Source organism: Primulina huaijiensis, chromosome 9 (assembly GCF_012295235.1).
Source record: "Primulina huaijiensis isolate GDHJ02 chromosome 9, ASM1229523v2, whole genome shotgun sequence".
NCBI classification, from domain to species: domain Eukaryota; kingdom Viridiplantae; phylum Streptophyta; class Magnoliopsida; order Lamiales; family Gesneriaceae; genus Primulina; species Primulina huaijiensis.
Window position 1 is genome coordinate 510614 of NC_133314.1, and position 72089 is coordinate 582702.

Consider the following 72089-nt stretch of genomic DNA (forward strand, 5'->3'; position numbering starts at 1 on the left):
TGGTGTGAATTGCTAGAAATACTGATTCTTTAAGAACTTCCCACTCCATATGTGGAGGGTAATAGTGTGTCATGTTCTTGAAACCCCAATCATCTATCTATTATGAGGGTTAACAAATAAGATAGTGCAATACAGTCAAAACAAGGTATTCTAGCAAGAATAGAAACCCCGGAGACAAGTAAACTTATCAACAGATTCTTTACCATCTATTTTTTCCATTTCATTTAGTTCGTCTATATTATAGGATAACAAGATGGTTATAAATCTTGGCGGAATTTCCACATATGAAATTTCCACATACTATTTGAGCTTTTATTCTCGCTCGCCTAAGTTGTGACTTTTTGATTTATTTCACACTTATCTTGGCTTCTCTATGACTACAATGAAAGTTTTAGAGAAAAATGACTGTTGGACCATTTTCAACTTATAAGATACTAATGCCTCGAGGAAAATCGTGTTAAAAGTTTATTAAAAATTATATATATAAATACACAAACTTTGATAAAAAAATCAATACCCACTTCCCTGAGATCAACAAGTAATTTGCATATGCATGGAAAATTCTTTTATTTTCATCATATGGTTTACACAGACCATTACATGGGATATTAGAAGTAGCAAGACTTTTGCTCAAGAAAAAAAAAGAAAAAGCAGTGGTGGCAAGATTTTGAACTTCCTGCTAATTAAGCTTGAATTACTGAATTAGAATTGGAAATTTTTATGAGAGGTGAAAGGGCATGAAACTTAGATCAATGATTTTTGAAGTGGAAATCTGGGAAAAGTGGCTGGGCTAGTTTCTGATTGCCTCTTCTTGTATCCTTCTGACTATTGCTTTTGTATACTCTTTTGCATACTTTTAATTTTAACTAATTAATTTTCCCTTAATTATGTTGGCTTCTATGGCTTTCTGAGGACATTCTTATTAGTGGGATATGTATTAGATCATTTTTGAACTTCATGCAGGTATGTTCCATCATTCATCCCACCTCCTATGGCATCAAAGGGTAAAGAATACGAAAAGAAGGTCGGTACCAAGCTGCTGTTTCACTTGTTCACCACTGCCTTCTTGGTAATGTTTCATGTGTTTGTGACAATCACAGAAGGAGGAGAAGCCAAAGGAAAAGGAAAAGGAAAAGGGGAAGCCACGGAACATCGATAATTTTATGGAGGAGTTGAAGCAAGAACAGGAGATGAGGGAGAGACGGAATCAAGATCGTGAACATTGGCGTGATTCACGCCATGATGACAATTCTGCAGTATGTACTTCTAAAGTTTTTGTTTTTTTTCTATTTCAAATGAAAGATGAAGGCTGGTTGCCGCATTTTATTTTACTTTTTCCTTGTTTTCTCCATGTATTGTTTCAGATTTTTTTTCTCTTGACATGATTTGGTTCTTTCTTCGTGTTTTACTTACGAAGTGCAGTTTTTTCCATCTGCAACATGAGACTTGGTAGTTAGTGTGTGTTGTCCTAATATAGCTCATGTGATTTGCTTTTTATTGTTTGACTTGAAGTATTATTTGTAATGACGTATGCCTTTCTCAGCCATCTAGTAGGTTTGATGAGCTGCCTAATGAATTTGATCCAACTGGAAGACCTGGATCTTTTGATGATGGAGATCCATTAACTACAAATCTTTATGTGGGAAACTTATCACCTCTGGTCCGCTTTTAATCTACTGCATTATCTATGCATGAAATTTCAATTCCTGGCTTTTTTACTCTTCAATAACTATTTGCATGAGGATTTTTCTTTTGTATTTTGTTCATTGTCAGGTTGATGAAAATTTTCTTTTGCGAACTTTTGGAAGATTTGGACCTATTGCTAGCGTAAAAATAATGTGGCCAAGGACAGAAGAGGAACGAAGAAGGGAAAGAAATTGTGGCTTTGTGGCTTTCATGAATAGAACTGATGGTCAAGCTGCGAAGGATGAAATGCAAGGTTGTTTTGTGGCTCTTCTTTTGTATTTCAGATAATGTGGTGTGTAAGGATAATACTAATTTAATTTTGATGAGTTTGGATGATAACTTTAATTTTTTCATTGAAACTAAAGGTGACGAAAGAAATTTTTATGATACAGGAGTGGTGGTCTATGATTACGAGTTAAAGATGGGGTGGGGTAAATCTGTTTCTCTTCCTTCACAAGCACTCCCTGCTCCACCCCCTGGACAAATGGCCATCAGGAGTAAAGGGGTCAGTTATATCATTTCTTATATCTGATCAGTTGAAAGGACAGTTGTTTTCCTTCTCATATGAGTGTGTTGTTTGACATCAGTCATTCAACAAATAAACAATTGCGGTGTAAAATTTGTGTTGCCTTGCCTTTTTCTCTACACAATTCTCAGAAAGGTTAAATCTTCCATGTTGTTATCAGGGTGCCACTGTCATCTTGTCTGGCCCTTCTGGCCCTCCAGTTACCTCCGTTCCAATCCAGAACTCTGAGTTGGTAAGCACTTTTATACTTTGCATTCATGATATTTCTTGACAAGTAAATTTCATGTGTGGATGTCGTGAACTGGGGTGAAACTCCAGTATTGGGAGAGAATTACTGATTTGTATTTCAAAAATTTCATCTAGTATAAATTTCTATACACCTCAGGATTCTTTTCTTTGAATAAAAGTGAATTGTTTTATTAAGGAATTTAGTTTTGTCCTGTTAAAAAACTGGGCTAAACTCCTAGATATGATGACTGTATTACTGTATATCATTATTTGCCAGTAAGATGAGAGGTATTTCTTTGCTGCTGATGCCTATATTCCTCATTTCATTGCCAACTACCTGCTCTGCAACAATCTAGTCATTCCTAAAATGTGAAAACAGCTGTTTCTGGTTAAGAAGATTACATTCATATCATTTTCGATATCCTGCTCACTTGCAATAGCACAAGTTAATAGCCATTCTCTCAGTAACTCAACTTTCAGTTCCATGAATCCGTTAATGGGAGGAGATGAAAACAGGCCCTCCACATTCTAAAACAGTAGCTTTTCTGGAATTCATTATGACTTCAATCAATGATTACTATGGTTGCTCATATATTTTTTTGATTGAATGTGTAGGTTCTTACTCCAAATGTGCCTGATATTTGCGTTGTTCCTCCTGATGATAATCATCTCCAGCATGTTATAGATACAATGGCTCTATATGTTCTTGATGGGGGTTGTTCGTTTGAACAAGCTATCATGGAACGAGGCCGAGGAAATCCTTTTTTCAGTTTTTTGTTTGAGCTTGGTTCTAAAGAACATACTTACTATGTTTGGAGGCTTTATTCATTTGCTCAGGTAAGTTAGTACAGATCAGGAAATATATGTAGGGTGCCAGCTTCTGGTCAAAAGAGTTTGAGTGGCTAGCCATTATTGTCCTGCCAAGCTGCAAATTTACTGCTTTTGTTTTTATCTGAGCTACAGCCATTCTTCAGAGGATATGACATACAGAGTTACTAAAATTTATTACGGGCTATCATTCTAGTGCAAAAGCTTTTATTACATGATACTGACTAAAACTCTCACAGGTGTTTAAAATGGTTCTTGTTTTGAAAATGAAAGATAAAAATGCTACATTTTTTTTTGTGAAGAGAAAAACCTTACCCATTTACATGAATGAATTTGAGCGGAATTCCATTTAGTGCAGATTAAATCACAGATAACAAGTGAACGGTCCATGTTTTGAATGATACTTTCAGTCTCAATTACAACCTTATTCCACTCTCTTGCTGACAAGGACCTAATGTCTTTTTTCGAAGTGTACCTGAACTGATTTCTTTGAACAAACATTTTACTTCTTCCCATCATACCCCTTTATTAGGTTACACAAGGTTATCAACATGGCCTGGTCTTTATTTGAATGTATGCATGGAAAAATAAAATTTCCAATTAAGCTTCATTTAGCCTATTTTATGATTCAAGATAAAGGCTGCTGTTTCTGCCAGTGCCTACAAAATAAAATTACAAAATAGATTTATAGTATGACAATAGGTGGTCACATCATTTCCTGTATTCACTTCCACGTGCATGCTAAATCATTTTGTTCACGATTCTTAGCAAGTTGGGAAATGTATAACACTCTTAAAATAAAGATCTCCAATTGCAGGGGGATACACTTATGCGATGGCGAACAGAGCCTTTCATCATGATTACTGGTAGTGGAAGGTATACCAAGTTCTATTTATTTATATTCAAATGAACTCGCACAAATTTTATTTATATGTCACACCTTGAGTTCTGGATCTTATTATGGGATCCAAAATCGAAAGTGTTTCTTTCTTGTTGGATTTTCTCCTCTTTCGACCTATGGTGTCAATGGGGTTGTTGGATTGAAACTTGCCAAAGAGAACATCTTGATCTTTTAGCAAAATACTTTTTTGTATAGAAGATTTACATTGACAATAGTGTAACAACTAGAGTCCTAAGAATGAAGTGAACCCGATTCCTTATTTTTGATTTTCTTTGTCTTGAATTTGCCATGTGTGAAGCGTCGGTAAACAATGGGGCCATGTGCAGCCTGGACTTTTTTTCTTCATGTGCATGGTCACGTGTGTGGCCCTTTTATTCTATCACAAACATTTGTCCCTTCTTGGAGAACACATGAACCTTCTTCATTGTTTTAACTGATTGAATGCCAAACACCTGATTATCTTTGTATTGACTGTTGTCACATAGAGGGACACATCCCATTAATTGGGTACAGATTTTTCCCGGGTAATTTACGGAAATTAGGAGATAATACCTTTTTCCTTTCCTTTTTTTTGTTTCTTTTTATTCATTGAATCTGATGGTTATAAATAATAATTTGTATCGACATTCTTATTTTTGATCTATAGATGGATACCGCCTCCTTTACCAATTGCAAAAGGCGCAGAGCACGAAAAAGAAGCTGCAAGCACTTATGCTGCTGGGAAAAGCAAAGTACTCTCTTTTAGTTTTTATACTTGAGGAACAATGTTATAAATGGCAGGAGGCAGTGGCGGGGCGGTTGAATTTTTTTAGCAGTTTTTTATAATACAATCTAGACAAAGTGCAAATAAATATATAATCATGCAATAGTGTTTATGTAAAAAGTTTGATATAATATATTACAATCTAGATAAAGTGCAAATAAATATATTAATGCAAACTAACAAGATAATTAAGGTAGTGGCTGATGGCGGCTGGAGGCAGGTGGTGGTTGATGGTGAAGTAAACTCGCAACTAGAAGTAAATATAAAAGAGAGTGAGAAGCGTTTTTATTATATCTAGGGTTTTTTAAATTGATTGACTTTTACTGGTTTTTCAAATTATTTGACTTTAACTATTGACTACAATTTTAAAATTTCCGAGACCGTCTGCTCGCCCGCCGGATGCCTCGGACAGCCTATAGAGATGGCCTTAGACAAAGGTGGGGCGGTCGAGGGCCGCCTACCGCTTGACCGCCCGCCCATTTAGAACACTATTGTGGAGCTTATGTTTTTTTAAGTTAGGTTCTAATTTTGTGACTATTTACTATGGTTTCATGTTATGATTTTTACAGCGTCTGGAGGTGGAAAGGACCCTGACAGATGCCCAAAGAGATGAATTTGAGGATATGCTGCGTGGATTAACATTAGAAAGAAGCCAGATTAAAGATGCTATGGGTTTTGCTCTGGATAATGCCGATGCTGCTGGAGAGGTAATTGGATAAGCTGCAATTGTTGATAGACTAAATATGTTTGACACAACTTCTAGCAAACCTTTCATGGCCAGGGTATGGTAGTCGTGGCACATGTTCTCATCCATGAAACCATTGCTTGAAAAACAAACCAACAGAGTTGGTACAAACCAGATAATATTTTTGGAATAGTTTTTTCTTCAGTAGACTTTCTTGTTATATTTACCTGCATTTAGCTCTACTATAGCTGGGCATAATTGGTATTCTTACGCGCACTAATGCTCATAGATCCATATTGAACCTCCATATTTAATCAACCGGATATGAAGATTATTCAACTTAAACTTCAATTTTTTGACTATATTTTTGTTGGCTGAAAATCATGAAATAAAATTTTAACAAAGCCTTGAATTAACATATAATCTTTAGTCTATTCGTGTTCTTTCTAGCCTTTGCACCGAAGTATTTTTCTTATTTATTTGTATTTTTGCATCCTAGATAGTTGAAGTGCTAACCGACTCCATGACCCTCAAAGAAACTCCAATTCCAACAAAAGTTGCAAGACTCATGCTCGTTTCGGACATCCTTCACAACAGCAGTGCTCCTGTGAAGAATGCTTCTGCTTATCGTACCAAATTCGAAGCAGCTTTACCCGATATTATGGAAAGCTTTAATGACTTGTATCGTAGTGTAACTGGACGGATCACAGCTGAGGCTCTCAAGGTAGTCATGCATTCCAACTAGTTTTCTTACATGTATCGTCGATCTTTTGTTTCTTTCCTTATTCGAAGCTAAGATTTCTTTCCTGACAATTTCAGGAACGTGTCCTGAGAGTTCTTCAAGTATGGGCTGACTGGTTTCTTTTTTCGGACACTTTTGTGAATCGATTGCGCGCTACCTTTCTCCGTTCTGGTAACTCAGGTGTGATACCTTTCCATTCTATCTGTGGTGATGCCCCTGAACTTGAGAGAAAGTCCGGTTCTGCGGACACAGGTGATGTGGAAAAGATTAATCAGGATTCCGCATTGGCCATTGGTAAAGGAGCTGCAATGAAGGAGCTTTTAAGTTTGCCCCTTACTGAGCTGGAAAGACGATGCAGACATAATGGACTTTCTCAGGTTGGTGGTAGGGAAATGATGGTAGCACGGTTACTTTATCTGGAAGATGCAGAAAAACAGAGAGGTTATGAGATAGATGATTCAAATTTGTGGAGAAACCCAAGTGGACAGGAGGGTACAAAACTTGATTCAGGGAAAATGTTGGGATGGATGAGTTATGACGAAAATGGTGAGCAGTCAAAAGAAGGGTCAGTATCATTGCCTCCTTCAGATCCTTCTTTGCAGAAGGAACTTATCTTTAGTGAAGAAAAACATGAACCCGTTTTGCCAGCTTCTAAGTGGGCCAGAGAGGACAATGAAAGTGATGATGAACATAAGAGGAATGTGCAAGAATTGGGCTTAACTTACTCATCTTCTGGAAGTGAAAATGCTTGCGATGGTCTTTATAAAAACGTGGAAGTAGATCTTACTTCTGATGCTAGCAATTCAGCATTTCTCAATGTTGGGATGAACGAAGAACAAAGGTACCACTATACTAGTTTCGCTCAACAAGGCATACTACCCTGATGGCTGATGTTAAATATGGTGATCTGATTTTTTCATGCTTTGGTGAAACTAATCTGTTTTATAGAATCTTGGAAGTATAGTTTCTGTCTCTTTTGTTTCCTTTTGCTGATTATAGAATAATCAAGATTGCTACTTGGTTCGCGAAGAACTATTTGTAAGCATTATACATCTCTAGTTAACTGCAGTAGTGAGATTAAAATAGTTATTTTTTAACCTGTACCTTTTGTGGCGCCACTTCGGAAATGTACTTTATCTCGAGGATGGATGTAGTAAGTTAGCTTTGGTGATGTTAATTGATTTATATCTTCTTGCATCGCAGGTTTGATTCTTTTAAAAGTCCATCCTCGCCATTTAGAAATACTATTGAAAAAATCTCACACCTGTATTAATTTTGATTGCTTTCGGATCCTTTGCAAATGATAACATGGTGTTTTCTGTCTCACAGACAAAAATTAAGGCGCCTTGAGGTTGCTTTGATGGAATACCGAGAATCTCTTGAAGAGAAGGGACTTAAAAATTCAGAGGAAATTGAGAGAAAAGTTGCCATCCATCGTAGACAGCTACAATCTGAATACGGTCTATCTGATTTGCATGCAGATACCTCCGGCACAAGTAAGTTACAAATCTTTGATCCAATATTATCATTATTGGTTTCCATTCACGTGGTTTCACATTAGTCTGATTTGTATTCTGCAAACTATTTCTTTAGTTGTATCATATGTAAATTTATCAACGTTATGCTGCTAGAAGCAAATCTAAAGTGTGGATACTCAGACAACGGTAATCACATTCAGGGGCCATTGAAAATAAAAGAGAAAATATGAAGACACGGAATATTGTAGTCTCAATCTGGCTTTATCGATATAGCAGATTTTACCTAGATGTTTCTAAGCTATTGTTGAAGACTTGATATTTCAATTTACTAGACCTTGTGGGATGTTGAGAGTCATTGCAAATGTTTTCCGTGAAACTAGCACCATCGAAGTGTTGGGATTGTCCAATTTATGGTGAAGAAGTGTATTTCAAACAATTATCCTAGTTGTCTTGTATTTATCTCGAGGTTAGGTTTGTAACTACTTGTGACATAAATTCTCAACTTTGTCACTGCAGAGAGGACCTCTTCAGAGAGGAGGGACAGACGGGATGACTCCTACGAACCTTTAAAAAAGCACCACCGCGGCCAAAGTAGAAGTGAGAGCCCTCAACAGAAATCATCCTCGCGCGAGAAAGAGAGGGAAAGTGATACGAAAGGGGATAGAGACAGACGACGTGACAGGGAAAGAGGCCATGATCTGGAATCTGAACGTGCGAAGGATCGAGCACGTGATCGGGAGAAGAATGGCAGCAAGGAGAGGAATGACCATGAAAGGGACAAGGGACGAGACAGAGATAGGGATAGGAGGAGGGTTAAATGAAGGTGGTTTTAATAGATGCTTTTGTGCTGGTGAAATGGTTATAATTAGCATCAATCTTATCTTTGGATCAATTTTTTTCTTCATGTTCTCTTTCAAGAATCGAATCTATGTTATGTTAAGTGTCGACGGGGAACCATGGAGTGTGACGGGAGATAGAAGCAGTGGAGAGCGAGCAGGGCAAAATTGTGCTCTATTTTAAGCAACAAAGTTGAAGGTGTGATGTATTTTAAATTGCTCCTTTCTCCGTCCTTGGCGATTCTTGGTGCTATGTATGATGATGATATTATTCAAAAGGTTTCTTTGCATAATCTAAATGATGATTTTATCTGGATGTGTATGTGATCCCTATCAAACAATATTGTTGTGTTTTTCTTCCTCCCAACAAACTCATTATTTTTCATTTGGTTTAATATTTCTTTATTTTATTTTTACCATTTTCTTAAAAAATTTGGTCGAATAGATTGTTAATATATGTGCTTCAAATACTTTTCAAAATTAAATCCATCGTTCCAAACACAATCATATTATATTAAAAAAAATTAAAAATATTATTTGTGTCGTGTTATTCATTAAGTTTTCGACATAGCTGGATTTGTTCATTATTCTGCTGTCATGGACTTGATCTTCATCCATGAATGATTGTGATTCTTGGAATTTTTTCCCCCAAAAGGGCTTTATGTTAGGTCTAACTCTCATTTCATCTAATTGCATTTGCATCATAGTTCTGCTATTACTCACACTTGTTGGCTGTGGAAGCATTTGAATAAAATTGAAAAGACAGTGCAATTTGTGAGATGACATTTTTTAGGCTTTGAAAGGTCTCTACACTATCCTGAAAAAGAAAGGTTGTCCATAAAAAATATAGAGCACCATGGCTGCAGGGATTAATATTTCATTTCGAGTTGGTGCATCTTTCTTCACAGTAACTTACCAACCGGGCAGGAGCATGTTACGTTTGCTGGCGAGAAATGATTCCAGTGGAGATGATGCTCTTTCTCCGGTGGCGATGGAGGTTCCAGAAGCTGAGACTTCTGCATGCATCTCTGATATCTGTTGTAAATATTGAGAAAGCTCTGCGTGACGTTGATAATTAATATACATGGCAAATTAAATATATATGGATGAATATATGATTAATTTTCGGTAAATTTCAGAAAAATGCCTCTGTCAATGTTTCAATTAAGATTCAGTACCTAGACATATTTTTTTAGGAATCAGTACCTGACAAATCTATTCTTTTAATTTTAACCCTTATAAAGCAAAATTTACTTTTTTACCTTTTATTATTTAAATAAATATATTATTTTATCCACAAAAATTATATGTGTCTTCTCCATTTAAAATACAATTTTAAAAAAATATTGTTTCTCAATTATTATGGAATAAAAGTAAATACTTATTTTGACATAAAAAGTACCTATTATGGGGTTTCAGATACTTGATTTCGCACTTTGAATACTCCAAATATATAAGAAAATACTATATTTTCGAGCATTCACCATAAATTCAGTCATTGTTGGTCTTTTCATGAAAAATGTTTTAGGATGACTTATCCATTTCATTTTATTTTTTAAAAAAACAAATGTCATCACTCATCATGAAATAAGATTAAATATTTATTTTGACCTACAAAATACATATTTTGGAGTTCCAAATACTTGATTTGACTCTTTGAATACTCCAAATGTGTAAGAAAATACTGGATCTTCGAGCTATCACAATAAATTCAATAATTGTTGCTCTTTTCATTGAAAATGCATTAAGATGACTTATTCATCTAATTTTTTAAAAAACACAGTTTCTCACTCATTGTTGAATTAGAAAAAATACTTATTTTGATCGATAAAATACCTATTTTGGGGTTCCAATATTTGATTTGGCTATTTGAATACTTCAAATGTGTAAGAAAATACTTAAGTTTCAAGTAATATTAAATGACTTTTGATGGTGTCATTTGTGAAGTTAAAATGTGATACTTAAATTGGTAAAAATATTATCTAATTAGAATCTATAAATACACGATTTTACCCCGTAAATACTCATATCCAATTATTTGAGGATACCAAAATATAATTTGAAGTTAATATTAAGTGACGCCGATGATGATATTCGTGAAGTAAAAATGTGATACCTAAATTATTACAAATAATACATAATTCGAGTCCACAAATACTTGATTTTACCTTTTAAATACTCAAATTCGATTGAGTATGTAAAAAATATATAGTTCGAAGATAATATTTGATGTTCTTTGATGTTGAGATTTGTGAATAAAAAACGTGTTACCTAAATTTGTACAAATAGTACTTAATTTGATTTCACATATATTTGATTTCACCTTTTTAAGACTCAATTTTGATTATTTTGGGATATAAAAAAATATAGTTTCAAGTAATATTGAGTGACTTTTGATGTGTCATTTGTGATGTTAAAATGTGATACCTAAATTATTATAAAAAGTATCTAATTTGAGTCTACCAATACTTAAGTTTACTCCCTAAACGAGAAGTACTTAATTTGACTTTGCAAATACTTGATTTCTTAAATGAGATACTCACAATATGTATTAAAATACTGGATATTTGAATAAGAAACGTAAGTTCACCAAGTGTTGGTATTTTTATGGAAGATACATTTGGATGACATATTCATCTCATTTAATATTTTTTTTTAAAAAAAAAACAAATTCTCAACTAAGTATGAAAATTTTAAAGTACTAATTTTTACTTGAGAAATAACTAATTTGAGTTTGCAAATACTTGATTTCGTAAGTAAGATACTCACAATATGTATTAAAATACTGGATATTCGAATAGACAACGTAAATTCACCAAGTATTGATATTTCCATGGAATAAGCATTTGGATGACATATTCATATAATTTAATACATGATAAGATCCGTGAAATAAAAATGTGATACCTAAATTGTTACAAGTATTACATAATTAGATTCCACTAATAATTGATTTTACCCTTTAAAAATTCAAATTTGATAATAAGTATCATGAAAGAATATTGATACATATAATAAATAATTACCAATAAATATTATGAATGAATACTAATGAAGATGATATCAAATGAAGTATTGTCTTGTCATTTAATGAATACCAACAAGTATTGTAAATGAATATTAATGATATTATAAATTAATACTCATAAGTATAAAGAAAAAAATACTCATAAGTATAATGAATAATTACCAATAAATATTATGTCAAATAAGTATAATTATCAAATAAGTCATTCAATGAATATCAAAAAGTATTGTAAAGTAATATTGATGAGTATTTTATAAATCATTAATCCAAGAATAGATAGATATGCTTAAAGTGCAAACTTCAAGCTCATTTACGAACTATGTTCATAATGCATCTACCAATTAGTCCATGATGAATGATGAACTATGTTTATTTATTTAAATGACATGAATAAGTATCCTAATGAATTTTCCATGGAAAGATTGTCTATTCGAATATTCAGTATTTTAATGCATATANAAGAATCGATAGATATGCTTAAAGTGCAAACTTCAAGCTCATTTACGAACTATGTTCATAATGCATCTACCAATCAGTCCATGATGAATGATGAACTATGTTTATTTATTTAAATGACATGAATAAGTATCCTAATGAATTTTCCATGGAAAGATTGTCTATTCGAATATTCAGTATTTTAATGCATATAATGAGTATCTCATTTACGAAATCAAGTATTTGCAAACTCAAATTAGATACTTATCAAGTAAAACTAAGTACTTTAAAATTTTCATGCATATTTGAGAATTTTTTTTACCAAAAAAATATTAAATAAGATGAATATGTAATCCAAATGCATCTTTCATGGAAAGACCAATACTTTCTGAACTTACGTTGCATATTCAAATATCCAGTAGTCTATTACATATTACGAGGATCTCGTGTACGAAATCAAGTATTTGCAAACTCAAATTAGATACTTATCCAGTAGTCTATTACATATTACGAGTATTTCGTGTACCAAATCAAGTATTTGTAATATGAAATTAGGTACTTCTCAAGTAAAATTAAGTACTTTGAAATATTCATGCTTATTTGAGTATTTGTTTTTTTTTAACAAAAAAATATTAAATGAGATGAATATGTCATCCAAATGCATCTTCCATAGAAAGACCAACACTTTGTGAACTTACGTTGCATATTCGAATATCAAGTATTCTATTACATATTATGAGTATTTCATGTACCGAATCAAGTATTTGCAATATGAAATTATGTACTTCTCAAGTAAAACTAAATATTTTAAAATTTCCATGCTTATTTGGGGAATTTTTTTTTTACAAAAAATATATTAAATGAGATAAATTTGTCATCCAAACGAATCTTTAATGGAAAGCCAACACTTGGTGAACTTACGTTGCATATTCGAATATCCATTATTCTATTACATATTATGAGTATCTCATGTACCAAATCGAGTATTTGCAAACTCAAATTAGGTGCTTCTCATCCAAATGCATATTCAATGGAAATACCAACACTTGAAGAATTTACGTTGCCTATTCGAATATCTAGTATTTTAATACATATTGTGAGTATCTCATTTACGAAATCAAGTATTTGCCAACTCAAATTAGGTACTTTTCAAGTAAAACTAAGTACTTTAAAATTTTCATGCTTATTTATGATTTTTTTTACAAAAAATATATTAATTGAGATGAATATGTTATCTAAATGCATATTCCATGAAAAGCCAACACTTGGTGAACTTACGTTGCATATTTGAATATCCAGTATTCTATTACATATTATGAGTATCTCCTATATCAAATCAAGTATTTACAAAATCAAATTAGGTACTTCTCATCCAAATACATATTCCATGGAAATACCAACACTTGTAGAACTTACGTTGCCTATTCGAATATCTAATATTTTAATACATATTGTGAGTATCTTATTTACGAAATCAAGTATTTGCCAACTCAAATTAGGTACTTCTCAAGTAAAACTAAGTACTTTAAAATTTTCATGCTTATTTTAGAATTTGTATTTTTTTTCACAAAAAAATATTAAATGAGATGAATATGTCATCTAAATATATTTTCCATTGAAATACCAATACTTCGTGAATTTACGTTGTCTATTCGAATATCCAGTATTTTAATACATATTGTGAGTATCTCATTTACGAGATCAAGTATTTGCAAACTCAAAATAGGTATTTCTCAAGTAAAACTAAGTACTTTAAAATTTACATGCTTAGTTGGGAATTTAATTTTTTTTACAAAAAAATATTAAATGAGATGAATATGTCATCCAAATACACCTTTCATGAAAAGACAAACAATAACTGAATTTATGATCGTTCGAAGATCCAGTATTTTCTTACACATTCGGAGTATTTAAAGAGTCAAATCAAGTATCTGGAACTTCAAAATAAATACTTTATATGTCAAAATAAGTACTTAATCTTATTTCATAATGAGTGAGCAACTATATTTTTTAAAAAATAAAATGACATGGATAAGTCATCATAATGCATTTTTAATGAAAAACCAACAATGACTGAATTTATAGTGATTGTTCAAAAATATAGTATTTTTTTACACATTTGGAGTATTCAAATAACAAAATCAAGTATCTGAAACTCCATAATAGGTATTGATATTTTGGTAGATGGAAACACACAATTAATTTGGTGGATAAAATTATATATTTATTTAAATAATAAAAGGGCAAAAAAGTAAATTTATCTTTGTAGGGGGTTAAAATTAAGTTTGTAGTGTTGTCAGGTATTAATTTATAAAATAAATCATCTAGGTACTGAATCTTAACTAAAAAATGTACAGATGTATTTTTTTCAAATTTGCCCATTAATTTTCATCGATAATTTGTCAATGTCTTTTCATTGTTCCAGAAATCCATGACTTAGAGCTTTGATATTCTACTCCTTAAGACACTCTTATTTATGATTTCGATTATAGTTGTTATATACGACATTTCGATTCACAAGATATTAATTGATTATTTATAATTATTTAATTTCATCAAATTTAACAAAAGATTAGAGTTATAAATCGTTATATTATCTGTATATATGTATATTTATAACTAACTTATTAAAGACATCGTGTGGTACATTTTGAATGAGGAAGATCTGATTTGAATATATGTACCAATGGATTTACAANTTTAACAAAAATTAGAGTTATAAATCGTTATGTTATCTATGTATATAGATTTATAACTAACATATTTAAGACATCTTATTATACATTCTGAACAGTGAACCAAGAAGTAATAGATAATAGATTTCCGAGTGAGATTTCCGTGTGGTACGTTCAGAGTGGTGAAGATCCGATTTGAATTTTGTATCATTGGATTTACAACTAACATATTTAAGACACCTTATTATACATTCTGAACAGTGAACCAAAAAATAATAGATAATATATTTCCGAGTGAGGTTTTCTAGTTTTAGTTTCAAAATTATAATATATTGATAGTGATTATATATTGGTTGATTTTGATCGTTGACTAGTTTTTAGCTCATTATTTATTATATCGGAGATTATTAAAAATTGTTCGTATTGTTTATTTTGTTTGATTTGAAAACGAATTTTTTTTAAAAAAGAATTTGCTATTTCGGGTAAATTAAAAATCGCAACATAGTGCAAACTCCGATTCATTGCTCTACCACTAGTTCTACGGCGGCGCCTGAAAATGGAAGATAAACCTTCTAGGCTGAGTACATCCCCCACCTCCACCAACTACATCAACAAGTCTACGCAGGAACTGGCTCTCGAAGGCCGCAAACACCTCGAAGAAACAATCGACGCCGCTTTCTTAATCCTATCCGCCATGAACGATGAGCTTTGTAACCCCTCCCTCTGGTCCACCACCAATTCTGCTTCCCTTCCTCATAACACCATCACCGGTGCTAGTATGAGCGGCGGGCAGCATACCAACGGCGACGTGTTGTCGGACTCTTCGTCATCTGCTTCTTCGTCGGCTTCTGCATCTCAGTCTCATCCAAATAATCATAACTTCGATAATATTGGCGGTGGCGCTCTCGATGATGCTCGGCTTCAGTACAAGTCATCCGTCGCTTCTCTTCGTTCTGTTCTCGTCGCAATTTCCAATACACAGAAGGTACATTTTTGGAGAGAGGGCTTTTTTCTTAATTGAGTTTCGCTATTTGCTTTTGTCATTTCACCTTCAATTGAATTTTCTTAGCACAATCCAAGTTGTCCCTTTTCAAAGAATAACACTAACGAAAGGTTTTTGAAACTGAATTTGTGAAATATTGTTGAATTTTGTTAGTTCTTGCACTCAAACTTGATTTTAGCCATTTGCATTTCTTGAGTAATTATGAATGATAAGACAATATTCATTTAACACAGACCAAAGCCTCCGAAACAGTTCCGGTCAGCATTTCCACATCTCCAGCTGATCAAACGGAAATAGATACGCTTGAAGAGCATGCGGATACTTTGAGAAAGGTATAATAATTCATCCAAGTAGTAGATATGTTGGTTTATTTTACCTAGCTTGTTGTTCTAGTGAAATGCATTACCTATTGGAGTATTGGGGGTTAGAAATTAGTCTTAAACAGAATGATTTTTTTTCCCATTTTGTTGCTGTTATACAAGTATATGAGGATCAGGCAAACAAAGAATGGTGGTAAGATGATCTTTCTTTCTTTTTTCTTTGCCTATACGCCTACAACCCTGAAAAAATGACATGCTAGCATAAGTTGTTATGTTAATTGATAGATGATTGTGGATAGTTGACAATACCCTTTCCTCTTAATCTTGGTGGCATCATGTTCATTTTACCAGATTTGGTTCTCTGAATATCGTCTGCTTAAGCTTTTATTTGGAAATGTATTCGCTGAAGGTAACAGGATATTATGAAAGATGAGCCATGTAATTGCTCTAATTGTCCTAAAGTATTGCTACTAAAGGGTACTTGCACAGTTGCATTATTTTACTTCAGTATGAATGAAATTTTAACTTAGATTTGTTTACATGCCGTGGTGATAAACTAATGATCACGTCTCTGGTTATTTGTGCATTTGTGAAACCAAATATTTTTGTAACTTTGAGGTTGATTTATGGTGCATATATACGAAGATGTCTAAATACAAGATTTTATACCGGCTAAATGACTGCTGCAACCTTTTTAGTTTTACTGGAATTCCAATGGTTCTCCCCCTAAAGTTGGTCCAATTATCCTTTTGCTTTCCGAAGGCTAATAGAGCGCTTGTTTATTGAACTTTAATTGGAAACAGGGAAGTTTTGACTTTTGAGTGCTATTTGTTCTCACCAGGGTCCAGCTCACTTATCGCTACTCTGTTGCCTTGTTTGCACCAGATATATTTTCTGCATCATACACGATTTCACTCACAACTCTGATATTTTCGAGTTGTAGGAACTTGCGAGGAAGAACAAATACGTCAAGGATATGATCAATCATCTCCGTGATCTTGTCGCTGATTTATCGACATGGCAAAGTCCTTGTTCTGTATGACTTCGAATTTGATGTTTCTTACTTTGGACGTTGATGTTATCATTGTAACATTAGCAGTGATTCGTTCACGAGTATTCAAGTATTTTGTCGTTCACACTTTGGACTTGAGAAGTTTTGGTCAGTTGATGGATACAATGCCTACAAAAAGTCTCAACTATCGAATATTGTACTACTAAATATGTTTCATGCAATCACACAAAGTTTTTAATTAGATCACATTTTCAAATTAAATACTACTAAATATGTTTCATTCAATCACACAAAGTTTTTAATTACATCACATTTTCAAATTAAAAGTTGAACATATGTAAAAATCAGTACTAGCAAAACCGTCTACTCATATCTACACGTGAAGACAAAGAAAACTTGGAAACTCTATTATGCATCTAACAAAACCTGAGAATATAATTATTAGATATCTTATGAGATTGTTTTAATGTTTTATATTCGTGAGACGAGTTAATCCAATCCATGTTATGAAAAGTAATATTTTTCACATAAAAAATAATATTTTTTCATGAGTTAGGTCGGGTTCGGAAATTCATATATTAAAATTGATTAGTGAGACGATTTTACGAGAGCTTGTATGTGTGTTCATTACAAAACTTATTCTTGATAATCCGGGTGGTTTTATGGTAATAGTTATTTATTTTATTTTAATTAATTAATAAAAATATTATGGTTATATGATAATCTATGGTATGATATTGTAATTTTTTTATTCCACATTGGACAAAATGAGACACGATGAAATATATATTATACAATATCTATTATATCAAACAAATAAATAAAGCTAATGTAAATTTATACAAGCACATTAATTTACTGATCTTGTTTTCTTTTTTGTTCTGAAATAAATTGATAAATATAGTCGAAAGATGATCCCAGAAATTTGTCTGAATTTTTTTATTTTATATCCCAATTTAAGGGTATAATTTAAACATCTATTACTATTATGAGGTCATAATATAATTTTAGATTTTCCAAAAATACTATCAGACTAAACATGATCATCTTATATATTATCTTCTATTTTTTTAATTTTAAAAATTGATTAATGTATATTTAAAATTTTAAAATAATTTTTTTCAAATATTTTTATGAATTACACACAATGCATGTGTGACTCCTAGCGTAAATTAATTAAAATTATAAAAAAGTTGCTATTATTATTATTATTATTATTATTATTATTATTATTTATTTATTTATTTATTTATTTTTTCTTTGGCCCGCCGTCGTTTAAATTATATTCCACAACATTTAAACATGTATTAAAATCGCACGCCGTCTGGCAGCGCTTACCTAGTAAATATTCTTCTCTGTCGCGGCGGTGCGGCGGCTGCAATGGCGGATGAAGGGAAAGAAAGGGCTGTTGGGAGCAGCAGCTTGAGTTCCAATTGAATGAGCAGGAGCCATCTCTTGACGCTGTGGCCGATGCCCTTTCCTCCGACCACTCCAATGCGGAACTTCTCTTTGTACCCGACCCCTTTTAACCGTGGGTAGATGCATAAGCACACGCCTGCGTTTGTTTATATGACATGTATATGTTCACCGTTATCTCTGGAATTTTCAATTTGTTAGAGGAAGTGTTTATGAAAAATTTGACTGCGTAAGTGATGCAGCTTCATCATTAATTTTTAGCAGAGGAATGAAATTGATGTTCTATTTTGATTTGCATTTGTGATGTTGAATTTATTTAATTTCACCCAGATTACATATTGATGCTTGCTTCCATTTTTTGTGAAAGAACAGTGATAGATGGAGTAAGAACTGAACATTTAGGTGATATAGTAAACCACATATGAAGAATACAAATTGCTAGATAAATCATATCCCCAATCGGAGAACCTTAAAATCTCTTGTTCTGCTTCTTTCTTTTTTTCCTTTCAAGGTTTAAGGATGATCCCCAAATTAAGTTTGGGATGTGTGCTTTTGTTATACATATGGAACAACGACTAAGACATTACCTAGCACACACTTTCTGATTTTGCATTATGCTGTCAGAAATAATAAATGATTTGATTTATTTTTCCTACCAGCTGTGTTTTTTGATAAAACAACAAGCGCTCGATTTTACAATTGATATTAGAGCCAATGTCACGTATCCGATTTCCATGGATTGCAAGGAGCTCAGGTATTAGGTGGGAGATTATTGAGAAGCAACAAGTGCATCCACTGGAAGAGCGTTCAAAATGCATTGCTTGGACTGCTGTATGATATAAAAGACTTGAGTTACATCATTATCATTAACTATAATTTTTGGTAAGACGAAAGCGATCCATCTTAGAAATTTTTTAATTTTGAATGCTTTGAATTTCTTTGTGTGCAACAACTTAAAAGACTATTTGAGGTGATTTGCTTCGAAAATCCGAGTCGTCACATCTCACATTCCTTTTTGAAAGTTTTGTTCTTGAATTTGAGCTTGTTAAATTTTAAAAAGATAGTAGGGGTACTGGATACACATCTTCTCTTTTAGCTTCAATGTTGTTGCATTTTCTATATGGTTAGACCATTGTAATTTGACGTATGAAATGATGTGTCGTATTTGTACTTGGTCTTTGATGTCTAATATCCATATATGAACTTCTTTGTATTTTAGTTCTTCATTCAAGTTCCCTTCTATTAGTAATAGTGCAACTTCAAGAATATGGTTCAGGTTAAGAAATTTTTTTTTATTTGTGAAATGTGAAAGAAGTTGTGAACTCTTGACATATTTGGTGGCAAGACCAGTTTAAAAGTTAGGGTTCCAACTTTTCCTAGAATCTCGAAGGGTGTTAAATATCTTTGATTCAACTTCCTAGCCTTGTTGAATCAGACTACTCCTTTCGTGGGGTGAACTTTTACATAAGCTTTCTTGTTTTTGGTAAGACGTCAGACGACAAGCGATCGATCCTACAAATTTTAATTTTGAATGCTTTGAATTTCTTTGTGTGTAACAACTTAAAAGAATCTACTGGAAGAGCGATCAAAATGCATTGCTTGGACTACTGTATGATATAAAAGACTTGAGTTACACCATTATCATTAACTATAATTTTTGGTAAGATAACAAGTGATCGATCTTACAAAATTTTAATTTTGAATGCTTTGAATTTCTTTGTGTGCAACAACTTAAAAGAATCCACTGGAAGAGCTATCAAATTGCGTTGCTTGGACTGCTGTATGATATAAAAGACTTGACTTACACCATTATCATTAATTATAATTTTTGGTAAGACGACAAACGTTCGATCCTACAAAATTTTAACTTTGAATGCTTTGAATTTCTCTGTGTGCAACAACTTAAAAGAATTGGTAATATTATTATGATTTTGTTAGTTATATAAAGCATATTAGTTTCATTAATTTTTTTTTTTAAATTTAAAACACATTTTAAAAAATATTATGATTATATATACGCAAGCATATCTCTAAATTATGCTTGAAGCCTGAAGGTATACACAAGCATTACTTTCTGCAGTCAGTTGCTTGGAACCTAATGGCAATCTTGCTGCTTTTTCAATAATGATGTGCTCATGTTTATTCTTGTGCACAAGATTTTTATAAGAATTATAGATGCTGGGTTGGGAACTTGTTCACTTACAATCCAAATTATATCTTCCAGATGCTTCAACTGCATCACCAAAGGCATTTTTGGAGTTGAAAAGGTTTAAGCAGAGGAGAAATCACACTAAAAACAATGCTTCTGTAGCCTCTCTGTTATTTATGATGCTGAGGTATATGCTTCATTGAGTCATATCCATCACTTGGGTTTTGTTTCTCAAGATTTAACTAGTGATATAGAAGATAAACTTCTGCATTATCTGGAACACCTTTACTTTGATCACTATGCCCCGTGCCTGATTTTGGGTGCCCATGACATTGGGGCTCCTACTCGAGAGATTTTTGAGTTCATTCTATTTCTTAAAGCACTTGAAATTTTTTATGAACTTTTATAAAGCTGCATTTCTTTGCTCTGACAATTCGAAATACCTCGACTTTTTTAGAACAAGTCCGAGTCAAATAGCAGTGATTCGAAACACTTTTTTTTATCCTATTTTGGAAACCCAAAGACTCAATCGTATGGATATATAAAATACAGGAACTCTTAAGGAAACGGAAAACGAAAACCGAGATTTGTCTTATCTTATATCAAACGCGAGCTACGAGCAAATAGAACGCTTTTCAGAAGTATCAATACCGGCAAGCATCAACTTATCATGAATGAGGCCACTGCACTTGTTAATTGAAAGCACTCTTCCAAATTTGGCCAAAGTTGCAGTAACTCATTGCCAAGTCATCAAATCGTCACTGATTACATATACGTATACTGCCAATAACCTCATAAATAATTACATAAAATGCAAAGAATCAAACACTGCTCTCAAACTGTTCGGAGAAATGACCCACAGAGACACGGCCTCTTGGAACACTATTATTACTGGATATGTGAACTCAGGAAACTTTATGGGTGCTTGGGAAGTCTTGAAATCTATGAAAAGACACGGGTTTGTGTTCGATGGTTATACTTTTGGAAGCATGCTAAAGGGCATTGGTGTAGGTGGTGAACTCATGAATGGGCAACAGGTTCATTCGGATGTTGTCAAGATGGGTTTTGATGAAAATGTGTATGCTGCAAGTTCACTTTTAGATATGTATGTGAAATGCGGTAAGGTTGTGTATGCGAATAGGGTGTTCGATTTCATGTTGGTGCGGAATACGGTGTCTTGGAATGCTTTGATCGCTGGTTATGCAGATTTCGGCGATTTCTTTCGTTGTTTTCAGTTGTTTAGGTGTATGGATGCCGAAGGAGTGAGAGTTGATGATGCTACCTTCGCACCGCTTTTAACCTTGCTTCACGATGTTGAGTTTTGTGAGTTGATGAAGCAGTTTCACGGAAAGATAATGAAATTTGGTTTAGAGTTTGAAAACACTGTTCTTAATGCTATGATCACTGCATATTCAGAATGTGGATGCATTGAAGATGCTAACAAAGTGTTTGATAGTGCTGATGGGTGCAGGGATTTAGTTACATGGAACTCAATGTTAACAGCTTATGTACAAAGTGATCTAGAAGAGTGTGGTTTTAAGCTCTTCTTAAAGATGATGAGACTGAGGCTGGAGCTGGATGCTTTCTCGTATTCTAGTGTATTGAGTGGCTGTTTTGGAGATGCAGTACAATGCCTAGGGAAAACCTTGCATGGTTTAGTAATAAAGAGGGGATTAGAACAGTTAACACAGGTATCTAATGCGTTGATATCTATGTACTTGAAATCAAATAGCTTCGCCGAGGAGAATGCTGTGAAACTATTTGAACACATGGACGTAAAGGACATCGTCTCCTGGAATACAATTTTGACTGGCTTATCCCAAAATGGGATGAGTGAATATGCCTTGAGGCTTTTTCAGATGATGCATCTTGAATACCTCGAAATCGATCAATATACTTTTGCGGCAGCCCTACGTTCTTGCTCGGATTTGGCCACACGCAAGATGGGTCGACAAATTCATGTCTTGGTGCTAAAATCCGGTTTCGAGGGAAATGAATTTATAGTGAGTGCAATGATATTTATGTACTCAAAATGTGGTATGGTTGATGATGCGTGGAAATCTTTTGAGGGATCACATAAGAGCAGTTCAGTGACATGGAACTCAATCATTTTTGGGTATGCACAACACGGGCAAGGTAAAATTGCTCTTGACCTCTTTTACTTAATGGCTGAGAGACAGGTGAAGATGGATCATATCACTTTTGTTGCTGTTCTCACAGCGTGTAGCCACATTGGTTTGGTCGAAGTAGGCCTTGACATTCTACGGTCAATGGAACTTAAATATGGAGTCCCCCCGCAAATGGAAAATTTTGCATGTACGGTTGACCTACTCGGCAGGGCTGGGCGACTAACGGAAGCAAAGGAACTGATAGAAGAAATGCCATTTGAACCTAATGCAATGGTGTGGAAAACTCTGTTAGGTGCCTGCCGGGCTTGTGGTGACATAGAATTAGCGACTGAAGTCGCCAGCCATTTGCTGGATATAGAACCTGGAGAACACTGCACTTATGTCCTTCTCTCAGACATGTATGGACATCTTAAAAGGTGGGATGAGAAGGCTAGTGTAAAGAGACTGATGAGGCAGAAGGGGGTCAAGAAGGTACCTGGTTGGAGTTGGATAGAATTAAATGGCGATGTTCATGCTTTTAATGCGGAGGATCATTCTCACCCTAATTGCCTAGAAATTTATCAAACTTTGAAAGAATTAACACGTGTAATCAAGATTTTGCACGATGATATTCTGTTGGAAGATATTATGAATCTTGCCATTGGGTGTTGATGTTTGTTCATGTTCGATATGCTCCGGTTTTGAGCTTTTAAGAATACAGATTCACGGACCATGGAATAGCTCTCTTCCTCGGCAATGAGCTATCTAACGAAAATGGGAAATTTGATAGATGAATTAGTGTTCTATCAAGAGCCGAGAGATAGGAGGAAAATGAAAAATTTGCCTCAAATTGGTTTGCTGCCTTTGAGATGAGAGCATTGTCACACTGATTGTTGATTTACATACTAGGTTGTGTGAGCCCCGTGCAAGATGTTCAAACGTTGGAGGTATGCTAATCTTCTCTTTTCTAATATGCTAATCTTCTCTTTTCTAATATTTATCAGTCCCATCAAACAAGTCCTAGTCCTGAACTAGTTGTATCTTCTGCATTGGAGGGGAATGCTTTTTTCTTGGCAGTTTGATAGCTTATTTAATTCCTTCGTATATGCTGTTTGTTTGCACAGTGCATTTGTTCTTAATTGCCAACCATAATATGCTGAACTTTATCTTTATGCGACACTGATAGAAAATTTTGATAGTTTCAATTTATTGAATTTTATCAAGAACATGATTTAGGCCCAGCCTACTTAAGTCTAAGAACGCTCTAGACTATTTATGTCCAACCTACTAAATCCCTAACACACATGCACGAAGATGTCTAAATACATGCTTTTAGGCTGGCTAAATGACTGCTGCAACCTTTTTAGTTTGCTGGAATTCTAATGGTTCTCCCCCTAAAGTTGGTCCAGTTATCCCTTTGCTTACCCAAGGCTAATAGAGCACTTGTTTTCCAACTTTCATTTGAAGAAGGGAAGTTCTGACTTTTGAGTGCTATTTGTTCTTACCAGCTGTTACTTATCGCTGCTCTGTTGCCTTTTTTAACCAGATATATTTTCTGCATCATTACTCTCTGATATTTTTGAGTCGTAGGAACTTGGCAGCAAGGACAAATACCTGGAGGATACGATCAATCATCTCCGTGATCTTGGGCTGATTTATGGACAAAGTCCTTGTTCAGTATGCCTTTAAATTCGATGTTTCTAACTTTCGACGTTGATGTTGTCACTGTCGTGGTCCTTACCTCTTCTAATTGTAACATTAGCATTGATTTGTTCACAGATTGTGAAGTTTTTTTGTCATATACACTTGAAGTTTTGGTTAGTTGACATAAACTACGCCCACAAAAAATCTCAACTATTGGGGTTCGATCGAATATTGTGCAACGAAATATGTTTCATGCGATCACACAGTTATTTATGACATTACATTTTCAAATTAGCATCCAAACATCAGTACCATGCAAAATCGGTCTACTCATATCTACACGTGAAGTCGGAAGTCGAAGAAAACTTGGAAACAATGATAATTTTGTGATGCACACCAACTCTATCATGCAGCACACTGTATATAACAAAAACTGCTATACCAAAGGCAAACACCATAATTTATTATCCTGCTTCATAAACTCATACTCCATGAGCGACGATCAGAGATCACTGGACGTGGATTTTTATAGATGGATGCCTCGGCCAGAAAACTCGACCTCCTGGACATGGGAATAAAAAGTACACTTTAATTTCAAAATTACATTTTGGGTAGTTTTATAATGTTAAAAGTAACATGTAATCGTGTGTAACTATCATTGTACATATATCATTTCTCATATTTTTTAAATCTATACAGGCATATGCTGATCTTGTTTTCTTTTTTGTTCTCAAATATATATATTCGTATAAAATAACAATGATCTCAATAATTTGTTCGAAACTTTTAAATTGTATAAAATTTAAAATCAAAATTTTTAAAAAAATTCTATAACTATTTTTCGCTCTCTTGAATGCCCTCATTAAATTATATTCTATTACATATATCAATATCACGCGCGGAGTCATTAAATATCGCAAATTATTTTAATTGAAGGGAGTCTGACTTTTTTAATTTAGTCAAAAAGAGTGACTTAAAGACAATAAGGTCTTTACATGTGCTTGTCAAAATAGAATAAAAAATAACATCACATTTTGACTCAAATTAGATTCAACTCCATGCATTTTTGCACAACACAACATCTTATCATTATACTATGTCATATTTAATTGAATATTTACTTAAGTAATATAATCGGATCGAATTTTTCATATTTGTATCGAATATGAAATCGAGTTGTTTACATTTATGTTAAGTTTTTCACATTTGAGTTAAGTTTTCACATTTAGGTCGATCTTTTCATATTTTGATCCAGTTTTAAACATTTGGGGAAGAGTCTGAGGTGAAGATTGTGATGAAATTTTATGTCTAAATTAAATTTGTGATGAAGTTTTTTTTTTATTAATTTAAAATTTATTTTTATGGACAACTCGGTTTTTTGGATTTAGAATTTAATCGACTCCTTGTTAACTCATTTCCCCTATCGCGCTTACCTAGTAAATTTTCTTCTCTCTGTCGTGGTGGTGCGACGGCTGCAATGGCCGATGAAGGGGAAGAGAGGGCTGTGGAGCAGCAGCTTCAGTTCCAATTGAATGAGCAGAAGGCATCACTCTACGCCGTTGCCGATGCCCTTTCCTCCGACCCCTCCAATGCCGAACTTCTCTCGGTACCCCCATTTAACCGTTACTGCGTTTGTTTTATATGAAATGTATTTGCTCACCGTTATCCCTGGATATGATGAAATTTGACAGTCATAAGTGATGCAGCATCGTCGTTAAATTTTTAGGATTGGATTGAATTGATGTTTTATTCGGGTTTGATTTTGTGATGGTAACTTTATTTAATTTCACCCAGCTTACATGTTGATGGTTGCTTCCATTTTTTTTAAAAAATGGTTGTGCCAATTGCTCCTCCCCCTCCCTGTTAGCCGTCGAATTAGAATCATTTCTCAGTTTTAGTGTTTGTGCTATTCAGGATTGATGTTTGTTTACTAAGTATGTTATTGGACCATTGTTTTGCTAGATTTTGTCGTTCTTTTATTTGTTTATTTGTGCATTGTGAAACGAACCTTTGAAACTGATTGATTCTCGGTAAATAAAGAACAACGATAGATGGAGCAAGAACTGAACATGTTGGTTATATAGTAAAGGACGTATGGAGAATATGAATTGCTAGATAAAGCATATTCCCAATCGAAGAACCTTAAAATCTCTCATTCTGCTTCATTCTTTCTCTCCTGTTAAAGTATAAGGATGATTCCCAAATTAAGTTTGGATGCGTGCTTTTGTTACCTGTATGCAACAAGGACCGAGACGTCATCTAACATAGACATTCGGATTTGGTATCATGAACGAATAGAATTTATATTACTCGGTTGATTATGACATCTTTATCAATGAATGAAGTTTTGCCAGAAAAAAATATATGGTTTGATTTAGTTGAATCTTTTTCTTCTGTTTTCATTCTTTTTCACTTCTGCATAGGTACATTCGGAGCTTGTTCAGGCGATAAAGGATGCTGAAGAGGGGCTCTTTCAGCTGAAACGGGCAAGGTTGCTGCGAGAGGCTGATTATGTTTTACAAGGTTCTCTGTATCACGATGATGTAAACGTGGAGCCTATAACTACAGGTGTTGAAGCTGAACCACTGGCAGACCATAGCTACTCTATTGGATCAAAATGTAGATTCCGCCATACTGACGGACGGTGGTATGATGGTCTCGTAGTTGGGTTGGAAGGCACTGAACATGCAAAAATCACTTTCCTTACCCCAACATCCGAAAGCATGTTGGTGGGTCAACAACTACTTTATCTTCTCAATTTTTTTGTGCCTGTTGTCTTTCCCATGGCTTAGTTGGTTGTCATTTTTCCTTTCTTTCTTTATTTCTTTATTTCTTTGCGTTGTTTTGTCTGCATGCATGATGGTTTAATATATATTTGGAATTAGAACTTTGAGTTGAGTGTCGCTTTGACTTGGGTCAGTGAACTGTTCATGCTGAGTTTTGTCTGATGTTTTGTAAAATGTCGATTCGATATTATTTACTTTTTGTAAAAATTCATTCTTTAAATTTTGTATTTGAATTCTTATTATGGTCTCAGAGACTATTTTTTTTATGTCTTTAGTAACGATTGATCAGCTCTGTAGTTTTTGAAGGAGAACTTCTTTTCAAGATGTAACACACTGGATTTAGACTTTGTTGCCATGAATCCCGAGGTGCTCAAAATCCAATTGTTGGTTTTTATCTCTATGTGTCTGTTCCAATTATTTGTGCCACAAATAGAAGCGTGCATCTGCGTTCGTACTAAATACTCTCTAGGAGATGATGTTATCCTTTCGGTTTTTAGGGACTAACCTTGTAGCTGCTGTCTACAGGTCTAGGAGTAGGATTATAAAATTTCTGTGTGAGTATGACATATTTAATTATTTTTTTAGTATTTTTTTTGAATGGGGCGGGCTGGTTCTGATGGATTCTCACACTAACAATAGACCACCTAAGTGCAGATGTGCAAGTTCTTTCTGCAGCAACGGTGTCGATTTGGTAGTGATTGCCGCTTATCACATGGTATGTTGCTAAGCATAACAAGATAAAAAAAAAACATAAATCTTCAAGATGGTTCTTCCCTGCACAGATACCGTGTCTCTGTTCTGTTGTAATTGATGTATTATACGCCTCAGATTCAGTGAGCATATACTGATATGATATTTTTTTAAGCAGATCACTATCTCTAAATTTTTTGGTGAATCACTGCTGTTAAATTTTTTAATGATGTTACCCTCACATTTATACCATTTATCTTGAACTGGACTGATCTAGTAATATTTGCTAGGAGTTGATGTCCCAGTTTCTTCTCTAAAGAAGTTCATACCTACAATATGGGAGCAATTGGTGGCAGGTTCCAGTATTTGGGCACTTTCAGATTCTAAAGCTGGCATCTGGAGAGCAGCTGAACTACAATCATGGGACGCAACACTCAAAATGGGAGATGTTGTTTTTCGTGATAATGGAACTTCAGCAAAGCTTGGAGCTGAATCCATTACATTGTCTGAATACTCCCATATGAGTTATGTAGAAGAGAGTGATTCAAGTTCTTATCAATCTGATTCTAGCGACTACGAACAAGATGCTGCGCAAGGTTTAGGATTTTTAGAGGGAACCATCTCAAAGGGAGGAGTTCAGACTGAAACTATAATTTTTGCTGAGTGGGAGAATCACACTCGTGGCATTGCTTCCAAAATGATGGCAAATATGGGTTACCGTGAAGGAATGGGTTTAGGAACATCTGGACAAGGAATGCTGAAGCCTATTTCTGCAAGTGTTCTCCCACCAAAGCAATCCCTTGATCGTGCTCTCAAATCTCTTCAAAATCAAGAACACAATGAGACTCGAGGAAAGAAACGTAGTAGAGGAGGTAAGAGGAAACGGGTCAAGAAGTTAGCAGCTGCTATTAAGGCTGCTGAAGAAGAAGAAGAATCAAAAGACATATTTTCTCTCATTAATACACAGCTTGCAATGCATGGAAAAACTGTCAATGGTGAGACCTCGAAGAAGCAACAGAAGAAGGCAGATGGGGAGGCGAAGAAAGAGGACAGACGGGCTCTGGTTGCTTTTGATGACGAGATAAAGAATTTGAGGCTGCAAGTTGAAAAGCTAGAAGAAATGATGAACCGAAATCGGAAAGAGAAGGTGGTGTACGATGCTGCCATGAGGAAGCTGAGCGAAACTCGAAAAGCCTTGGCTGATTCTGAGGCTGCTCATGCTTCTGCGTCAAACGCAGTTGCTAGAAAAGAGAGAGAGAAGAAATGGCTCAAGTTTTGAGTTTGTGTTGATGTTTCTAGTAAAGGTTATCAACATTTTTTTCTGCACATGTTTATATAGGATTTATCTTCCATGGAGCTAGGAAGTGAGCTTTGCTATTCGAGTAATGCTCGAGCTTGACTTAGCTTGCATACATCGTTATTTATGTAACTTGTTTAGACTATTATATGGAAGATAATCTCTCTGTTAAGTTCGTTTGACATCATAATATACTGACATGACATAAAAGAACATACTGACACGACATAAAAAATATTTATATAATATCAAAAGTTGTTATCTCATCAGATGTCATATCATATTAAAATAATCAAAAATTAAAAATTAATGTATTAAAATTGAATTATGAAGAATTAATGGACAACAATCCAAAATTGGAAAATTTAATACACCAAAAAGAGCATTTTTTTAAACATGTTCTCGAAAATAATAAAAATTTATAATCAAAATTCATTCATCTAATAAATTACGTAAATTTTGATTTTTTTAAAATATTTATTTATTTTTTAAAATTTTGATTAGCAAAATTATATATGAATTTCGAAACATTTTTTTATTTTTTTTTACAAGTAACCGTTCTATTCGTGAAAAATATCGAATGCAAAAATCAATTTTACGATAGAAGAACATTATCTAAAATAGTATAAATTTTTTTTTATATTATAACATTTAGACTCGAAAGTCTTGCAAAACGGAAACCGTATCAGAAGGGTTTTTCGGCCACTCGTTTAACACTAAACCTTTTGGGCCGAACGGAAAGGTTCCTGACGCCGTTGAAATACGATGGCGATGACCGCACGTGCATGTCCCTCGTGGAAGAACACCTGAGAGTAAGCTGGATTGTAATCAACCTCTACAGCAAACGGGCCATCAACATCGCGAGTCACAAGGCCGTTCGCTCTCAGATGCTGGTGAACGGTGACATAGAACTAAGTTACGCGACTGTGGCAGCCGTTACCATTGGGAAACTGGTCCAATTCGCTGTGCGGGCCACCTGTGGCTGGATGGCAAGGGAAATGGAATTACGCGTGAAAGTGGTGACAATGGATATTGGTGAAGTTGAGAAGAGAACTTTCAATGGAAGGGGCGGAGAAGGAGAATTGACGGTAAAACGGAAAAAGATGATTATAGAAAGTTCTTGTGGAAGCAGAAGGTCTTGTTTGCTATATGTGGTGCAATAGGTGTGATTTTAATTACTCTCACTCTATGTAGTTTTGCGATAGCTGCTTCTGTTTTATGATAAATAAATACATATATGCTTATCCTCGGATAGGAGAAGATAACCATTAAAAAGACAGAGATCGGAATCTTCATTGCACAATATGGAAAAATCAGCTAACATTCATGTTAGGATCGAAATGGATTTTAGAGAGAAGGTGAATTAACTTTTTTAAAATTTCTTGAAAAATTAGTTATAATAGTATGTTCTTGAAATATTTAATATCGATAAATTAAATCGAGTTTGATTTTATAACCAAACAGAAGAAACTCAAAATAATCCATCTAAAAATCGACTAAACATTTTGTAAACATTTAAAAGATATACAAGTTGAATGTGTAAAAACGGTTTTGTTGAAGATTTTTATCAAACACTTTGTATGCAATATTTTGATATTGAAAGAACACATAAAATGCTTCAACAATGCCTACCAAAACAGTAATAATGAAATGAGATAAATAAAGACGCACAAATTGTCTATGGATGTTCGGAAATTAGCAACTCTTACGTCACGTATTCTTCCACTTAGAAAAGATTAACTAGAAGAGTTTGATTTATACAACCTTTTGTACAAACCCATTTCCATTTAGAACTTATCCATTGCTTAATCAAAACTCCTAGCATACTCTCTATTGTAGGCCACAACCTCACAATCTGCATAATATTTAACATCTCTTATGCCAAGATTACAAACAAAATCTTTTACGTCTTTGTGTAATCACTCAACTAAAATTTTAATCTCAACTCTCATGTATATTTATGAGTGATTGTGTGTGAAAATTTAATCCACTATATTGTACATCTCAAATGTATCTTGACACTCTATTCTTGAGTTTGTTCTCATTCTTGCTATTTTTCTTCAATTTAGTTGTTCATGCTTTGAATCCACATCAAAAGTTTGTTGTTTGATAATCAAAGTGTTATATTTATGGTATCTAAGAATGATATAGGCGTTAGATATAAGAATATGACTATTTGAAAAAGTTATGTACATTTTATGATATTTAAACAATCATATTTGAGTTACTGACCACTTTTTAATATTGGGCTGTTTTCAAGCTGGAGCAACTGGAGTTGGACCGATCCGGTTGAGGCTGGAGTTGTTCCGGTCCGGCTGAAGTTGTTCCAAGTCTAGCTGCTCTCTTCTATTTAATTTTAACTTTTGATTCATCGATTTCTAGGCAAAATAATGAACTTAAAGTTGTATTCCTTTATATTAGATTTGCAAAAAATTAACAATCACTCAATTTCGAGTTCGTATAGAGAGATATGATCGAAATACCAAACTATATACAATATGGAACTTGTTCTTCATTCAATGCAGAACCAACAACTTCATCGCGGTTTATCAGCTTCTTAATCTCCGATTTAGACTTTGACTTTGGAAAATTATTTGTAGATCATTGTGTTAACTTCGTAACTCATATTGAATCATTCCATTTTGATAACCGAGCTGACATATATGAACAAAACATCAGAACTGATTATGTCTAGCCGACAGTTGTATTCGTGTCATCCTACTCGATATGCAGTGTCTGGATAGATAACGTCCGAACTAATCTAGTTGAATGAAATATGACTTGTAGATAACTGAGTTGGATTGGTTTGCCCTCTATTTATTTGGATTATTGATTTTGAGATATGAACAAAATACCATAACTGATCATGTCTAGCCGACAGCTGTATCCGTGTTATCCATTTCAATCTTACAACCACTATTTCGCCTAAATAAAATCCAAACTAGTAGAGCCAGCCCGAAATATGATTTGTAGATAATTGAATTTTCTTTTCAATTATTTTGCCCGCAAGTCATTTTGATCACTGAGATATAAGATATAATTGAAAAAATTCAGCTTGCCAAATTTCCAATTTGACTAAATTCGTAACCCAACAATCTTTTTTTTTTATAATCACAAAACTTGGATAAAAATAATTTTATCTAACATATTTATCTCTTATCTGTGCAAATAAAAAAAATTGATTTTAAAACAAATTATGCATAATGTTTTTCACACCGTCAAGACTTAAATTCAATTTCCTCTTTAAAATTATAATGATCTCTACCCTATATTTATAAAAGTTTGAAATTGACAAAAAAATAGAGAGGAACCAGAATAATGCAAAACGTTAAAAACTTTAACTCAGTATAAATATATGAAATTCATGAAACATATTCAACACATAGATATATAAATTTGAGTACCGAAGCTTCACCAAAAATAGACAACATTAACTCAAAATTTCAAGCAACACAAAATCAAAATATATTTTCCAACTCAAATGTTCATTAGACATTTAAGTGATTCTCTTACTAAACTCTAAGCACAAGCATAAATATAAAAGATTTGCTAAGCATGCTACACACAAAGCAATGCTACCATAAGATAGAATATCGTATTGACAACAAACTCAAGTATTTTTTGCAAATTAATATGAAATTTTTAGAAAGATTGTATCGAATTTTTTTTTTTTTTATGATTTTGACTCAAATTTGAATTTATTATCCTCTTCGATTGATGAGTGCAATATCCCTGGGCTTCTTTACAAAAACACCAACTTTGTTCATATTCTGTTTTCTGTCTCAACATACATGGTCCGAATTCAACAAATAAATTGTTTTTCCTCAAGCATGACCATGCTGCATATTATACATATGTGATCCTCTACGAGTTTTGTTTGCAACGCAAAAGGCGGTTCATCATTTGAGCAATCGAGCAAGGAGTTATTCTATTTTTCTCAAATTGGTGCAAGCTACCAAAAATTCTGCATATATGTTAAAAAAAATCTGAAATGCGAATTTTTAAATAAAATCAGCATACTTTTTCAAAAACAACCCGCTTTGATATCACTTGTTGGGATCGGAAAAGAGATTAGAGGGGGTAAATAAACTCTTTTAAAATTTCTTGAAAAACTTGTGCTTCAATAGATCATTCTTGAAATATTTAACATCGAGAAATTAAATCGAATTTTGTTTTATAACCAAGCAGAAGAAATTCAAAATAATCTCTCTAAAAACAGATTAAACATTTTGTAAAACATTTAAAAGATTTGCAAGTTGAATGTGTAAAAACGGTATGATTGAAGAATTTTATCAAACATTTTGTATGCAATATTTAGGTACTTGAAAGAATACACAAAATACTTCAACAATGCCTACCAAAACAATAACAACAATTAAATATGATAAATAAAGAAGCACAAATTTTTTTTATCAATGTTCGAAGATTAACAACTCCATTGTCACTTCTTCTTCCATTTAAAAATGATTCACTAGAAGACTTTGATTTATACAACCCTTATACACACCCATTTTGACTTAGAACTTATCCGTTGCCTAATCGAAACTCTTAGCACATTCTCGATTATAGGTCGCAACCTCACAATCCGCATAATATATAAAGTCTCTTATGCCAAAACTACAAACACAATCTTTTACATATTTGTGTAAAGATTATCACTCAACTAAATTTGAAGTTCATCTTTCATGTATATATGTGAGTGATTGAGTGTAAAGATTTAATCCATTACATTGAGTTTCTCAGATGTATCATCACACTCTATTCTTGGGCTTGCTCTCATTCTAGCCATTTTTTTCAATTAAGTTGCCACGCTTTGAATTCCCGTCAAAATCTTGTTTTTTGATCTTTAAAGTGTGGTATTTGTGGCATCCAAGAATGATATAGAAATTAGATACAAGAATATGACCGTATGAAAAGTTTATATATGGTTTCTGAAATTAAAACAATCATATTTGAATTGCTGGACACTTTTTAAAATCATACTATTTTCAAGCCGAAGCAGCTGCAGTTGCTCCGATTCGGTCCAGCTATGGCTGGAGTTGGTCTGGTTTGGCTGGAGTTGGTCTAGTTGCCAAAGCTCCATAGTTTACCCAACTTCTTGTTGCCTCATCCAAACCAATATAGAAAATTCGAATAAGAGAGTACTTCGACAAATCATGGTACAGACATTTGCTTGCCAAATCATTGAATCTCCCTCAATTACATAGAATGGTTCCAAGTATTGTTAGGCAAAAATCGTGAATATTCGCCGATGATCCATATCAAAGTAGCTCACAAGAAAATTAAATAAAACAAATAAATTAGACAAAAAAACAGATGATTATTTTTAAAAAAATGAATAGTCTCAAGCAAGCAGTTTAATCTAATATTAAATAAATTAGTCTCCGGAAACGACGTCAAAAACTTGACCGGTGTGGGGTCCTTAACTCCTAATCGTTATTACAAGACAATCTGATTAGGTTTAATTAATTACAGCGGAAAACGAGTTCGGGGTTAGTCGACACCGACGTCAACTACATAATTGAAAATAACAAGCCTCGTAATAGAGTTAAATCAAAAACCAGTTTATTACTCACAATCAATCATAAAATTGTCTTTACAACTTAAATTTTTGAAATGATAAAAAAATATACGGAAGCATTTACAATAGAAAATAAAATAAAACTTGAAACAAACCTAATATAAATTAACCTTTTATTTTGTTTCGTCCATCACTATCCCAAAAACTGGTCATATTTTTCTTCCTCCATCTGACCGGAGGGAGAGTAAAAGGTGAGTCATATGGTCGTCACTCTGTAAGCGGGATCGTTCCAACACATACATAAAAAATACACATGATTTTCGAAAACACATAATATCATGCATAACATAATTCGCATAACATATCATCAGCATCAACATAAGCATATTTTGGCCTAGGCGCTGAGATTCATCTACTTTCCATGGTTTACTGATATCAGTCCTAATTTTGGTAAATCGACAATCACTCGATCCTATAATTGGTATAAGAACAAGGTCACGAGTTCGATTCTCTTATAGTTATTTAATTTTTTTAAAATATTTTTACTATTATGACTTATTTATTTATTATTGTATATTATTTATAATAGTATTAATAAAAAAATATTATTATTTATTTACTTAATATTATTATAAAAATTATTGTTATTATTATTAAGATATAGGTTGCATTCAGACTAGTTTAGAATATCTGAATTCAATCTTATTTGCCACATGTCATAATATCATTCATCTAATTGGATTTATCGGATAAAATAATCTGAAGTAAATTATGTGGTCTATTTTAAATTGGGTGGATCCAACTGGTTTATCCTCAATTAATCAATTCAAATAATACTTAATTAAATGCTCTTTAATCGTGTTTTAAGTAGTATTTCATTAAATAAGAATTCCAATAATTACATCCTTTAATTTAAAGAACTCAAAACAGTAAACAAATCAAATAAACAATCAGAACAAAACATAGCATATTTAAGTTGAGAAAATGGAGAGAACAATAATGTAAATAACACTTATTTTGAATTATATATATATTTGTGTTGATGTGTGTGTATACATAATGTGTTAGAAAAAAATGATAATATGGAGAAATAGGTGTAAGTCTTATCTCAAGATAGCTAATAATTGTAGTATTTTTCCCTTGAGATGCAAGTTCTTTTTTTTTTTTAAAAAATTTTTTTTATTAATATTAACTTTCTTTATGTGCTCGATTTTTTTCTTGATCAAAGTGTATCTGACTATTTGCATGTGCATTTATATGCTTGATTAATCTTCGATGACCAAAGTATAGTTTGAGCAAATTTTCTTTTTGAGATTGTAATTCAAGCCTATTTCTTGGAGCGATTTGCATCCATTTGTTTAACTCTGGAAGTTGACGCAACCCGTAAACTACCATGTTCATTGGCTAATTGGAGAATGAGATATGCTAAACAAACTCTGTTGCATCGGAAGTTTGAAATTTTTTTAATTTTTCCGTGTATGAAAGTTCATTTTGCAATGTATTGATTTTATTCTTAATGAAGGTTGTACATTTTAATGTTCTGATTTCACCATTGAGGAAAAAATTAGCAGAATTTTAAAAATATTGTTTGTGGTGAAAAACTAAACTAATTTATGTCCAATGTGCAAACAGATAACTATTTTTTTTTCATTTTTTTTAGTTTTTATTTGTCAAAANATTTGTTATAATTTATGAATTAGTTGAAATAATCAATTTATCCAATATTTACGAAATATAATTTATGGTAGTCATGGTTTCTATATTTTTTTTGTTGGGAAAAAATTTTGAAAACAAAATTGTGTTAGAATGGTTAATTGGATGTGTTTAGGAAAGTAAAACGACTTATTAGTATAAAAAACGATGCAAACTCAAACTTCTTTAAATATTAACGCAATTTGATAAATATATTTTTAATCAATATTTTCTCACGTGTGTTGCATATGTACCTCTTCTATAGTGTGTGTGTGTGTGTGTGTGTGTGTGTGTGTGTGTGAAAATGTTCAACTTTTATGGGATTAATTTAATTTTTTACAAGAAAATTTCAAGTAGATTCATGTGCCACGGGATTGGTAACAATAATGTAGTCGAGTGACTTTAGATCGTTTCGATATGAATTTATTGTGTTAAAACTTAAAAAACAATAATAAAGATAAAATGACGGTTTTTTCCTCTTAAACTTAAATCCTAAGAACGTAGAAATTTAAAGTCTTAACAAATGAACTAATTATGACAATTTTGGTCATTAAAACACGATATTTATTGTATTTAGATTTTTTTTTAATTTTTGTTATATTTATTTATATAATAAAAATTATGTTATAGTTAAATAATTATCTATGTCGGGAGAGCGATCGAATCATGATGCTTGAGTTGTTGTACTATTTAAAATATTTGAGTTACACCATTACTACCGACTATAGCTTTTGGTAAATCGATATTCACTCGATCTTATAATTGCTATAAGAACAAGGTTACGAGTGCGATTCTCTTATAACTATTTAATATTTTTTATTTTTATTATTAGTATTATGATTTATTTATTTATTTATTATTGTTATTATTTATGATAGTATTAATAAAAAATATTATTATTTATTTACTTAATATTATTATAAAAATTATTATAATAATTATTATTAAGATATAGGTTTAGATTAGTTAAACTATAATGAATTTTGAAAATAACTCTCCTTTCATTATTTACCGTTTACGTTTCTAGTGAACAAGGGCATGTAAGAATCATTTCATAGTGTATGTATGCACCACAAAAATTTCACTTTTCAGGCTTTCAACATTTTTGTTACATGACAAAATTCTAATCACTGACAATTTTTTAGGGGAAAAAAAACATATATATATTTCAAGTAACATTCCACCATAACAGTCAATACATGTAAGTTTCATGGATCCGAAGGTTCTCCCAAATAAATGAATGGTATATGACTGATTTTGTGGTAATCTTCTCCTTCTCTTCTCATCAACCGCTCCATGAAATTATTGGGCATTTCCCAAATCTCCAGCTTTGTGATGGAAGTCATGAAAATTATTCCTTGTGGAATCATCTTCAATTTCGGACAACTAATGATTTCGAGATCCGAAAGATTTGGCATTGCCCCTCCTTCCACTCTCCATCCCTCTAAATTCCTCAATCCCTCAAGTATAAGACTCTTGAGCTGAGGAAATCCTTTACTCCCACAAACCATTTCAGTTCCAGCAAATGCATCGCAGCCCAACCAAAGACTTCGTAGCGCCGGAAGTTGTTGTAGTGTTTCCATCGGATCAACCAAAATTCTACTTCTTAAAAAGCTCAAAGTATGAATATTCTGGATTAACGGAGGGTCCCAAGTCGGCAATCTCCTCAATCGCCCTTCAATTCTCAAATAATTAAGTGGGCAATGTGTTAACGAATCGATGACAACTGAACCTTCCTCGGAACTCAAATCACTCACTTTAATTTCTAATTTTGCCTCCCGAAGCTGATCCTTGAGTTTAGTGATGTGTTCAACAACCACAGACAAGCTTTCTATATCGTAAACACACCCAACAAAACTTCGGAGATTGGTTAATTTTCGGAGATGGATGGTATCAAAGATCTTGCTATTGAACCCAATCAATGTCTCCAATTCCGTTAAGCCATCGAGTCTTAGTCTTATCCCACCATTAATCTTCGTTATAATGACCTCATCCAGAAAGAGATGCCTCAATCGTCCCATCTTATTAATTGAATTTGGTAACGCTATACTTCCTGTAAATCGCAGTTCCATTGATTGTAAACATGGAAGTTTGCAGACAAATTCTGGCAGCTCCGAGACCCGGCAATATCTTATACTCAAATGCTTGATCATCACTAGTTTTCTAAGAGCATAAGGTAACTTATTATCCTCAAATTTGCAGTCTTCCAATACCAAGACTTTGAGAGATCTGAGCAATACGTTGCAGAATAGATTTTTCCAGATTTTATTAATATCAAGATCTGTCATCTGGTTGTTTAGCAATAGAATAGATCGCAAGTTTGCATTTTTAAACCGTGCAACACTACATGTCGCATCGTCATCGACCGAATTGATTGCTAATCTTCGAATTTTTCGTTGAGAATCCTCGAAAAAGTTCTCTTCTTTTCCCTTCGACAAACATAGATCTCTCACCAAATCATGAAGGCGGCACGATTTAAAATTCTCAAATGGATATACACCACTCATTAATTTCACCTTAACCATGCATTTACTTGCTAGCTCATTTAAATAACGTTCAGCAACATCCCAAAGAGTTTCCTTTCGCCCTTTATCGTCTGATGAAATCAATCCTTCTGCCATCCATATCAAATAAACGTCTTCCACACGTATATCCTTGTCCTCTGGAAAACATCCCAAGTACAGAAAACATAACTTTAGGTAGTAAGGCAATACGTCGTAACTCAAGTTTAGTACATTTACTACCCTTTTATGATTGGCGTCAACACCCTTCCCATGCTTCAGGTGTGAATCTATATTCTCGAGAACCTTTTTCCAGTCGCCTAAATATCGCTGTCCTCGCAAAATTCCACCAATAACGGATACCGCTAGGGGTAGACACCCACATTTGCGTACCAATTCCCTTCCTATAGCTTCAAAATGTTTCGAGTTGGCTGTAGATGACCCTGTGTGCACATAAATCAATCTCCATCTTGATGACATTAGCATATACACAACAATAAACAAATAATAGGTTCCATAAAAGATTAATTGGATTAGATCTCTTGAAATTATAATTGTAATAATTTGACAACATAAAATTAATTTGACTTGATTGTCAAAGATATCACCTTAATCTTGAGGTGATAATGAATTTTGATTACTAACTTCCCAACGGGTGATATCAGATTGTTGGTCAATATCTGGTGCAGGTTTTGGGAATTTAAGTGAAATATTCTTAATATGTAATCTTGATGTGTTTACGTTTTGATATATTTATTTGAGTTAACTTTATAAGAATAAGTGAAATTTAATAATTTAAATTTTTATTTATAATTCCTAATCATGTTTTTTTAATTGCATATAGGTGAACATAGAAATCAAGTCAAAATGTTGGAAAAAGAGATAAATTCATGAGTTTGGCACCAACTGTGGACAACTATGTTGGAAAAAGAGAGAAATTCATCCAATCAGCTAGCCTTTTATCGTATTTTATCGCTAGCATGGATCAACCAATGGAATGAAACTAACCTTCAGAATCATGGATGGGAAGAGCTATCTTTTGAAGCAGATCCCAGCTTTCATCCTCCGTCAAGCACTCTAGTTTGTAGACAAATTCTGTGTCTGCAATCATTTGATTTCGAGTGGTGATCAAAATTTTGGAATTCGATTCTGCTAGCGGAAATGCATTCTTTAAGATATTCCAATGATCGATTTCCCATATATCGTCAAGAACCACCAGACATTTTTTCGCTTTTTGTATATCGTATAGTTCTCTCACCAACTCAGCTTCCTCTCGTTCACTGTTTTCTCCTGGAAGAAGTTGCCTCAATATTTCCTGGAAAATAGATTTTGCTTGAAGTTTCTGCGTAACGCAAACCCAAGCCCGAGCTTCAAAACCTAATTTGTGTTGATAAATTTTTCTGGCAAGAGTCGTCTTCCCCAAACCACCCATCCCACATATAGAAATCACTCGTGTTGACCTGTCATCGTTTTGCATACGTGATACAAGAAGATCTATGTCATTCTTCATCCCAACCAAGTGCTCTTCAATTCCATGACCGTATGTCTGCCTCAGCAATCGTTGATCGTCCTTGCACTCGAAACTTGACGATCCCTCCCCACTACTTACCGACTCCAATTTTTTGGTGAGTTCAGCCATGCGAGACATAATATCTGCAGTCTCCTTCCCTATCTCGTGAAGAGCCAAACACTCGCCCAATATGCAAGCGAATCTTTTGAGCCTTTTTTTCAAGTTCTTGGCCCCTCTTTTTAACGTAACTTCAACAGCATATTTTTCAAGAACATCCCCAGCCCTTGTTGCCAGATCTATAAGTTCTAAGACCCAGCCACGCACGATGTCAGAGTTGTATCTGTCCCGCCTATTGTCGGCATCCTTCAAGAAACGGCGCATCGCTTGAAACTCCATTCCGACATCCTCAACCTGACCTTCGACACCTTATAAAAACTTCACTTCTTCGATCAACAGGTCACGCAGCGTTTCCAAAGCCATTGTTGCAGCAGCATCAACCATCTTTTAGCCAAGAATTTTATGGAAGAAGATGGTATATGGCGTTAACTGAATAAATGTTCCTGTCAATTGGCCTATTAGAAATTCAAATCAAATTAAAATAATCAGTCAATACACAACAGAACACGATACAAGAGAATCTTTTGTGTAAAATACGACAAAAGGCTAGCTGGCCCATCCATATTTCTTATTTGAAGCTACAGCCTGTAAAGCACAGTCAATTGGTACGTGAAAAGATACACGATATCTAAACTCACGTGTTCTACATTATTTTTTAATATTTTATATTGATACGTGAAAAGATCCACGATAATAAAATAAAAATTTACATGTAAAGAGAATTAAATTAACGGTAAATTTGGTAAAAATCTGTTTGTCAATCTTTTAATTAGAATTCAGTCTACATGTAATAAATTTTGTGAATTGGTGCTTGACAAAGACTAAATTTTAATTTCAACTCCTTGTTGCCCACATTTTACACTTTTGTCCTTATATTATTTAAATGCAAATATTAAAATAAACACCCCCACAAAAATAATTAAATCCTACCCAACCAATCCATGGCCCATTTCCAAAGGTCAAATCCATCGGCCCCTCCCCAAGCCAATCCATCGGCCGATCCATTACTCTGATGTGTTTTTTTTTTCTTTTTTTTTTATGCTTCAAATTCGACTATATTGTTCACATGTCATGTATTTTATGTGCTTAAGACTTTGCTTTAGTCGTGAGTGACTGTGTAATTCTAATGAGTTCACGCCTCTTATATGTTTGATAAATTGTTTTTACGAGTTCATGTCTTTTATGGGTTTTTTCGCTTTTCAATTGATTTAATCATTTGGATCCACTGAATTACATAGACATTAATATTATATTGTTTCATACAATTGAAGCAATTAAGTCGTGTTTTTTTTTTTGGAAATGCTAGACCAACATCTTTTTTTTTTTTTTAATATCTTGAGCAGGCATAACTGATTGCTAAACAGAGAAAGCAGTATTGGAGTTTATTCCGTTGAGATTTGGATATTCTTTGTGTAATTGCAATTGAGAGATGTATTATTAAGTGATTTATGCATTATTCATTAAACTGTTATTTTTATTAGTTTGGACGAATTATGTCGTGATTTTGTATGGTTCTTACAATTACAAATACACCATGTCAAATTTTTTTCAGTAATGGTTTAAAAATGCTCATAATTTTAGGCTCTCGATACTTAAATTGGATTCAAGTGGTACACAATTTTGTGGTTAATTGATATTAGACTTTCAAAACTTGATTTTTTTTCCATTGAACTTACATTTAAATGGGATTTATGTTGGAGTGATTTAATATTAAGAAAAACATGTTTCCATACTCATCATCAAATATGAGTAAGTACTTAATTTAACATACAAAATACCTAAATTGGTATAACATATACCTGATTTGTCTCATTTGATACTCATATTTTGTTTGAAGATACGTTTAATTTTCGAGTAGTCATTATAAACGAAGTCTATTGAAGTTTTCATTGAAGATGCACAAGATGAAAAATATTCATACGATTTAATACAAAAAATAAACATTTCCCCACTCATCATCGAATACGAGTAAGTACATAATTTAACCTACAAAAAACCTAAATTAGGATATCAAATACCTGATTTGACTCATTTGATACATATATTTTGTTTGAAAATATATTTGATGTTCGAGTGGTCACCATAAACGAATTCATGTCGGAGTTTTCATTGAAGATTCATTACGATGAAGTATTCATTTGATTTAATACAAAAAAAAAAAAAACATATTCTCAACTAACCATCGAACACGAATAAGTGCTCATTCAACCTACAAGGTACCTAAATTGATATATTAGATACCTGATTTGACATATTTGATACACATATTTTGTTTGAAAATACATTTGATGTTCGAGTGATCACCATAAACGAAGTCCTATAGGAGTTTCCATTGACGATTCATTAGGATGAAGTATTTGTGTGATTTAATACCAAAAGAAAAACTTGTTCCCCACCATCAAATACGAGTAAATACTAAATTTAATATACAAAAAACCTAAATTGGGATAAAAAAATTCCTGATTTGGCTCATTTGATACTCATATTTTGTTTGAACATACATTTGATGTCTCAATGGTCACCGTAAACAAAGTCATGTTGGAGTTTCTATTGAATATAAATTAGGGTGAAGTATTAATGTGATTTAATACAAAAAAACATGTTCACCGCTATCAAATATGAGTAAGTCTTTGATGATGACTTTTGTGAAGTAAAAAAATGTTATACCTAAATTAATACAAATAATTACCTAATTTGAGTCCGCAAATACTTGATTTTACCATTTAAAGACTCAAACTCAATTATTTGAGGATGTCAAAATATATATTTTGAAGTTAATATTGAGTGGCTTTTGATGATGAGATTCGTGAATTTAAAATGTGATACTTAAATTGATATAAATAGTACCTAATTCACTCTCACATATACTTGATTTTTACTCTTTTAAGACTCAAATTTGATTATTTTGGGATGTCAAATTATATAGTTTGAAGTAATATCGAGTGACTTTTAATAATGTCATTTGTGAAGTTAAAATATGATATCTAAATTGGTACAAAGAGTATCTAATTCGAGTCTACAAACACTTGTTTTTAATCCCTAAATACTTATATCCAACTATTTGGGGATGTCAAATTATATAGTTTGAAGTTAATATTGAGTGGTATTTGATGATGACATTCGTGAAGTAAAAATGTAAGACCTAAATTAATATAAATAATACATAATTCGAGTCCACAAATATTTGATTTTACCATTTAAATACTCAAATTCAATTATTTGAGGATGTCAAATATATAATTTGTAGTCAATATTGAGTGGCATTTGATGATGAAATCCGTGAAATAAAAATGTGATAACTAAATTGTTACAAATAGTACATAATTAGATTCAATTGATAATTGATTTTACCCTTTAAAAACTCAAATTTGATTATTTTGGGATGTCAAAAAATATAGTTTGAAATTGATATTGTTTGGCTTTTGATGGTGTAATTTGTTAAGTAAAAATGTGATTCTTAAAATTGGTACAAAGAGTATCTAATTCGAGTCTACAAATACCTGATTTTACTCCCTAAATGCTCAAATCCAATTATTTGTGAATCTCAAAATATATAGTTTGAAGTTAAATTTGAATTGCCTTTGATGATGACATTCGTGAAGTAAAAATGTGATATCTAAATTAATACATATAATATCTGATTCGAGTACACAAATACTTGATTTTACCCTTTAAAAACTCAAATTTAATTATTTGATGATGTCAAAATATATAGTTTGAAGTTAATATCGATTAGCATTTGATGATGAGATTCGTGAATTAAAAATATGATAACTGAATTGGTAAAAATGTGATACCTGAATTGGTAAAAATCAAGATTCTAAAATTCTCTAGGCGTTAGTCGGGCGTCAGCCCAGCGCCTAGCGCCTAGGACACCTAGACGGGGACTAGGCGCCGCTAATCGGATTCTACGATATCAAAACATAATAAATCACATACTAAAACTTCAACACAATAACATCAAATATAAAATACGTTCAAAATATTCTCAACATAGTCTAATATATCATCTCAATAAAATAAAAAAGAATTCAGATTTCTTCCAAAATTCACAATAAAATAGTCTAATGTGTCATCACAAATTTACTCCACTTCTTCTTCTCCGAAATTTTCAACAACTTGTTCTTCATCGGACACAAAATCAATATCATCATTGTGATCATCATCATCTTCTTCAATTCAAAATCATCCTCGTGAAGTTCTCTAACTCTATAGCTTCTTCGGGGTTGTAGATTTTCATCTGCCCCAGTTAAGCTGGTTAAATCACCATCATGACACACAAGTCCTTAAATTAACTAAAGTAGAGGATACTCGATACATATATGCACAACTTCAAGAATTTAACATAAGCTAGTCAAGAAGAGCATTGATCATGAAAGGAAAGTACTAATTTTATAATGACTGTGATTCAAGTTATCCAAATTGCTTTCGGCTCGTGTAACATTCAGCTAAATTAGAAATCCTTCAAGTAGTAATGAAAATATATCATTCCCCTCACATGCCTCATTCTTACACTGCCCTACCTAGTTTTCACTCTGGAAGACATGTAATCCACATGTTGCAATGCCGTAGTTTACCTAATAGCTTAACACTCACGCAAAACACCTTCACAAGCAACAGATCATCACCCAACATCTATTGCGAGATTGATTAATGACTAACGCCCCCAAGAACACACATTTTCTGAGAAGGCGTGAAAAGAAAATGGCATGAGAAGGAAATCGCTTGAACTTCAACCTAAAAGCTTAAAAATAGAGATGGACCTGAACGCTGTAGGAATGGCGTGAACTTCAGACTGGAATGATTGCAGAACTGAGAGTAGGATCACAGAACGAACGAGAGATGGAAAAAAAACGAACGAAAGAAAGCCAGCAAGCAGACCTAGTTAAAATGGGCTTGTTAACGAATCTTAAAATTTTAAAAAGCCCAATTTTTTTTAAAATAGGTACGCCCCTTTATTGGTGCGGCTGGCCTCTGCTTGGTAAAAATGTTATACTTGAATTTTTTTACATCATCGAATAATAGAATAAAAGTATTTACAAGGTAAAATCAAGTACATATTGACTCGAATTAGGTAGTATTTACAAGGGTAAATCAAGTATTATTTATGTACCAAATAAGGGAATAATGATATTTACAAGGCTAAATCAAGTACATATCGACAAGAATTGGATACTTTTTGTATCAATTTAGGTATCTTATTTTGAATTCACAGATGTTTATTTACATCTCCGAATAATTAAATAATGGTATTTAGTTATTTACAAGTACAAATCAAGCACCTATATAGTTACTCGAATTATGTATTTGTGTACCAATTTAGGTATCATATTTTGACTTCACGGAAACCACCCGGAAGAATTGTAAATGAATACTAATAAGAAATATTAATATTAATGAATATCAACAAATATTGCGAATGAATATTAATAATTACTATAAATATATTATCATAAGTATAATGAAATAATATTGATACATATAATAAATTATTACCACTAAGTTTTATGAATGAATACTAATAAAGATGATATCAAATGAGGTATTGCATTGTTATTTAATGAATACCAACAAGTATTGTGAATGATTATTAATGATATTATAAATTAATATCTCATAATTATAAATAAAATAATAATAATAAGTATAATAAATAATTACCAATAAGTATTATGAATGAATACTAACAAGAATGATATCAAATGAAGTATTCCCTTGTTATTTAATTAATATTAATGATTATTATAAATGAACACTCATAAGTATAATGAAATAATACTGATAAGTATAATCAATGATTTCCAATAAGTATTATGGTAATACTAATAAGGTATAATAAGGTATCATCTTGTTATTTCATGACAGTCAAATAAGTCATTTAAGATTAAATTTCAAGTGTATGTATGACACTGAAAAACTAATTTTAGTATTTAAAAAGCCACATCAAGTATCACATGACAAAAATTAGGTACTTTATATACCATTATCTATCATCTTGTTATTCCATGAACACCAAATAAGTCATTCGAGATTAAATTTCAAGTGTATTTTTATAGGAAAAATAAACAAATTATAGTATTTAAAGGCAACATCAAGCATCACATGAAAAAAATTAGATACTTGTTGAATGACATGAATATGTAATTCAAATGCATCTTCCATAGAAAGACCAATACTTGGTGAACTTACGTTGATCGCTCGAATATCCAATATTCTATTACATATTATGAGTATATCATGTACCAAATCAAGTATTTGAAATATCAAATTAGGTACTTCTTAAGTAAGCTAAGTACTGTAAAATTTAATTGCTTATTTGAGAATTTGATTTTTTTTTTTACAAAAAAATAATAAATGAGATGAATATGTCATCCAAATGCATCTTCCATGGAAAGACCAAAACTTGGTGAACTTATGTTGCATATTCGAATATCCAGTATTCAATTACATATTATGGGTATCTCATGTACCAAATCAAGTATTTGCAATCTCAAATTAGTTACTTCTTAAGTAAAAATAAGTACTTTAAAATTTTCATGCTTGGTTGGAAATTTGATTTTTTTTTTTACAAAAAAATATATTAAATGAGATGAATATGTCATCCAAATGCATCTTCCATGGAAATACCAAAACTTGGTGAACTTATGTTGTATATTCGAATATCCAGTATTCTATTACATATTATGAGTATCTCATGTACCAAATCAAGTATTTGCAGTATCAAATTAGGTACTTCTTAAAAAAAATTAAGTACTTTAAAATTTTCATATTTAGTTGAGAATTTGATTTTTTTCCAAAAAAATATTAAATGAAATTAATATGTCATCCAAATGTATCTTCTATGGAATGACCAACACTGATGAAATTACGTTGCATTTTTGAGTATCCAGTATTCTATTACATATTATGAGTAACTCATGTACCAAATCAAGTATTTGCAATATGAAATCAGGTACTTCTCAAGTAAAACTAAGTACTTCAAAATTTTCATGCTTATTTGAGATTTTTTTTACAAAAAAAAATATTAAATGAGATGAATATGGCATCCAAATGCATCTTCCATGAAAAGACCAACACTTGATGAACTTATGTTGCTTATTCGAATATTCAGTATTTTATTACATATTATGAGTATCTCATATACCAAATCAAGTATTTGAAAACTCAAATTACTGATTTTTTTCTAAATCCATAAAATTAATATTTCAATTTATAATATTAAGTAACAACAAATTTGGGTATCACTTAGGGAAAAATAAGTACTGACAGCTTAAAAGTGAGTTTTTTTTGCAAATCATTCTTGGGAAAAATTTGCAAGGGATTATTTGTAATGATAACAAACCACAACAAATCACAACATATGAAACTATCAGTGAACACAGCAGTTTAATGGTTAATATATAAACACTTCATAATGCATCTAAAAATTGCTATTACCAACACAAAATCCAATGTTTTGTTCAACGACATAAACTTTTTCCACTCACAATTCTCTTTGCTGCAAACAATTGAGATCTTATCACTATCATCTCTCCTGTAACTAAAAGATCTTTTACTAACAATAATAGAGTTTTTAAGACGAATCCTGAATTTTGCTACATCTTTAAATGTTTGGCCAACAACCACGTATGCAATGAATCCAAAAATCAATAGAATTGGTTAAAGTGCCAACTTCAAGCTCGTGGCCTACGTCCGAACAAACTTCATCATCGAAATCAAACCTAACCATTTTAATACAAATCAATAAATATATGAGGAAACAAATCAATATTCTTTTATTTAATTTAACTTGAACTATAAAATATAACACATTTTAAATATCATTAATTAACTAATATACACAATCAACAATGAAAAATAATAGCCACGTACTACACAATAATAAAAAACACGCACAAACTAATTTATCAACTTTGCAAATTCTGAAATTTGCACTCAAACAAAAACAACAATGCAAACAAAAAAAAAAAGTTACCTCGCAACATTATGTTGCCCGGGCTCTGATAATCTTTTGGAACTGCTATCAATTTGTTATATTCAATTTCAAACAACTATGAAGGTTTATCGTGTTTCAGACATCATCATCTTCGTTCAGGGTTACTGCAATCTGCTCATGGAGTGCTATGTATTGCAATACCGTTAATTCAGAATTAATAGCGGCACATTTTCGTCCTAAACTCTGTAATATCTCTAATAGAATTGCGTCATTAGGAATTGAAATCAAATAAAGACCATTGATGCAACGGCAACTTCCAAGAAACGAAAAATTTGTGCTCCCAGATCCGAATTCCATCAATAAATCGATCGTGGAATATCTAGAATATAAAAATTTGCTTTTGTCGATTTATGAGTAAAAACAATGGACATCCAAAAAAGCAAATGATTTCTACAATTTCTTAATTTTTTATAATAACTCAAATAATGGGGATAATTGAATTACATAAAATAAAATTACAACCGAACCAAATTGGTGTGCTCAGACAATGTTGAAGCAGAAACTTTTTTTTATTCACATTATATTTCAACTAAATCGTCCAAATATTTCGGTACTAATTTTACAAAAAATTCACTGCAAAATCATCGTAATAATTCAAATTGTTTTCTAAATTGTTTGATAAAACATAATTGAAGTCACACAAAAATCGTGCACAAAAGAAATCAAGTGAGAAGCATAAAAAAGACATAAGATCATTCAAATTATATCAATATCAAAACAAACTCATAATGAATAAAAGCAGTATGATCACTACTGCCAACCGTGACTAGATTTTTGTTGACTACTCGAAAATCAATTATTTTCATACATATTTTAGTATTCAAAGGACAAAAACAAGTATCTGTAAATTCAAATTACGTACTTTGTAGATCAAAATAATTACTTACTCGAAACAAAATCATAACAACAAAACACGATCAGCTTAATTGCTTCTAACAACTAAAAAAAATCATCAAACACATAAAATGCATGACATGTGACCAACAATAGAAAACTCATATTCTTGAAAACACTGATTTGCTATTTGCTTGATCATATTGTTTTAACACAAATATCTCAAGAATTCTAAATAAGTAGGTAGGTTGGACAACAACACTCTCACATTCATTACTCATATATTAAAACGAAAAATGTGGAAAAAAAATCAGAATATAATTTTTCTATAAATTGAATTTAATAACCATTTAAACTTACTTTCAAAATTACTAAAACAAAATCGGAATAAAAGACTGATCTTTACCTTCAATCACTTTTTTCAAGCCACAAGTGTCACGCCCCGCGACGGGGTTGGTCGATATCGGTGTTGCTCTCAAATTTACATTCGAAAACAACAAGACTCAGAAGTACAAAATTCAGAAACCAGTCTTTTTATTCATAATACCGAATATTCATTGTCTGATACAAATTCGAATGATAATGTTTTATAGCGGAAATGTAAAACCAAACATAGCCATATCTAAACAGATGCAGCGGAAAAACATAAACTAGAATCTGAGAAACAATGGTCTTCTTCACCAGCCCCAAAATTTATTCTGCTCCTCTTCTTCTAACATCTCTTCCGAGTTCTTATCTGAGATGGTTTTGGTGGGTGAGTGATATGATCGTCACTCAGTAAGCGGGGACGGGAATAACTCCCAGTTTTCGAAACCATTTTAACAGAAAACAGTAATACAAATAATATACAGAAATTCTTATTTTCAGAACAGGAATCAGTATTCAGGAATCAGTAATCAGAACAGAAATCAGAAATTTAGCAAGTAAGCAAGCATTGAGCACGTTAGTGAATTTCATGGCTAAACTGATATCAGTCCCCTATATGTTCTCTCCTCTAAAGGGTGACGCCAGTAATCAGTAATCAGAATTCAGTAATGTTCAGAATATATATTCCTACCATTAGTTCACTAGGTTTCAGTGCTTCAAAATCAGATATCAGAAATCAAGAATACTTATACTTTGCTTTAAAACAGAAATCATCAAACTGGTTTCAAGATATTTATACATAAGCCCACTTACAGTAATTTGCTAAAAAGTTTCGGTTGAAGTCTACTGGAATCTGGTTGCTCTCGCTACTGGATTTTACTGGAAAAATACCAGCTTCTGAAATATTAGAAGTTGCTGGAACATTGTTAGCTGCTGCAAAATGCTAACTACTGCTGAAATTTCAGGTTCTCACAACAAGGAGGACAGATCGGGCAAACGGTTTTGCTTGGATAGAAGCCGATGGATTTGGTTGAGGGGAAGAGAAAATTATTTGGGCCATTTGGTTGAAGGCGAATATATTTATATATTTAGGTAAACAATAAAGGGTAAAAACGTAAAATTTTTTTGTAGGGAGTTAAAACTATAGTTTGGTTATTGTCAAGTATCAATTCCCAAATAATATTTGAGAGTGACTGAATTCCAAAACAAGCTTTGACAGATGCATTTTCCTCTAATTTGCCCTTAAATTAATTTTAAATACTTAAAAAATACTTTTAACAATATAATTTTTAACTTTATTTTTTAAGCTAAAGAACATGTATAACTAAACTAGACTTGTCAAATTGGGTCAGGCCCGTCGGACTGGCCCGTCCCGCTATAAAAAATGAGCGGGTTGGGTTGATAAAATAGCAGTCCGTTTGGAGGCGGGCCAAATGGGCTAAGCCCGTTTGGGTTGAGGGTCAAGACGGGGCGGGCTGGCCCGCCAAATTAGGGTATAATTTTATATTTTTAAATTTTATATAAAAATTGGAATAAGTCTCATACTCATTAGAATTCGACATATTTGATGTTGGAAAATGTCATCAAACATTCAATTGAATGATAATTATAAGGCCCGAGATTTTATCATTTTAACCCGAGATTATTTAATTTATGAATTTTTGGGATGTTGAGTCATATTCCATGGTTTTACAATTCCATAGGATTGAAATTGAATTAAAAAGAGTTATGAGGACCAAATTGCAAATAGTGAAGAATTCAGAGGCTAAAGTGCGATATTGGATTTGAGTGGACACTTGTCCTTGCCATGTGTTTTGGATATATAAAATTGCTTTATTTCCCTTCATTCTCCAGCAAAAGAATCAAGAAAAGCTACGGAAATTCTCAAAGTCCTTCGTACAATAGAATTGTGATTTTGGTTGATCCGTTTATCCGATTTTCGATCCGGACACAGTACCGTACTCCTCTCGACACGAGCTACAACTGGACGTAAGTTTTATTGAGTTCTGTTATAATTTGAAATTATGATATTGGAGGAATTATTATTTGATCAGTATTATGTGTTCTGGGAATACTAGACATCGTAGAATCGAAGTCAGATCGAAAAACAAGTTGATTTTGGAATTTTTATGATTTTCTAATTTTATCGATTGAAATTGAACAGATTCGGATTATGGATTGATTACAGATTGTAACGGATATGGGTTATGGTTTGTAATTGATATATGTTGCTATTGTATTGACGGAGATATCGAGATTGTACCGTTATGCCGTTGATTTGCATTAAATTCAGAGTAATCAGATTCAATATTGAATTGAAAATGGAATGGTGATATTATTATTCTCGATATGTCATTTCAGATTTACAGAGACAGTCTTGAGCTCAGCACTTATATTGCTTCAGACCGAGACTACGAAAGAAAGGTATAAGTCAATGTGGTATTGGGAGATCGACTTGAGTAGGACATACTTGAGTTTCCCTAAATCACATACTTATTCCGATGTTTTATTATTGTGTTTATTGATTTGATTAAAATGCATGTTCTATGGATTTATAGGAGCATGCATTAGATGAGTAATCTTGTGACAGAAGTACCTGATAGTGGCGGGATCGCCACGGGCACATTGCACGATGTCACAAGATAGTGTATTGGCGATAGGGCCACAGTCTGTGACGGATAGGTCAGGACACTGGATGTATGGTTATATCGACGTGGATAGAATTGGAGTTTCTTCTATTACTGTTGGTCGATATAGGAATACCAACATCTGGAAACCGGGATCCCTAGACTAGGATTGAGTCTAGTCTGAGACGTGGAGTCACGAGTTTATTTACAGTTTTATATTGATTCATGTTTTCAGATTTGATACATGTTCTTGATATCTATTTCATGCATTTCTATCGATTATATGCTTGCATGTTTCTTTGATTTATACTGGGAATTATATTCTCACCGGAGTTATCCGGCTGTTGTCTTGTTTGTATGTGTACATGACAACAGGTGGGACAGGATCAGGGTCGAGGAGATGATTAGAGATCGTGATTAGAGTGGAGACTACGGACTTTGACCTTGCTGTAGATAGGATTCAGCACTTGACATTTAGTTGTTGAACCTTAGTTTGAGTTTGATGTTTGTTGTACAAGACCTGTACTTTTATACGGATATGTATATTAGATTGAATTCCATTACGTTCCGCACTATATATAAAAAAAATGTAAACCCAGATTAATTACATTGATCCAATTATCCCAATGACGATTAAGAAGATGATTAGCGTCCGAGTCCCCACAATAATAATTATAAATATTGTCCTTCAATTGAAGAGTGGAAAAGAGGAGAAAAATATGTGAATTTCTTGAGCCATTTTATGATACTACCAATTTGATATCTGGTTCTTCTTATTCTACATCAAATTTGTACATCATGCAAGTTTGGAAGATTGAGGTTTTGTTAAATGTGAACTTGTCAAATGAAGATGAGGTGATAAGTGATATGTGTAAAAGGATGAAAGAGAAGTTTGATAAGTATTGAAATCAATATAGCGTGGTGATTGCATTTGGGGCTATTCTTGACCCACGAATAAAGCTTTCAATAATTTTTAGTATTTTATGAAACTATTTGACTGAAATATATTTTTCTTCTATGTTTAATTCGATATTGTTTAGCATTTTTTTTATAAAAAAAATAAGCGGGTCGGCCTGCCTAACCCGCGGCTCAAGGTGGGTTGGGCTGGGTTGGCCATTTAGAGGCCCGCCAAAATGGCGGGCCCGTCAGCCCGTTTTGACATGTCTAAACTAAACATATCATATGAATAAAAAAAATTAAAATTTACACAAATAATTATAATATCTTATCGATCTCAAAAACATTGTTTAACTTATTAAAAAATTTATCGCTAAATGAATGAAAGATCATGTACATCTAGTAAAACATCAATGAATTAATATTGTACGTTGAGATCGTCAAATTTTATTGAGATCACGAAAATTCGTGTAAATATGTAGTTATAAAAATATAGAAACTCGGTTTGAGAACGCATACGTAACACCAAAGTTTTTTGTATGTAATGAGAAAAATTAGTGATAAAATTCAACTAGATTTTAATTTCAAGAAAAAAAAACATAGAATCATATTTTACTAAATTGTTCTGTTTATATTTGTAATTTAGAGGATTATTGGTTTTTGATATTGACGGAACCTTAAATTTATATAAGAATAAAAATCATTATTTATTATTTTATAAAAAAAATTAAATTTAACATCTGAGAAAAATTATTATTTTAAAAATATTATTAATTTATAAAGTGTCACTATAATATGACTTTGTCAAGTTCGTTTTACCTGTATGGCTTTATGTATCAATTATTGTTCCACTTTGTTAAATGACAGGGTATTTAATTTAGGTAAAAATTTGTGTAAGACGGTCTTACGGATCGTATTTTATGAGACGAATTTCTGTTTGGGTAATCTATGAAAAAGTATTACTTTTTATGCTAAGAGTATTATTTTTTATTGTGAATATCGCTATGGTTGACCCGTCTTATAAATAAAGATTCGTGAGACCGTCTCACAAGAGAGCTACTCTTTAATTTATGTTTGAACAATCATTTAAATTATTAGGCTAATATTATAAGGGTCGATTATCGAACTGATAGTCAATAATTATTTTACATGTGAGGTTCATATATTTTTCCAGTGAACGACATAAGTAATCCGAGATGATCATTGCTTTAATTGGATTTACAGATATATCTCCGAAGGAGCTGTTGTCAAAGCTGTTGGGAGCCCGAATCATTAAACAATAATTAATTAATTAATTAATATTAAAATATATTATATATTTTTTATGTATAATTATTTTTTAAAAACATATAATAAAAATTATTTAACTTTAAAAAAATTGATAATTTTTTTTAAAAAAATTTGTAATTAATATTTTTATAAATTTTAAAAATTGTTTGTAATTAATATTTTTAAAGAAGGAGAATATTAAAATATTTGAATTGGATGTGAGGTCAATAAAAAAAGTAGTTTGATGATTTTTGGATTGTGATTGATGAATGTTTTTTTTTTTTGACGTGACAATGACGTGGCAGAGTGTAAAAAAAGTTTTGAATGATGTTTCAGCAATGGGAAACTTAATATTCAGAAATAGTTTTAAAACAAAATACAACATCTTTTGATGTAGAGTATTGTAACCAAGTAAATTTCTTAAAATAATGACTTTGAAATCGTCGATTTTGACTTTTGAATTTGGTCAGTGAATACACTCATTCTTAATAGGTTGACGTGACCTCATCTTAATATCGGTTTATCTGATTTATTCTGAAAACTTAAAATTGGCAAAAATAGTGAATATAAATTTTATAAGTATAGATTATTTGAAAATAACAATTTTTTGAGTAGCCATATATCTTTTATAAGAATGAAATATAGTGTAGTGAGACCGGGCTTTTAGCCCATTGGTCTCACCCGTCGGATTAGCTGACCTCCTTCTTCGGGTTCGATCTCTCTCTCCTACGTGAGTTGTAATAAAAAAAAAAAAGAAATATAGTGTAGTTTGAAATATACAAAGATATTATCAGTCATTTTATTTTTAAAGGTCTATAATACCCTTTTTGTTTGGATATGATTCAAATGCTTCAATTTTATTAAACAGAATCAATCATAGTAGATACAAAGCATAGACCATTAAAAATAGTCATCGGTTCTGGATTCGGATGAATGTTTCTGGTGGCGTTTGAACTTTTTGACGGCATTTCCTCCCAACTTTTGGAATCCACATCATTTATATATGCAAAAAGTTCATAAATGTGGGAGGTCAAAAAGGCCTACACACGATCAATTTTATCTCTGTTGCTGACATGCGACAAGCTTCTGATGCCTCTTTTCCAATTTTCAACTAGAACATACTGTTTTCCCATAACAAACGTCTGAGATTTTATAACATTGGCATTGAATTGAACAAAGGACTTGTGAAGAGATAGAAGATCATTTTGAATGTGCTCCACATGTCCCATTATTCTGGCTTTACAAAGATCTGGGCCAGATTGTGTAGCAGTAACATTGTACTGAGTATCTTTTATTAATAATTCAAGTGATCTGCTCATGACTGCAAGATCTTCCACTTTGGACTCAATTGGGGAAATATAATCAGATTCAGGGATGAGATCCACAACTCTTTCATTTCGGGCAAACTGTTTCTAAGTGGCTTGAATACAAGCAGCTCTTGCTTCTGCTGCCTCATTAGGATGAATAAAAACGTCTAGATCAGCAGAGGGGCCTTCGCTGGAATTTTTTTAAAAAAAATGGTATCAGAATGAGGAAAAAAGTAAAGATAGTCAATGTTTGAATGGTGTTTGGGGTGTCCTTAGTTATAGCATTATCAAAAATAGGTGCTTCAGCAATTTGCTGAATTGGAAAGGTTCCAGCAGCAGCTGTTATAGTAACAAGCACTTTTCCTGATATTCTAAGCGGGAGACTATTGGAACAACTGATACATCAGTAGTATCTTGAGGAGGAACATCAACTTGAATCTAGGAGATGGAGGAGGAGAAAGTGCAGTGACTGGCTCAACAGTGTCTTGATTATGCGGCGGATCAACAGTCATATATTCAGTATAAATAGCCACTTGAGCAATTGAATTAACAGCATCATCCACATTGGACAAAATTAGATCTCCAGCTGAGAGAAGAGATGAGGATTGCTGAGGCTGAGTATTTTGAGCAACCACACCTGGAGATAGTACAGGAGTACTGGATTCAATGTCTCTTGGATGAGACCTTGCACATTAAAAAGACATTATCTGTTTCATGGTCTATTTACTAGCAAGTCTTCATCATCTCATATTCACAGGTAAGAGTTGGAAGAGTTATAGTGATGGACAATGTCCTTTGGAATGGAAAAGTTGCTGAACCTCTTGTTAAAGTATACTCAAATTTCACAAGAAAGATTCACAGTTTTACATATTTCCTATCTAAGCGCTGTTACGGGCCATGTATTCGACCCAAAGACAGTTAGCATAAGGAATTTCAACAAGATATTTGATGATGGATGAGCGTGTGAGCATCAAGGGTGCATATATTTCTTTAATCGAGTTCCGAACAACTTAATATCACCTTCTAAATCAGCAATTGTAGGTTCCCATAGGTGATGGCATGACAATACGAAGAAAAAGATAGTCCTCGAAGATTGTGATGCCTTGCAACGATGCCGCATTGTGGATTGCAATCAATTAATTAATATGTTCAGCATGCATTATGTGATGATCTATGATCCATTTTTGTGGCCACTGGAAAGAATCAGAGTCCTTGTGGTTGCTGCTCTTGTCGTTCCCCTTATATTCCAGCAGCGTTCTTCCAATGGTTGAAACTTGAAGATTCGGTTGTAGGTAAACAAGCCTTCCTCCAATTATTTAAACGTTGTTGGCTTCGCGAGACTTGCGACAATGGCAAAAACTTGTAAATTTTGGACCATCCTGATGAACCATGATTAGTAATGGTGAATGAGTACAGGTCGATGTCCATGTGTCCATGTTGGTTCAGTCTAATGGCCCATGATCATTACAATTATTATTTTTGAAGCAATAAAGAGGACGAGATAAGATTTTGATTCCCGCGGTTCTGGAATAAGTTTTTATATGAGTCTCTTGATTTATTGACTATTCATATTTGTATGCATTCATTTTACTTTTAAAAATACTAGTCCTTTTAATCAGGGGCGGAGGCACTTTGCTTTCACCCGATCTTTAGCCCGAGTGGTTTTAAATTTTTTTAAAAATTTTATATGTAAATTTTTGTATAATTTTGGATAAATTTGATATTAGCCCGAGTAGATCAATTTAAAATAGTAAAAGATTTAGATTTTAAAATTCTAGCCCGGGTAGAATCGAAATCCTGGCTCCGCCAGTGCTTTTAATAATGATGATATGAAAACATAAAATTTGTTAATTAGTTTCTTAATTTCTGGATGTAATTTTATAACGAAATTAGTATTCGATACGTACGTTAAGTCTTCGTATAGTTTTGTACTTTTTTTTAAAAAAAAATAGAGTTTAATAAAATTTAGTGATTAGTTGGATTTTTAGTATAAATGAAATAAGATAATATTGTAATTATTAACATTTGTAAAGGTAAGTTTGGTAAAGAACCAAAATGTATAAGGTAAATTTATATTGAATAACATAACAAAATATGATATTAAGTTATTTGTCTCTATAACATTACATTAGATTAAAGTATAATATAGAGTATAAGGATCATAATTATTTTATAATGTGTTAGATTTTTATATTTTAATATGGAAATTACAAGTACTTTATTGGCATTTAATTATGCGTGCTTCTATTTACTTTATTTCTTTTTCTTCATTGAATACTTCTATTTACTTCAATCATTTATCCATTTTACTTGAAAAATATTTCATATAAAGAATTTGAAATAATTAATGATCAAATTAATTTAAAAATAATGATAAAAATGAATATATAAAAAAAAGACATGTAATAATAATAATTAATTAAACGCCTCGAAATAAAGCAAGTTTGACTGAAGAAAAGACGTGAGTGAAAAATAATAATAAAAAAAGGAAAATAACAATTTTGGGATTTTTCCTTATTACTTAAATCATGATTTATGTGGCTCGAATATTTTGGAAGATGAAACCTTTTTTTTCTAATTTAAAAAATTTTGTGGCCAAAACCTAACCACGTATATGAGATAAGAGGAAATCCTAGCAACCAATTAGATTTCAGATTTCGATCCTCTCGGGACCCACGCTCATCCAACCACTACTACTTTATTTTTATATTCTATATTTTATTACTACTTTTTATTAATAAAATAAAATATTATTAAATTGATTAATACGTGGCTCGTTAATCATAAATAAAAGACAACCACCTAGTTCATGCGTGTGTCGACTATAGTTAAAGTAGCGTTTAGAAATCCCACACGTATTGAAATTATTTTTGGGACAAAATAAATTATATTATTTTATTAGTTGTTTAAAAATAAATTTTCTTATAAAAGTTAAAATTATTAATATTTAAAACTCGTTATATATTTTAATTTAAAAGAAAAAAAAACACCAAATATATACACAAAAATACGTAATTTATCATTCATACTAATTCACAACAAAAGCAAAAACTTATGACATCTAAAAAACAGAACTAAAAGCTGGGGACGACACCGTAGGATGCCTCCACAGCGACGAAGGAGTGAATCTCGAGTTCGGATCGCTTAGCGAACCGCCCTTTGATTCTCGGTCGGGTTTCGGCATACGCCTTTCTTGATGCATATCGGATGGTTTTTTCGAACCTCCTGTTCTTTCTCTTTTCTCTATACCTCAGTACCCTCGCCTCCCTGTCGACCCCGGACAACGGGGTGGGGGCGATTTCGTTACTGTCGAAAGCATTCGATACTTCGGCTGTGACATGGTGATCCGGCACCACTCCCACATCAAGGGACGAAGATGAAACCTGCAATTATGTGTTTTTATTCAAATTCAGATTGAATGGTTCTAACAAAATTAATTGCCAATAATTAAAAAAGAAAATAATAGAACATACACTGTGACTTATGGATTGGGAGGTGAAATTGTACATGATGTGCTTCGTACCCGGATAATCCATTTCATAAGCCGGAAACCCGTCCACCACGGGACCCGATCCAATGGTATGCTCCGGCACAACTCCGTCCGGAGAAAACTGCTGCTGCTGCTGCTTCTGCTCGTGCGTTTTCTGTTCCCCGGAGAACAGATCAAGATCCAAATACGGATCCATATCCCTGAACAGATACTCGGCGGATTTGTATACGGGCGACCCGGAATCCTCCTCCAGATCCACCCCACCGTTGTCGGTGTTCAGATTAGGGATCAGCCACGACTCCGCCTCTTCCTCCTCCTCCTCCTCCTCGGAAGGGGAGGACTTGTCCGCGGCGCCGTAGAAGGGTGCAACAGGTACACGCTCGTGGCGGCGTGCCAGGGGGTTCGCCGAGTGTATGTCGCGGTCGCAGGCGGCGCAGAGCGTGGCGGCGTCGGCCTTGCAGGTGACGCTGGCGGGGGCTTGCTCGCAGACCTCGCAGAGCCAGACGCGGGCGTGGAGCGAAGCCAGCTTGTTGACTGCGTGGACCTTGGCGTCGCAGGCCGTGCAGAGGAAAGCCGAGTCCGCGCTGCAGAAGACGGCGGCGGAGGAGGTCTTACATGAGGTGCAAATCTTCGCCGGTAAACTCCATTTGGGAGCCGCCATTTCTGTAGGTCTCTAGTAGATGGAGAGAAAATGGGAGAGTGAAGCCAGTATTTCTATCAAGTGTCGAGTTATATTCGGACAAAGCAGCGAGCAAGTTGGTATGGGCATAATCCCGGTTGCCCAATGAAAAAATGCCACGTGCTCCTGTGATTCATGCATCTAGTAGTTGTGCGTGGGTGGCTTAGAGGAAATAGAACTCATTTTTTATATATATTTAATAATTAAATTCACTGATTATTATTATTATTATATATATTTATAAATATACTTGCTTTATTCGGATAATTTTAAATCCTAACTTTTCTGAAACGACTTTGATCCGCGTGCGATGTTAAAGTTTTTAATTTAATCTAACACAAAAAAACTCATGTGAGACGGTTTCACAAATCAATTTCGTGGATCGAATCTTTTATTTAAGTCATTCATTAAAAAATATTATTTTTTATGCTAAGATTATTACTTTTTATTGTGAATATCGGTAGGGTTGACCCGTCTCACAAATAAAGATCTCGTGAGACCGTCTCACAAGAGACCTACTCAAAATCTAATTGGTGTATAGTCGTAAATTTTTTTGAATAATTTAAATGGATTGTGCATTTATATTTTATATATCATTGTATGGAATTTTCAATATGATTTGCCTCCACCTTATGAAATAGGTGATCCACCCACCTGGGTTGACAATTTTCCAACCGATCAAAATGACGAACAGCTAATGAAATTGAGTAGGCCTTCCGAGCTAACCGTAAGTTGTGTTAATAATTTTTCAACCAAACAAAATGACAAATCTACCAGCTTTCTAGTCCGTTTTGGCCACTCTATCATTATACGATAATAAATTGGATATATAGTATTTATATCATCACTGTAAAAACAAAAACCAAAAAAACGCACATAAACTTTTATATGAAATTATTGATCTTTTAAGATCCCGTGTTTTAAAAATCATTTGTAAAAAAACCTCCTAAAAATAGGATAAACGTGTCTAATTTTTTTGAAAAAATACTGGGTTGTAGAAGACGTTAAATTCAATATTGTTGTGAAAAAGTAAAAATTTACGGTAAAAAGTAAAAATCTCAAACTCTTAAAATTATCACACTACACACTTTATAATATTTTTCTCTCAACTCAATTGTGATTTTCTTCACAAATGAGAGATCTATTTATAGAAAATTTTTACAAATAATCCAAAAATAAAATACATCATTACCTACATCATCACACACTAATTTTCAATATTCAACACCTAATTTTACCTAATTTTCAACATTCAACATTCACATTTTCAACACAAATATTTAACACATTTTTAAATAATTTTTCAACACTCCCCCTTGTGATGATGATCATAATGATTGTATACATTACGTGTTTTTATACTGCCTCGTTAAAAACCTTACTAGGAAAAACCCATTGGGATAAAAACCATAGTAAGGGAAAAAGAGTGCAGTCACGTAAACTCCCCCTCATGTTGACACGAACAATTCTTCACAAATTTCGTAGATTGCGCATCCCAATATTATATATGTGCTTTCTGAATATTGTCGTAGGAAGTGCCTTTGTGAAGAGATCTGATGAGTTTTCACTTGATTGAATGTGACGAACATCAATACATTTATTCTTCTCAAGCTCCTTGGTGAATGCGAAGAACTTAGGAGGAATATGTTTAGTTCTGTCGCTTTTTATGTATCCTTCTTTCATTTGAGCAACACATGCAGCATTATCTTCATATAGTATCACAGGCTTCTCGTCGAATGATAATCCGCATGAGATTTGGATATGTTGAGTCATTGATTTTAACCACACACATTCACGGCTTGCTTCATGTAGTGCAATAATCTCGGCATGATTTGATGAAGTTGTTACAAGTGTTTGTTTCTGTGAACGCCAAGAAATTGCAGTGCCTCCACGAGTAAATACATATCCAGTTTGAGAACGTGCTTTGTGTGGATCAGATAAGTATCCAGCATCGGCATAACCAATTATACTTGGATTAGCATCTTTTGAATACAAAAGTCCCAAGTCTGTCGTTCCTCGTAGATAACGGAATATATGTTTAATTCCGTTCCAATGTCTCTTTGTTGGATATGTGCTAAATCTTGCCAATAAATTTACGGCAAAAGATATATCAGGCCTTGTACAATTTGTAAGATACATAAGGGCACCGATAGCACTTAGATATGGTACTTCTGGACCAAGAATATCTTCATCATCTTCACATGGACGGAATGGATCCTTTTCTATGTTTAATGATCTAACAACCATTGGAGTACTTAAAGGATTTGATTTGTCCATATTAAAACGTTTAAGGATCTTTTCTGTATAATTTGTCTGGTGAACAAATATTCCACATTCTTTTTGTTCAATTTGTAAACCCAGACAATACTTGGTTTTTCCAAGATCCTTCATTTCAAATTCTTCTTTCAAGTATGACACAACTTCTTGAATTTCCTTATTTGTTCCAATGATGTTTAAATCATCAACATATACAGCAATAATTACGCATCCGGATGTTGTTTTCTTAATGAAAACACAAGGGCATATTGAATTATTTACATATCCCTTTTTCATCAAGTGATCACTTAGCCTATTATACCACATTCTGCCGGATTGCTTCAACCCATATAATGATCTTAGTAATTTCACAGAATAACATTCTCTGGGTTTTGAACTTTGTGCTTCAGGCATCTTAAATCCTTCAGGGATTTTCATATATATATTACTATCAAGTGATCCATATAAGTAGGCTGTAACAACATCCATAAGACGCATTTCTAAATTTTCAGATACTGCCAAGCTAATCAAATACCGAAACGTAATTGCATCCATCACAGGAGAATACGTTTCTTCATAATCAATTCCAGGCCTTTGAGAAAAACCTTGTGCAACAAGTCGAGCTTTATATCTTACTATTTCATTTTTCTCATTTCGCTTTCGAATAAAAACCCATTTGTATCCAACAGGTTTTACACCTTCAGGTGTAAGGACTATAGGTCCAAAAACATTACGTTTATTTAGCGAATCCAATTCAACCTGGATGGCATCTTTCCATTTTATCCAATCCTGCCGATTTTTACATTCACCAAAAGATTTTGGTTCATGATCTTCATTATCATTTATGATGTCGATTGCCACATTATAAGAAAATATATCATCAATTTCTTCTATATCTTTTCGGTTCCATATTTTTCCAGTATTAATATAATTGATAGAGATTTCATGATTCTCGTCAGTTTGTGGTTCTGACAAAACATTTTCATCATCATGTGTTTCTTCAGGAACATCATTCTCTATTTTGTGATCATTATGTGTTTCTTCAGGAACATCATTCTCTATTTTGTGATCATTGTGTTTCTCTATGAATTTTCTTTTTCGAGGATTTTTATCCTTGGAACCAACTGGCCTTCCACGCTTCAGGCGTTTAATGACATCATGACTATCTTCAATTTGTTTCTTCGGAATTTCAATTCGAGCAGGGGCATTTGCAGCATGTATATATGATTTAGTTACCCCTTTTGTGTCTGCAAATGCATCTGGTATTTGATTTGCTATTCTTTGCAAGTGCACAATTTGCTGTACATCTTTTTCACATTGTTTTGTTCTTGGATCCAGATGTAACAATGATGATACATACCATGTAATTTCTTTTTCGGTATGTTTCTGTTCTCCCCCTAACATTGGGAAGATTTCCTCATTAAAATGACAATCAGCAAAACGTGCTGTGAACACGTCGCCTGTCTGTGGTTCAAGATATCGAATGATCGATGGACTATCATAACCAATATAAATTCCAATCTTTCTTTGAGGTCCCATTTTCTTTCGTTGAGGTGGTGCAATAGGCACATACACCATACATCCAAAAATTCTCAGATGAGAAATGTCTGGTTCTTTACCAAATGCAAGCTGCAATGGGGAGTATTTATGATATGCACTTGGTCTGATGCGAATTAATGAAGCAGCATGTAAAATTGCATGTCCCCATATAGAAATAGGGAGCTTTGTTTTCATAATCATTGGTCTAGCAATCATTTGCAGACGTTTAATCAATGATTCAGCCAATCCATTTTGAGTATGTACATGAGCAACAGGATGCTCAACAATGATTCCCATAGACATACAATAATCATTGAAAGTCTGGGAAGTAAATTCACCAGCATTATCAAGTCTAATTTTCTTGATTGTATAATCGGGAAATTGATTCCTCAATTTTATTATTTGAGCAAGTAATCTTGCAAATGCAACATTTCGAGTTGACAATAAACATACATGTGACCATCTGCTGGAGGCATCAATCAATACCATAAAGTATCTGAATGGTCCACATGGTGGATGGATTGGTCCACAAATATCACCCTGAATACGTTCAAGAAACATTGGTGATTCAGTTTGGATTTTGGCTGGTGATGGTCTTATAATAAGTTTTCCAAGAGAACATGCTTTACATTGAAACTTATTATTCTGAAAGATCTTCTGGTCTTTCAATGGATGACCATGTGTATTTTCTATAATTCTTCGCATCATTGTTGAACCAGGATGTCCTAATCGATCATGCCAATTGGTTAATATTGAAGAATTATCAATTACCATGTTTGATTCAATGGGACGTATATGTGTATAATGCAATCCAGTAGGGAGCATTGGTAGTTTTTCAATCACATATTTCTTTCCTGATTTATATGTGGTAAGACACATATATTTCTCATTCCCTTCATTCATTGTTTGAGTATCATACCCATGGGAATATATATCATTAAAACTCAACAAATTTCTTTTCGATTGTGGTGAATATAAAGCATCATTGATCAAAAATTTTGTACCATTAGGTAACAAAAATTGTGCTTTACCACATCCTTTAATCAAGTCTACAGGACCTGATATTGTATTCACCGTTGTTTTTGTTGGTTTTAGTTCCAAGAAATATCTTTTATCTCGGAGGATAGTGTGCGTTGTACCACTATCGGGTATGCAAACTTCAGCTTTGCTCATAGCATTTTCCATATTTGAACTTCAAAAAATATGCAATGAAAAAAAATTAATGACAATACATATTTAAATATAACACATATCATAATTGTACAATAAAACATTATCATATAAATACATGAAAAATAAATTATTGTACATTTATATTCTACCACTATATTGTTCATTTTCAGAGAAATCATTGAGAAAATCTGCAGCATCAATATTGTTCATTTCTATCCCACCAACATATTGATCATTTCCAGAGAAATCATTCATAAAATCAGCAGCATCAAAATGAGTTGAATCACTCAAACGGTCACTTCGCTCAGTGAAGTTGGTCTCCTTTTCTTTCCCCTTTATCGATTCTTTATAAAGTTTGCAAAGATGCTCAGGGGCTCGACAAATACGAGACCAATGTCCTGGAGTGCCGCATCTGAAACAAGAACTTTCAAATCTTTTCGAGTGATTTTCATTAACACTCATGTTTTCTTGATGCCTTTTCTGTGGATGGTTTGGGACGTTATTTTGAGATGAGTTATAGAAATAACTATCTCGATTATTTTCAAAACCACGGCCGCGTCCACGACCACGACCACTTCCTCGTCCACGTCCACGTCCACGACCTCGACCTCGACCTCGACCTCGACCAAAACCTTGTCTTTGAATTTGATTTTGGTTTCCAGGTTTAAATTCATTTTTACTTACAGCATTTACTTCTGGAAATGCTGTTGATCCAGTGGGTCGGGACTGATGATTTCTCATTAATAGCTCGTTGTTCTTTTCCGCCACAAGAAGACAGGCGATGAGTTCAGAATATCTCGCAAATCCACGCACTCTATATTGTTGCTGTAGTGTTATATTTGATGCGTGAAACGTGGAAAATGTTTTTTCAAGCATTTCCGATTCTGTAACCTCATGTCCACAAAATTTTAACTGCGAGATTATTCTATACATCGCTGAATTGTAATCACTGACTTTTTTAAAGTCTTGGAATCTTAACATATTCCATTCATCACGGGCGGTCGGAAGTATAACTTCCCTTATATGTTCAAATCTCTCTTTTAATCCTTTCCACAGAGCCATGGGATCTTTTTCGATGAGATATTCACATTTTAAACCTTCATCAAGGTGTCGTCGTAAAAATATTATAGCTTTTGCTTTTTCTTGTGATGAAGATATACCATTTTCTTTAATGGTCTCGCTTAGACCCAATGACTCAAGATGCATTTCTACATCAAGAGTCCATGGCATATAGTTTTTCCCAGTAATATCAAGAGCGATGAATTCGAGCTTTGCCAAGTTTGCCATGGTGGTACTAAAAATTACGATGCATTTTATTAGTTAATGAATATTGCAATACAAAGTAATGGATAAACAACAAGTACAAGTATTCGTAAAAATAAAGAAAACACACGAGGAGGATATTCTCCGATAAATACAAGACTGGTGAGTATGATAACCAAAATAATTAAAAATAACCTCGTGAAAGCCATCTTCTTTTTTTCTTCGAAAATTTGATGAAGAATAATTTTTAGAGAAGAAGAGAAAGTTGGAGTGATTGAATGTATTTGTGAGATTGTATTTATAGAGCAAAAACTAGCCGTTTTGTTACCGTTTATTACCGTTGGTGTATAAGAAAATAAATGTATGTATTTGTATAATTTTATGGTAATAATATGGTGTATATAATATTAGTCATATTTAAATAATTATGTATATCATATCACATTATTATAATTAGGTGTCATAAGTTATTTTGTTTAAAAAACCTTATAGGCTTTTATACTTGTCGTATCCCTTACCGGGAGTGTGGGATGTCGTCTTAACATCCTCCCAGGATTTATAACAAGTTTTTGAAAAAATTATTTTTATTATTTCTAACAATAACATTATATTATATATTACATATATAAACAATAAATAAATAACAGTAAAATAAATATTATTACTTTTGTTACCTTTTTCTTCTGTTCGGAGCTTGGAAAAATATGGAGGACTTTTAGAGCTTCGTGCTGATAACGTGTTGTGAAAAAGTAAAAATTTACGGTAAAAAGTAAAAATTTACGGTAAAATTATCACACTACACACTTTATAATATTTTTCTCTCAACTCAATTGTGATTTTCTTCACAAATGAGAGATCTATTTATAGAAAATTTTTACAAATAATCCAAAAATAAAATATATCATTACCTACATCATCACACACTAATTTTCAATATTCAACACCTAATTTTACCTAATTTTCAACATTCAACATTCACATTTTCAACACAAATATTTAACACATTTTTAAATAATTTTTCAACAAATATATGGAGTTTTATGTTTATTATATATATTGCAATCTGATTAATTGTAATTTGTACTGAATTATTGATTTTACAAGTTGGGCCATTGGGAATCAGTTGGAGGTGTCCAAATCTTTGAATTGGTCCCATTGATTTGATAGAAAAGGAAATGGGGTTAATGCTAACCCCCTAATCTGGAATCTTCGTGGTCCACTTATTACATTATCATTTTCCTAAATTCTTATCCCATTGTTGTTGTAGGTGCGCTACAAGCATCCCATACATGAATCGACCACAACGCGCGTGGGATTCATGATAACAATTAAACCTTAAATGATTACTTGGATTCAAATCATATACATGTGACTTCTATGTCCACCGTTGAAGTGATATCATCTCGTGAACGTAATGAAACATATCAAAATTCTAGATCTACTATGTGAGTGAGCATCACCTCAGAAAAAACATTTTCAAAGAGTCACTGATCGAGCTTTTTTCGGATAAAAACATTGTCAATGCGGCATGCATGAAAATGTTTGATAAAATATTGAATGATAACATTTGTACTGAACGTGATTGCACTATCTTAAGGAAGTTTTTTACTACACTTTGTTTTTGGTGGATCGAATATTAAGTTCCTCGAGGATATTGATACGAAAACATGATTCATAGGAAGCAAAATCTATAAAATTCCGCAAGGAACAAAATAGAGAATAAATCTTGGTAATTAATTTGGGAGAAAATAAACTCAAAAATAGAGAGTAATTCCCCCAATACTTATTTTACGTGTTATTCAACCGAAATTACCAAATTGTAGTGTGTTTTTTGCATGTAATTTGTATTGGATCACATGCGTTACGTGTGTTGGTCAAAAAATAACTTATTGGGGCCTGACTGAAGATACTATTGAGCTCGATAATATAATTAAGCCCATATTATATAATTGGAGAAATAAAGGGAAATGGGCTGTGAAGAAGAATGGAACCAATCAAAAGAAAGATAATCCGCAATCAATTTTTTTTTAAAAAAAAATATATTTTTATGGGACATTTTTTTAATTGTTTTTATGTCTTGGATATTAAATTAGTATAATTAAAATATGAGGATGTCCCATTGTTTTTTCAGTGGAGATAAACATGAACCAAACATGAGATGATTATAGATTGAATTAAAATATGAGGATATTCAGTGGAGAATAATGGAAATAGGAAGGTCAATCTTTAACAATGGTGATCAACGAAAATTGGAACAGATTTTAGCTAGATATGGTCTAAATTCAGGAGAATATGGCATGATTTCTGGTCTTAATTAGCTTCCTCTTCCACCTTATAAATAGAGGCCATGACTTGAGATAAAAGGCACACCAAAGCATTAAATCATTCCATATTTTCAAAAATTTAAAATATATTCGTATAAGAATCAATTATGCTTTCGAAAGTTTTGTTCGAGTACAAGTTTTTCACTCTGTATCGCGTTGAAGTACACTAAGTTTTGAGCATTGTTAAGATTCAGCTGGATATAGAAAGAATTTCCAAACTATGATAAGATATGAGTCCTTACATGAAGAGATTGTACCTGTTATATAGTCTTGCCTTCTTAGATGAGTAAAAGTTAGAGACTAAAATAAGTAAACCATGGAAATAAGATGAATTTCATGTTACACGAATTTGATATTTTATGATATGATATGTGTTGATGGCTATAAGTTTCGAAATCTTATGTATATATATTGTTATATGTCTCGAACGAGCCCCATTTGATGAGTATTTCACAAAATATTTACATTTTACATTTGTTTCTCAGATAAGAATGAGGAACAGATAAAAGAAGAAAACCAAGAACACTTTTTGTGATGATGATGAAGCCACCAATCAATTAAGATTATCGTTTTAAATGATGTTATCGACTTATTTTTAAATTGTACGCTCCCACAATCGTTTGATTTCATTTGAATGGTAAAGACAATGTTTATTATTATAATATAGACTACTTTTGGCTTATATTGTGCTACAAGCCTGATTGTTTTTTTTATTATGTGATTGTTAAAGAATATCGATGTCGACGCATCCGTGACAGTATTGAACCTCACCCTTCTTGAATATTTTTCTTCCTAGTACTTGGGTGGGTTTAGTAATTAGTAGTATTTGATTTTTTTTCATATAATAGGTTGGAAAGAGTCAAAATGGATTAGCCATGTTGATAATGTTTATTAACATTTGTAATGGTATTAAATAGTGTCTCGCACGTAAGTTGAAAATCATGGTTGCTACTTAAAATCGTGACATTTCCCACTTTAAAAAAATATAGGCTATAGTGCCTAAATATGGCTTTTTTAAGCCTTTTGAAATATTTTATATTCTATTTTATTGTTTTGTACTGGGTGCTTTTTTTCTTTGGGACGGACGTTTTGTTATCTGACATTTGGAATTTATATTTATATTTTGTTTTGTAGATTTTTTTTAAAAAAAATCTAATTATAAAAAAATATTTTGGAATTTTTTTTAGTTCATTATAAGTGATACCCCGAGAATATGTTTAGTCCTAACTCGGAATATGGAGGACACCTGGATCGGATCCGGAGACTCGTGGAAACTCTTCCGAAGCCCATTCACGGGTTATTTAATTGTGCGAGTCACAATGAAGGGAAGATCCGATTGGAAAAAGTTGTCATGTTTACCTAAACTTTTCCCGTGACATCAGTAGAAGTTTTGGAGAAATTAATAACCTATGTGTTTGTTTTTGTTTAGAAGAAAATATAACTCGTGTAGATGTTAAAACCATGTCAAAATTTATTTGATGGAATTATTTGTAATTCCATATAAGTATAATTTACACAATTATAAATTCATATGCTTCCATACATTAATATAATTAACAAGGTATAAATATAAATTAAGTACTTAGATATTTAAATATAATTGTATTGATATATAATTAAGAATAAAATATAAATTGTATATTTGAACCATGTCAAAAATATTACGTGGTTATATGTGTCTGCAACTCTTAAACTCTAATCACGTGCCATGAACGTGCACGAAGCGGACATCGCGGGACTCAACAAATAATCGAGGACCTCTTTTTTTAACTCTCGTTAATTGATTTACGTATGGATGAATTATTTCTTGTTTAGATAAATTTTTATGTATTATTGTCTAACACATTCTAAATATTTTTCTCTCAAATATTAATAGGCAAAAACTTGTGTGAGACTGTCTCACGGATCGTATTTTGTGAGACAGATATCTTATTTGGTCATCCATGAAAAAATATTATCTTTTATGTTAAGAGTATTACTTTTTATGTTGGATATCGGTAGGATTGATCCGTCTCACAAATAAAAATTTATGAGACCGTCTCACAAGAGACTTACTCATACTAATAAGTTCCATTTTATCGTCAACATCCAAAAAAATACCATTGGTTCTAAATCTATTGGTAATAACTTTTTACCCATGCACACGCGCCCACACATATATAAAGATTTATATAAAAGTATGCATATCTTATTTTATATTCTTCATAAAAAATAAAACAAAAACAAAAAAAAAAGTCATATATGCATATAAAATAAAAATGGAAAATCATTTTTAAAAGATGCACTAAATATGATTTCTACCCATGTCGTAGTAGAAAAATATTAAATTAAACAAAACAATTATAACACGTTAAACTGTTGTTAGTGACATTATTTTATTCAAAAGTCATTACCATATGCTAAAAAATTAAATCAATGGCCTGCAACATATCTATATGTATCAGCTAAAATACCAAGTGACAAATGGAATAATTGAGAATCGGCCAGCCACGTTTACTATTTTAATTAATTCAAATTGTTTGAATCGTGAGATATGATGAAGATTGATTATTAAATTCTAGTAATAATGGCAATACAAAATTTTTACATATAAATTAGAAAAAAAATACGAAATTGTTGAAAAATAATATTTAAATATGTGTATTTGAATATTGAATATTTGAATGTTGAATATTTGAATGTTGAAAATTAGGTAAAATTAGGTGTTGAATGTTGAAATTTGTGTGTGATGATGAAGGTAATGATGTAATTTATTTTTTGGATTATTTGTAAAAATTTTATATAAATAGATCTCTCATTTGTGAAGAAAAACACAATTGAGTTGAGAGAAAAATATTATGCAGTGTGTAGTGTGATAATTTTGAGAGTTTGAGATTTTTATTTTTTACCGTAAATTTTTACTTTTTCACAACACGTTATCAGCACGAAGCTCTAAAAGTCCTCCATATTTTTCCAAGCTCCAAAACAGAAGAAAAAGGTAACAAAAGTAATAATATTTATTTTATTGTTTATTTATTTATTGTTTATATATTTACTATATAATATAATGTTATTATAAATAATAAAAATAAATTTTTCAAAAAAACTTCTTATAAATCCTGGGAGGATGTTAAGACGACATCCCATACTCCCGGTAAGGGATACGACAAGTATAAAAGTCTATAAGGTTTTTAAACAAAATATCTTATGACACCTCATTATAATATTGTGATATGATATACATAATTATTTAAAACATTACTNTAATTTTTTTTAGTACCACCATGTCAAACTTGACAAAGCTCGAATTTGTTGCACTCGACATTACGGGGAAAAATTATATGCCATGGACTCTCGATGTAGAAATGCATCTTGAGTCATTGGGTCTAAGCGAGACCATTAAAGAAAATGGTATATCTTCATCACAAGAAAAAGCAAAAGCTATAATATTTTTGCGGCGACATCTCGATGAAGGTTTAAAATGTAAATATCTCATCGAAAAAGATCTCATGG

General features: G+C 32.7%; 6 protein-coding genes and 1 long non-coding RNA gene across 16 annotated transcripts in view; 4 read left to right on the plus strand and 3 right to left on the minus strand.

Annotated features, from left to right (window-relative positions):
- LOC140984131 (protein RRC1-like) overlaps positions 1 to 8995 on the plus strand; it is a 12479-nt gene extending 3484 nt beyond the window's left edge. For all 5 annotated transcript variants that reach the window (XM_073451344.1, XM_073451343.1, XM_073451345.1 and 2 more), the window contains 14 exons: positions 964 to 1024; positions 1101 to 1256; positions 1544 to 1660; positions 1774 to 1939; positions 2079 to 2191; positions 2373 to 2444; positions 3056 to 3277; positions 4086 to 4144; positions 4816 to 4900; positions 5502 to 5639; positions 6117 to 6341; positions 6437 to 7200; positions 7689 to 7855; positions 8354 to 8995. In XM_073451344.1, coding sequence (XP_073307445.1) covers positions 964 to 1024; positions 1101 to 1256; positions 1544 to 1660; positions 1774 to 1939; positions 2079 to 2191; positions 2373 to 2444; positions 3056 to 3277; positions 4086 to 4144; positions 4816 to 4900; positions 5502 to 5639; positions 6117 to 6341; positions 6437 to 7200; positions 7689 to 7855; positions 8354 to 8658 — 2650 coding nt within the window. In that variant the 3' untranslated portion in view covers positions 8659 to 8995. The remainder of the gene's footprint in view (positions 1 to 963; positions 1025 to 1100; positions 1257 to 1543; positions 1661 to 1773; positions 1940 to 2078; positions 2192 to 2372; positions 2445 to 3055; positions 3278 to 4085; positions 4145 to 4815; positions 4901 to 5501; positions 5640 to 6116; positions 6342 to 6436; positions 7201 to 7688; positions 7856 to 8353) is intronic.
- A 6283-nt stretch (positions 8996 to 15278) lies between these two features.
- Positions 15279 to 17333, plus strand: LOC140984093 (mediator of RNA polymerase II transcription subunit 30). Its single transcript, XM_073451275.1, has 3 exons — positions 15279 to 15796; positions 16048 to 16146; positions 17078 to 17333. Exons 1-3 carry the CDS (start codon positions 15368 to 15370, stop codon positions 17174 to 17176), a joined length of 627 nt encoding a protein of 208 aa, XP_073307376.1. The 5' UTR covers positions 15279 to 15367; the 3' UTR covers positions 17177 to 17333.
- Positions 17334 to 19273: 1940 nt separating this feature from the next.
- LOC140985365 (uncharacterized) lies at positions 19274 to 21473 on the minus strand. The gene is made up of 3 exons (XR_012176751.1): positions 21377 to 21473; positions 20797 to 21154; positions 19274 to 19464 (listed from the first exon to the last, which is right to left on the minus strand). It is a non-coding gene; the product is annotated as an uncharacterized lncRNA (long non-coding RNA).
- LOC140985363 (putative pentatricopeptide repeat-containing protein At3g25970) lies at positions 20798 to 27155 on the plus strand. 5 transcript variants are annotated; one of them, XM_073453206.1, is made up of 3 exons: positions 20798 to 20898; positions 21169 to 23766; positions 26887 to 27155. In XM_073453206.1, the coding sequence occupies exon 2, from the start codon at positions 21386 to 21388 to the stop codon at positions 23489 to 23491; it is 2106 nt and encodes a 701-aa protein (XP_073309307.1). In that variant the 5' UTR covers positions 20798 to 20898; positions 21169 to 21385; the 3' UTR covers positions 23492 to 23766; positions 26887 to 27155. The 5 variants fall into 5 exon arrangements, with proteins under 5 accessions (XP_073309307.1, XP_073309308.1, XP_073309305.1 ...); XM_073453207.1 differs by lacking the exon at positions 26887 to 27155 and adding an exon at positions 24366 to 24618; XM_073453204.1 differs by lacking the exon at positions 26887 to 27155 and adding an exon at positions 24410 to 24618.
- On the plus strand, positions 25834 to 29399 carry LOC140985364 (zinc finger CCCH domain-containing protein 18). Its single transcript, XM_073453209.1, has 4 exons — positions 25834 to 26069; positions 26887 to 27192; positions 27904 to 27964; positions 28230 to 29399. Exons 1-4 carry the CDS (start codon positions 25941 to 25943, stop codon positions 29216 to 29218), a joined length of 1485 nt encoding a protein of 494 aa, XP_073309310.1. The 5' UTR covers positions 25834 to 25940; the 3' UTR covers positions 29219 to 29399.
- Positions 29400 to 37600: 8201 nt separating this feature from the next.
- Positions 37601 to 41097, minus strand: LOC140984506 (putative inactive disease susceptibility protein LOV1). 2 transcript variants are annotated; one of them, XM_073451976.1, is made up of 2 exons: positions 39959 to 41097; positions 37601 to 39381 (listed from the first exon to the last, which is right to left on the minus strand). In XM_073451976.1, exons 1-2 carry the CDS (start codon positions 40854 to 40856, stop codon positions 37658 to 37660), a joined length of 2622 nt encoding a protein of 873 aa, XP_073308077.1. In that variant the 5' UTR covers positions 40857 to 41097; the 3' UTR covers positions 37601 to 37657. The 2 variants fall into 2 exon arrangements, with proteins under 2 accessions (XP_073308077.1, XP_073308076.1); XM_073451975.1 differs by having other exon boundaries at positions 37602 to 39393; positions 39959 to 41095.
- A 17774-nt stretch (positions 41098 to 58871) lies between these two features.
- On the minus strand, positions 58872 to 60067 carry LOC140985232 (zinc finger protein CONSTANS-LIKE 4-like). Its single transcript, XM_073453021.1, has 2 exons — positions 59347 to 60067; positions 58872 to 59256 (listed from the first exon to the last, which is right to left on the minus strand). Exons 1-2 carry the CDS (start codon positions 60022 to 60024, stop codon positions 58948 to 58950), a joined length of 987 nt encoding a protein of 328 aa, XP_073309122.1. The 5' UTR covers positions 60025 to 60067; the 3' UTR covers positions 58872 to 58947.
- Positions 60068 to 72089: the final 12022 nt, after the last annotated feature.

Excerpts from the sequence above, each read along its gene's own strand:
- LOC140984093 (XM_073451275.1), top strand. The coding sequence starts at position 15,368 with ATGGAAGATAAACCTTCTAGGCTGAGTACATCCCCCACCTCCACCAAC. Across the intron at positions 15,797-16,047 it reads CAATTTCCAATACACAGAAG|ACCAAAGCCTCCGAAACAGT; the intron begins GTACATTTTTGG and ends CATTTAACACAG. Across the intron at positions 16,147-17,077 it reads ATGCGGATACTTTGAGAAAG|GAACTTGCGAGGAAGAACAA; the intron begins GTATAATAATTC and ends TTCGAGTTGTAG.
- LOC140985363 (XM_073453206.1), top strand. The coding sequence starts at position 21,386 with ATGAGGCCACTGCACTTGTTAATTGAAAGCACTCTTCCAAATTTGGCC.
- LOC140985364 (XM_073453209.1), top strand. The coding sequence starts at position 25,941 with ATGGCCGATGAAGGGGAAGAGAGGGCTGTGGAGCAGCAGCTTCAGTTC. Across the intron at positions 26,070-26,886 it reads CCAATGCCGAACTTCTCTCG|GTACATTCGGAGCTTGTTCA; the intron begins GTACCCCCATTT and ends ACTTCTGCATAG. Across the intron at positions 27,193-27,903 it reads CAACATCCGAAAGCATGTTG|ATGTGCAAGTTCTTTCTGCA; the intron begins GTGGGTCAACAA and ends ACCTAAGTGCAG.
- LOC140984506 (XM_073451975.1), bottom strand. The coding sequence starts at position 40,856 with ATGGAGTTTCAAGCGATGCGCCGTTTCTTGAAGGATGCCGACAATAGG. Across the intron at positions 39,394-39,958 it reads TCCCATCCATGATTCTGAAG|GGTCATCTACAGCCAACTCG; the intron begins GTTAGTTTCATT and ends ATGTGCACACAG.
- LOC140985232 (XM_073453021.1), bottom strand. The coding sequence starts at position 60,024 with ATGGCGGCTCCCAAATGGAGTTTACCGGCGAAGATTTGCACCTCATGT. Across the intron at positions 59,257-59,346 it reads CCCAATCCATAAGTCACAGT|GTTTCATCTTCGTCCCTTGA; the intron begins GTATGTTCTATT and ends ACATAATTGCAG.